At 34.1% G+C, this 72,089-nt stretch overlaps 3 protein-coding genes across 3 annotated transcripts in view; 2 read left to right on the top strand and 1 right to left on the bottom strand.

Moving 5' to 3' along the window:
* Positions 1–11,137: 11,137 nt before the first annotated feature.
* Smp_036180 (putative diacylglycerol kinase, theta) lies at positions 11,138–43,068 on the top strand (the record flags this gene model as incomplete). Its single annotated transcript, XM_018794191.1, has 17 exons — positions 11,138–11,489; positions 15,533–15,612; positions 16,086–16,188; positions 17,950–18,038; positions 22,132–22,263; positions 23,448–23,592; positions 24,523–24,627; positions 25,571–25,738; positions 27,554–27,695; positions 30,214–30,319; positions 31,403–31,774; positions 33,843–34,013; positions 35,457–35,749; positions 36,887–37,090; positions 38,424–38,748; positions 41,395–41,493; positions 42,071–43,068. 17 exons carry the CDS (start codon positions 11,138–11,140, stop codon positions 42,626–42,628), a joined length of 3,444 nt encoding a protein of 1,147 aa, XP_018648628.1. The 3' UTR covers positions 42,629–43,068.
* Positions 43,069–45,471: 2,403 nt separating this feature from the next.
* On the bottom strand, positions 45,472–55,366 carry Smp_141650 (hypothetical protein). Its single transcript, XM_018794192.1, has 8 exons — positions 55,330–55,366; positions 53,639–53,799; positions 53,566–53,597; positions 53,426–53,531; positions 51,161–51,325; positions 50,496–50,624; positions 49,743–50,069; positions 45,472–45,774 (listed from the first exon to the last, which is right to left on the bottom strand). Exons 2-8 carry the CDS (start codon positions 53,775–53,777, stop codon positions 45,728–45,730), a joined length of 945 nt encoding a protein of 314 aa, XP_018648629.1. The 5' UTR covers positions 53,778–53,799; positions 55,330–55,366; the 3' UTR covers positions 45,472–45,727.
* A 6,701-nt stretch (positions 55,367–62,067) lies between these two features.
* The window catches only part of Smp_141660 (putative high voltage-activated calcium channel beta subunit 2), a gene marked incomplete at both ends in the record, with an annotated part of 20,929 nt that continues 10,907 nt past the window's right edge, over positions 62,068–72,089 (top strand). Inside the window, 5 exons of the mRNA XM_018794193.1 lie at positions 62,068–62,088; positions 62,818–62,913; positions 65,396–65,538; positions 65,850–65,914; positions 69,333–69,451. Of these exons, the coding sequence (XP_018648630.1) occupies positions 62,068–62,088; positions 62,818–62,913; positions 65,396–65,538; positions 65,850–65,914; positions 69,333–69,451 (444 nt within the window). The remainder of the gene's footprint in view (positions 62,089–62,817; positions 62,914–65,395; positions 65,539–65,849; positions 65,915–69,332; positions 69,452–72,089) is intronic.

Genomic DNA, 72,089 nt, shown 5'->3' on the forward strand with positions numbered 1-72,089 from the left:
AACGTTGATTTTTTAGATGTTTCATTTTAGTTATTAGTTGAAGCAAGGACAATTGTTTAATTTTTTCACTTCTAAAACTGTATATAACACGACATAAGTTGTAAGTCACCTCCTGTTTAAAATTACCTGACTTTAGTGTACACAATCTTGAAAGGTCAAAGTGATGGCAGACATTTTGGATTTGAATAGGATGAAGTGGTCCTCTAGATTGCACTCTGCTTTGATTTCCTCTTATACGTGAATCTGTAACCTCTGGATAATTTTTAAAACATTCTTGTAGATGTTCGTTGTTTTTTATTCTGTAGCTAAATAAGACTTCTGCGTTGTTTTTGTTTTCTGTCTAAGGCTAGTGGAAATACTATTGAACCAACTAGTTCCCATACGGCTTCAGATTCGCAGGTTATTTTTCGACAACGATTGCTCGGTCAAAGAATCTTCAGTTGAGGGAGAATTCAGACGTAGCTTTCACGGTTTTTAACGAATAGATGAAGCAGGAATCCCACGACTTCAGGTGACATACACTCATTATATACATCAGATGTTACGATTGTATGCAGACAGGAGATCACAAAGTTTTGATCTATACAACTAAAGAACAACATTCAGTTATATCGCAATACTAAAGATTCCTATTGTGAAAATTAGAAAAACATGTAAACGAACAATTGTTTTCAGTTAGATCGTTATCTGGCTTTACTCTAATATGCATGAATATTTATACGAAAATGTTAAACCAATCAAGGCAATTTGAGTCAATAATCACAATGAAATAGATCACGTCACCGCACACAATAGGTAAAAGTACAAGTTGATAGTATGAACACAGGTGTACTGATAGTAGTAAGAATAATAAATTACGATTACAAAAGTCTTACCAATAGTTCAACATTGTAAATAGGAGGTCAAACTTGGTTAAATAGACTTAAAATAATCACCACAAAACATTGAAACCATTACGTAATAAAAAGTGTGTAAATAATTAGATAGTGAAGAATACAAACGGAAAGAGGCGGAAAATTACAAACAAATAACGGATGTGAAAATAATGCTAGTGATAACAAAATTAAAAATAAAATTTAAGAAATAATAACAACATCATTTGTTAAGTTTTATCCGGTCATAGAAGGGATAGGGGGGTTACAAACCCCTTCTGTACACATGAATTGGAGTGAAATGTACGAATTCCTATGACTTTAGCTATATGAAGGAGATGGGAACGAATTCCGTTGGGAAATGATGGAGGTATGCGATAGATCACTCGAAATGATTTCGATTTATCTACATTGTGACCACTATCAATTAAATGTGCCAAGATAGAACTGCGTAGTAGGAAATAGTAATTCATGAAAGAGATTAAAAATATAAGTGGCCACTTGACAAATGTAAAGAAAATAAAGAGTGCTTTAATAACTGGCCAGAATGGTTTCGTAAAAATTAGAATTATCTACATAGTTGGTAGAACTGCTTGAAAGTTTTGGATTTCAAATTTGTGTACAGCTGAAGATAAGCTATCGTTCGATTTAGTTTTGTTATCCGTGTACAAAAACAACCATGCCCAACCACTTGTCTTATTATGGTGTTAGTACTCTTTCCAAATTATTTCAGCCATTAGTGCCAATTATTAACTCATTCATCTTTCTGTTCATAGTTTCTTCTTCCCTGATTAGTTTTCGTTTGCTTAAACCTTTATTTGCTAAATGCTCTGCTTCATTGTTATTGCCTACAGAAAACAAAATATGCATATTCAAATAAAAACGTTTGAATATACTTTCCGATGATTAGATTCAGACAGTTTTAATCTCTGAATATTATTAGTTTATTGTGCTAAATCAATTTCAGTTCTCTAACCGTTTAATATCGGAACTATTTAACATGCTCATTAGTTATAACTCCGTTTTGACTGATATAATAATGTTAGTTGCATATTTTCATTTATATTCATAATTATGCTTGTTAAACATGGAGCATATGATGTTTTGTGAGTTTAGTCCTTGTTGAGGTCGTTCGTAAGCGGTACTAAGGAGTGTCATCATATTACCAAATAACTGCCTGGTACTTCCTAGTTTTCAATGGTATTCTAAGGTCAATTTATGATGAATACCATCTTCATATTAAGTTAGTCTCCCACAAAACACGAAATAAAATTTGCAAATAATTAAAATTTAACCATTTTCGGAAAGCACTTCAACTCAACTTATACTGGTTTTGAAAACTTAGGCGTTTATGGTTTTTTTTTCAGTGGCTTATGCATAACCAGGTGAACAAGAAATGTTAATAAGTAAACTTACATTAGAGTAAATCCGAAGTCCTTGTTATAGAAAAAAAGTACACAAATGCAAGTTCTTTTCTAGTTGCACTATTTATAAAATTGAATTTCTAGTGTACATTTCAGATTAAGTATAGTTATTTTAACAGTTCAATTCATGAGTCGATGTAGACTAGACTACCATTAAAAACGCGGGAGCACTGTACGGCCATTTAGTTCTAGTATGGGACTCCTCAAAATGTAAGCATCCACGATCATGTACGCAGAACTTGAACTCGTAGCCTTCGGTTTCGCGCACGAAAGCATAATCTCCAGACCACTGGATTGGCATCCAACAGTGTTAATGTCTAACTTCAATCGATCCATGATCTTATGCAACCCTTCATACATTATCTTATGTGGATAGCTGTCTCCATCCGACACGGATTGAACTTCACTGGTCACGGTTAAGTGTTCGCACCAGACCGAAGGTCATAAGCTTGAGTCCCGCGTACATGATCGTGGTTGCACACTATTGAGGAGTCCCATACTAGGACTAAACGGCCATCCAGTGCTCCCGCGTTTTTAATGATAGTCTAGCTTACATAGACTCATGAATCCAACTGTTAGAACTACAACAATCTCTATCAATCCCCATTCTGATAACTGTAGTTAGACAAATATTGGAAACCAGGAAGAATTGGATAAGTTTTTCATCCCAGAATGGGACTCCTCACCAATTATTATCCATCATCCTACTAGAGATTGGACTCGAGGCTTTCATGTCTCTCAGAGGGGCGCTTAACTCTTAGAACAATCGCTTGGCGTCCAGTGCTGTACATTTAATTTGCAATATTATGCAACCATAGTCCATTCCCATAGATGATCTTTTTATTAGGGTAAGGAGAGAGAAGTGCAGTTATGAATAGTATTTTAATATATTATAGTATATTATTATAGTATATTATTAGTATATTATCTATTTCTAACAAATTACTTTCTTACTTACCTGCGCCTGTTACCCCCTTGGAGTATAGGCCGCGGACCAGCATATTTCTACCAAATATTTTTTAAAAATATGATCGTAGGTTTACACGCTAAGCTATTTTATATGAAAACGGACTAAGTTCAGCTTCTTAAATACCTATGAAATGAAATGTACGGTAAATTTAAGAAACTAGTTTGATAATGAGAATGAATCAGATATGACCGCGACTAGCTCAAGAGATGAAGAAACTATTTTAGAACATCTAAATAAGATTAAGAACTTTTAATTAAGTGAGTTTCATGAAAAGATTCAGTGAGGATATTTGAAGACTGTTTTTAGGTATCATAATTTTTAGCTATTAAAGTCTAATTAAAGGACTCGTTAAGTATAGTCGAATGAGTAAAAAGGGGAGAGCAATGAGAACTATTCTTCTGTGAACTGTTATGTATATTTTTGTTGTGTATTTACTAAACATTCAGTTTATGATATTTACGGATTACTCTATTTGTAAGTTATCATTCAACTTATTAACCGTTGATATATCTGTTGAATCCCTAGTATTTGGAGTTCAGTACAAAACTATGACACTTGCGAGTTCAGCGATGCCTAGGCTTTTCTGATGCATACTGTTCCATTGCATAAATCGCTAACAGAAACCAACATACAACACTTCATCAGTTGGTACTTAACATAGGAAGAAGATGAAGTGTAGGGAAAACTTAGTATCTAAAGCAGAACAGACAGAACATAAAATGATACAACTTCGTATATTCAATGACGAAAGTATAGCCTTCAACCATACATAAAACTGGAGAACAAAAAGTAGTGGGAACCAGTTAGAAAAAGATAGTTCCCATGCCAAAAACTGCACTTGGCAATATTTTTTATCATCTATAAATTAATCTTAGTTAATATAAACAAATTATTCAAATCTTCACTGTGATATATGTTAGCTTTGTGCGTATTCTGATTTATTATTTATGATGCGTTAGTTTTGTAATTACCTAAAGTACGCATATTAAATCGGCCGATTTTTATCATTTTCTAATTGGGGATTGAGAACAGGAGAATTTTTCATAGGACAGTTAGCATTATCTATACCGTACTATCGAGTTGTATATTAGTCTTTAAGGGAGAATTTTATTGAGTGAATACATAGGAGTTGAATTCATAGCAAGACTATAGGAGATAGTTTGAATCCGTCACTGTATCTAACGCGACTGAACAGATAAAGGTCTAATGCAGTGCCTCAACGATGTCAAGCGCACGTAAATACGAAGAGAGAAGAAGAGATTTTAAAAGAGAACTTTTATGTTTCAAAAAAAGAAAATCAAATACTTAAAGATTGTAGTACATGAAGTTCAAGATATATGTTCATGATACAGTTGTTGATAAATATTTTTACTTCAGTGACAGAATTTCATTTCTTCTCATAGCTGTCTTGATTAAACATGGTACATATGATATATTATGTGCTTCATTCATGGTGTAGTCGCTGGTAAGCATTAATGACGAGTGGTAAACTAGGACAAAATAGCTGTCTAGTATTCTTTCATTTCTAATGGTTCACATGTTGAATTCAATTTGTGATAAGTTACAACTTCAATTTTTCTTGGTATCGAGTTCAAAGTTATGTCGCGATCGTTATTTTTGATATAAACTGATATGTCTTGCTGTTTGTAGTTCTTCCCCGTCGCCATTGATACGACTTACTGATTGAACGCTATATACGGATCCTAAGCTAGTCTTGTACGCCCAAGCTAGAACTACACAGCGACTTGAACACGAGAGAAAAGGCACAAAATATGCGGGAAGCACTTTACTCCAAAGGTTCCCTTATGTACAGAAAATATAGGTTTTTTATAGTATTTTAGAAGTCCTTGGGTTTTCCTGAAAATTCTAGAATACTACTAAACACAGTATCAGTGTAGTAATCAGCCAATCAGAAGCTCTGCATGTGACTTTTCATTTTCACAATATTTCTAGCAAGACTTCTAATCAAACGCTGATTGGATAAAATGCTTCTTAATGTTTCCTGAGCTTGTCATGTCTGTTGCGAGAAATTTGCAGGATCATCCCAACATAAACATTTTTCTGAATATCTCTATCAAAATTCCCACCTAAAAATAATTGTACAAACTTTATTTTGTTTTATACAACCTGATCCCTTGATGAGGACAAAAGTAGTACAAAAAAACTATTTATGCAGTCAAATTATCTGTCATAACTCAAATGAACAGACTGTTAGTTGTACGTAGATATGATCAATAAACATGGATTTGGTTGTGACAGGATTTAACTACCAGGTTTTAGACATATACTTTATCATTTGAAGATATAACACTTTGGTAATTGAAGTAAATGTGAGAAGTAACGGGAAGTTAATCCTCATATCTCAGTCATTCCATCTGTCGTTAACCAGGAAACATGTGTTTCTTATTTTGTCAACCTTATTAAAAGAAGACAAAAAATAGTGGGAATACTTCATTAAACTCAGTTGCCTTTCTTTCAAGAGAATCAAAAAGGTCAATGTAATTAGTCAATAGTCATTGCACAATAACATGAAATGATTTATAATAATCACCACAGGCAATCCAGCCTTTCCTGAGATGGACAAAAGTAATGTTAATAAGTGTGTAAGAATATATACTGTTTGATGATATAGTCGAAGAAAGATGGATAAACAAGAGTTATATTGACCAAAAATGTGGGTGGCTATATAAACAAAGTATTCTGTATATAAATAAATTTCTTTTGCAATTTTAACTGGTCTTACATTGAATTAGACTCGCCATTTATTAGTCTACTTGACTTAAAATGTGAATCTAGTCTACAAATAACTTTAAAGTCAAAAACTATTAGTCAAACAATCTTGGCTACTTAACACATGTCCTTATTCTTATCTTAACGTAGAATTCAATAAAGCAAATGAAGAAACAGATTTTAACAAGTGGATTTATTACACATTGATTAATTTCGTTGGTGAATTGATATGAATTCATAGTAATAAAGGACGTCGATTACAGAATACAAGAATTAATTACGAGTGACTGATCACACCTAAATGAGTATTCTATATGATTTGTCTATTAGACACGTGACTATATAGTACTTTATTTTGGACTAATAAGATTATCAGCTGTTGTAAAAAAATCAAGTACAAATTAAAAGGTTTTTTAAGTTATTCACCACAATTCCAAATAAATGAAATGAAACATTTCTCTATTCCACACGATTCCGAATTAATTCATTGACGAGGTGAAGCAAAATATAATTAATACAGTTTAATACATTACAGATGAATATTTCCTACGTATGCAACACAGAAAGATTTAGTCAAATAATTTCTTTTCTTTTGAAATTCGGAAAAAATCAAAGATGGAAAATATATCATATCCGTTATATTACTGGCAATAATCTCTCTGACTACTTTAGTGTATTTTTCGAATGGTCTATGGACTACAGAAATATCATACTTCTTAAGACTTTGGTTTGAAAGGCAGAATGCAAGACAAGTGATAACAAATTATATATGTTTATTCAAGTGGTTTAGTCCTAGTATGTGGTTCTTCAACTGTGCACCCATGGTCCTCTCAAAGGTCAAGTTTCACAATAACCACTTAATATTCCGGTCAGTAAACTAAAATCCGGTAATATAGATTTACAACTTCAAGAAATTGATGATATGGAATAACATTCTTTGAATAAATGACATGGTTGGCTTTTCATTAGTTCCTTAACTGATATAAACCCGCGAGGAAAAGTGATTGCAACTTTATTCAACCTCCACGAAATTAAAAAATAAACATTATTTGTATATTCAGTAATGAGAAGTTTTGACAGATAGAGTTCAGTGCTATGGTGAACGAGGCAGCTACGCTGTTATATTCCAACTCATTGACCCAAATTTCAAACGCTCACAATAATAATTCTAATGTCTTTTGTTTAGTTCCTACCACAGTCGAGAACTCCTACCCTAAAATGAAACAACTGTCCAGCATTCTTTGGTTTCAGTAGTTCTTTAGCTGAAACCCGCTCATGTAGAAACTCTCTTTGAGAGTATGCAGATATTTTTCTACAGAGTTACTTCACTATCACTAACAGCTTCCACGTGGGGTAATTTTGTTAAGTATTTTGATATTAGATGAAAGTCAGTTTTGGAGTTATAAATTTCAATTGGCACTGATATCTGCTGGGAATTTAGTACCGAAACTTAATTATCGTATGCAAGTTCACATATTATTAGGTAGATTTCCAAGTTAAATGAATGTTATTTATTACGTTAAATACTCAGTCTTAAAATAGTTACTTTGAGGCTGTAGTATTCTTGGATCTGTTGACAAGTATAATAGATCATTTCGAGTTATTAATTGTTCTCTAGAACAACACCTGGTTTATGAGATTCTAAAAGTTTGAGAACATATAAAAAGTTCTGAAATTACGTATACTGACTAACAATCATCCGAGATCCAGAAATATGACAGTCGATGTTAAATATTTACTCGATAGCGCCCAGTGTAAAGGTGATGAGATTGTGGGAGAAACTGAGTTCTGTAATGCTTTAAACAAATAAAAACAGAACTTGTCAAGTTATACGATGTGTAATGGTAACTAGGTCAGAAGACAGTTTATATCATCATACTGATTATGCTTATAATTTGGTCACTTAACTAAATATCTTGGAATTATAGTTCACAGTGTTTGATATTCGATAGTTGCGAAAATCGATCGAAATCTTTGAACCTATATTACGGTACTTGGGATTTGAGAAATAAAATTTGGCAGGGTATTAATGTCTGAAACTACTATGCTTAAGTGATGTAAGCTGAAATCTATAAAGGCTCATTAGCTTAACCAAGGTTGCAGGTATATTTCGCAAACAACAACTTACATATATGATTTCTGACGACTGTTTTCCGTAAAATAGTTATTTACTGGTAATTATCCTGAATGAAGAATTTATAGAATGCTTCAAAATATCTATCGAAAATAAGCTCGTTAGTTCAGATACTCGCTCCAATTTGACCAATGTATTAATGGATTATTCAATTATAATCTTATTAAACTACTCCTAGAGGATTTGTTAAGGGTTCTCGCTAGGATGTCTTATTTTACAGGTATTTCTTTGCAGTTATAAAAATTGTAAATAAACTTTATGGATTATGTAGATCAGAATTAAGGTCTCTCACTGTAAAGTGAGATAATTTTGAAACTACTAGAGAAATTCCTTTGGAGATCATTATCATTAATAAGTACCTAACTACAGGCCTATGGAGTTTTCCATTGATTGAACCTGACCACTCAATGGGTTCAATATGTGCTAGTCTATGGCTTTGTTGTTGTTTTTATGTGGATTCGTGAAGTGAAAATAACACTGTTTTGATGTGTGCTGTCTTGTTTCGTACATCTGAGAACTGGTATATTAGAGGTGAGGGTGTTTGAGATACTTGAACTGCTGTTTGTATAAATATATATATATATAATTGACGCCTTTGAATCAAACTCCCGGTTTTCAGCAGATGCTACTGAGTTGATTACCTCCATATCTGCCTTCCATATATTACGACGGGCCGGCACAACTGTTTGACAGGCAATCTCAGCCATGAACTTGAATAAGAAGTGTATTGTTCAATATATATCAAGTGTTGTCAAATTTGTTGTACTACTGTAAAGGAAAGGCCGGGACGGCTGTCGAAGCTTGCATTTCTTTACCCAGTCACTTGACTTATGACAGAGCTGAACAAATTTCGTATAATCTATTTGGAATGGAAAACCTTATTGCTCGCGAACTAGTTACGGAGTTGCTCAATCATAAAATTGTTTGATGTCCAACCGAAAAGTTGACTGACTTCGCGAATAATAGTATGCTTTGTAGAGAAATATCAGATTGCTCCTTAGCCTGGTGTGCCATAAAGTTTCTAAAGAGAGGTGCTTACATCTACCTGTGTAATCGAGAGTGGAGTCACTTCATAGCGGTTGGCATGTGAAGCTTCCTTGAGCGTCTTCTACTCTCCAGAACTTCGAACGCCGAGGTCTCTTCGGTCGAGGAAAAGTCTCAAACGACACAAAATGACGTTACCTTGAAAGGTGCAACTGTCTTTTCGAAAATCGGCTTCAGTAAAGCACATAACCATAGTCCCATGGCTGCTGGCGACATTTTCACAACTGTTATCATCACACCTTTAGGTCTATACGGAATTTCGTACATGCCTTTCGGCCTAAGAAGTGCTGAACAAACTTTCCAGAGATTCATCGGTTACGTTTCTCGAGGCCCAAACTTTGTACATGTGTATGTTGATGACTGCTTAATCGCAAGTCTTGACAAAAAATCTCATCATCATCTGGACCTTATATTCGAACGACTGCATTACTGTAAGCATACAGAAATGTCAAATTGGGACTGACTCCCTGGATTTTCTCGGACGACTATTGATACTCAAGGTATCCGCTTTCCGAAAACCAACTTACCAGCCATTCTGGATTACCCGGAGCTGACTACAATCAAGCGACTACGCACATTTAACGGCCTGGTAAGTTTTTATCGATAGTTTATACTAAATCGCGTATCTCTCATTAGATCATTGACCGACCAACGTCGTGAAAATGAGATCATCAAATTGGACAAGAACTCAGAAAACATTCTCCACAAATAAGGAACTTACCACCAAAGCAACGCAGCTCGCATACCAGGACATCAAAGCAAGTATTAGTATCGCAATAGACGCATTGGACTCGGAAGTCGGAGGAGTCTTACAACAATGGGCAATCAACAGCTGAAAACCTCATTCATTCTCCTCGATATGGTTGAAAGACACAAAATCGAGGTATAGCACGTTTGACAGGGAACTCTAAGTCATGCATTGTGCTGTACGGCACTTTCAACACTATGAAAGTTCGAGAATATACTCTGTTTACTGACCATAAACCTGACCGCATTCGTTTTAGTGGACTCACCAAGCTGAAGACGCTAGGTCATGCATTCGGACCAGATCACAAGTGGGTACACAGTGCTTCACATCTCCTACGACCGCTTGTCAGCTTAGATTGATCACTTCTCGATATATCGATAGTCTATCAAATATATATTCTAACCTCTTCTCGTTTGACTTCTGATTTGACTGGGTTGGCCCGCTCCGATTACGGAAGATGTTACTGGTCAGTGTGTTGTCAAACTCGGAACACTTTCGACGTCTTTGATTTGTTACCTTAATTGGCATTTGGTCCTATTTTAATTTGTGGTTGTAAGTTACGAGTGGATCAATCGACTGCGCTTCAATATCAGGCGAGATCAAACCTTTGACGTAACTGATGCGAGGTGCATGATTTGTTCCCGGCGGATAATTCAAACCTGAATGTTAGCTTTTAACACAAAGGAGGCCACTGTATAGGCACCTCCCTTCAGTCGTCGTAGCAAACAAACCAAATGATGAAATCATGAAAGCTTCACCTTTGGTTCGGAAATCAACTAACTTGCCTAAATTATTTAGATTAAACGGCGTTCTGAGTATCAGTGAAACATACCACCCTTGATTTTGTCTTGTAGATGTAGCAGGTAGTAGTATTTTTCGACTGACTATAAGATCTGCATGTTATCAAGATATAATAGATATAGTACAGTACGAATAACTTATATACCACTACTGCTAAATAGGCTTTGGGAGGTTTGCTATCACGAGTAGTTTGAGTTGATTTCCATCCTAACCATGGTTCAAGAACCAGTATCAAATGTTTAACCGCACTTCACAACAACCTTCAGCAGCATTCATCCCAATAGTGGCATATTTGATATCTGGCGATACTATTGGTAATGTGTATTTCTAATTACACTAGAACTTAACTTCACGCTGAATCATGGCTGCTACTCATAATCTTTTGGGGGTCACGAAAAATTTCACATAGCATCAATGGAGTGCGAATTTTCGGAGGTTCTCAGTCTTCATGAAGCCTTAAGGATCAATCCTGGTACTTCGATTGAAAGTGAATCAACTTTAAACTGTCAAACACAGTCTGTGAGTAAACATGAGGAACTTAAAGACAGGGAGAAAGGTATTGGTGGACCATGTGAATCAACAAGAGCTGGTTCAAGCTCATTCACTCCCGACTCCGGCATTATCTCATCACTCCAAACGTCATGTGCACCAACAAACACTACACAAGGACACTCATTTATCAGACGGACATTACACAAACCAGCATACTGTCATCATTGTGGTGAAGTTATATGGGGCATTTTAAGTAGTGGTTTTCAATGTGAAAGTAAGTAACTTGGTCCTTGAGATTAATATACTATACAAAATCACTGGACCCCTGCCACTCTGCATTTTTAGTAAGCTATACCGCGATACAAACTGTAATTAGGAAGTTGAAAGGTGGGACTATCATTTATGAATAACCTTTAAGCGACGCTAGGCTGACTTTGAAGACGTCCACTTAATAACTAGGACCAAATGAGGGTTATAAACTTGTGTGTGGGATTAGAATTATGATTTAAAGTTGATGGTTAAGGTTACGGATTAGATTCAGGGTTTTAATCACGAACTGGCATCAGCTATAATGTCAAATGAATAGGCAAATTTCGTGCCAAAATCCGAGACCTGTTATCTTATACCTGATTAGTTCGTCCATAAATTATAGTCCCGCCAGTTGGGAGCCTAATGCTTGATGCAACTAGAAAGTTTAGACTGTTTGTAATTGAATGGATAGTTTTCAACCGGTCAATTGTACACAACATAGAACCTGGTTCATGAAAAATAATTCGAGTTGCTGCACTACATCAATACACCTAAATACCAAAGTAGCATATTTAGTAACAGTATCAGTGGCACGAAAAAACATGGTTTTGTGAGGCGAATTGGTTTTGTTTGGATAACTAGGAAACATGAGATCTGACGAAATACAAGCAGTTAATGCACCTGGCCTAGTACGAACGGTTCTAAACCGTGCTGTTCAAGTCTTTAACCACTGGTTGCAATCGAAGGGGCTTCTAATAAAGAATTATGTATCTATCACAGTTCTGTAATACATCCAAACTATCTCATTTGATGAAGACTCACTATTTTATCAATCGGTTGGCTGCTCTTACGTATTGTTCTGAATCTAACTTAAGGGTTCCTCACTAGGTTATAATCTTCATTAGTACAGGGTTTTAAATGTTGGATTCTCATGTTTCATCTGTTTCGACCAGTATGGTAGAAGTTCTGGTGCTCAATGCTAGTTTGTTCTAAAAATAAACCGAATGTTTCATTTTGTTCATGCAAAAATTCAGCACAATTGTGATATGCTCTACATTTCTATGTCGGCTTAATTGTGGTAGTTATATAGGATGAAGACCAAATAGATTGGTATACCATTTAAAGTCAGTCATCGTGACGCATTCATTCTAAATCTCTCGAAATCTCGGGTGTCATTATATTACCCTGGATACTTAATTTTTGTTATTTCCTCTTCCATTTTTTTTGCTCAACTTTCTGCTTTTGTTGATATTATTTGTTTTTGTCATCGCTGCTAATATAAATTGTGATAACACGGATCGTGTTGGGGTTTTACTGCTTCCGTTCGAGTCAGACACCGATATTTTTCTTAACTGCATATTCCTTTCTCCAAAACTCATACGACCGAACATCAATAAAAACAAATTTCAAGTGAGATTAATTCGTCTCTTAGGAGGAAAACCAAATACAGATTTTATCGTGTAGCTTTTCCTCAACAATATAGATAACCAGTTGTTAATGACATCTCTGATCTAAACTTTAACTCCCAACTAAGGTTTTGGTTACTGCGTATCGTTTAATGACCATAATATACGGATATACACAGTTTACTATGATGGTTCACTTTCCACTGTTTACTTATGCTAGGTTTTACGTATACTGTGCTAACGTCTTGTGGAGCGTAGGGTTTACTTTATTACTTTATTATAACGCAACATCAAATGATTATCGTATAGTTAATACGTACATATTACTAATTCACGAGTCAAGGGGGCAAATCAGAGGAACCTAATGTTATGAGGGTCTAAAAATAGAGTTTAGTTGCCCAAAAAACGATGGACAACAATTTACACATGTTCTTTTGCTTGATTGGATAAGCAATTCTCTCACTTATTCCTAAATAAGTGGAGGTTGTATGACTGTGAAAAGTATTTATGACTACTTTTGTTAGTAGACTGAGTTGCTCTACACATGTTCTAGCAAAACTGTAATTATTAGACATAATGTAAACAAAATACATTTCATGAGTTAAAGATTTAAAGCAATTGGTCACTTTGTCAATCAACGTAGAGCCCTGTACAAATGTGCGTTGCCCAAAGTCACCGTAATAAATCGTCACGAAGCGATGAGATTAACAAAATCGATAGAAAGGGAGTTAAAATAATGTAGAAATACTGATGTGGAGAATGACTAAACATTGAGAACATGGTTCTAGAAAGTGGAATGAGAAGCTGTGAATGAAAGACTACTGGAAATTTTGATATATAGGAAGATAGAGAGTGAATGCATCTACTCCATTGTGACTGATTGTAAAGCATGTCACACAACGTATCTAACCACTGATCACGGTTACCCAAGTCAGGTAGTTTCCATCTATCAACATGACTCAGATTAACTGTCAGTGACTTTATGGAATAATGATACGTTTTGATTTGGTAGACTCCTTTTAATAGTTAACTGATAGCATATCATTTTCGCGAGCTAGGTTGAAAGTTTGTTTACAATGCAAATACAAACATATCATTGCTTCATATATTGTGAATCGTTTACTAAGTCAAAGAGTCCAAAGATATACTCCAAGATTTATTTATTTGAACACAAATATTGGTAAAAGGGGGCACCAGATATGTATGCACCAAGAGCTTCAGCCTTTATCAATCCCATACAGTTGTTAGCGGCAACATGGTTTGTTTATGTTTATTAGTGTTGATGCTCGGGGGTAGGCTAGATAGTGTCGCTCCTTATGCTTAAAGTTTGAACTTGCCAGAAATGAGCGAATGTTTGAGCGTAATTGCAGGAGACAGTCACTTTTGTCTATTCTTTGCGCTGGGATATCAAAAGATGTATCTAGGTGTTTTCAGTGGTAAAGCCAACTTCTACGATTACCACATCTGGACATCCGGATTACTGGAGGTGGTCACAAACTTTCCTGTTAAATTAGTCTTTTACTCTATCCGGGTTACAGTCAGTGGAGGCATAGGCGTAAATTACAAAGAGACAACCGTGTTTCCTTCTCTTTCTGAATTCTTACTATGAGATCTGGACAGATGTCAAATAAGCGATTGTTGATAGGAATCCAATAAAGGGATACCTGTTCTACTCTCGAACCTAGTGGTGTTCCTATAACGATAAGGCCACTATAAGTTTCTGGCAAATCTCCAGACTTACCAAGTGAGCTTAAGTTAATAATCATGTTAGGATTCTATATGAGCGTTTCGGAGACAGTGCACATAAGTAGCATGAGATTCTAAATGCTTATTTAGTGAGGATTTTTACCCTATTTGACTTAGGGTTTCAAGCATTAAAAGCTCAAACATGTTGTGAGAAGCACAGTTTCAGAAGATCTGAGATTTCATTTCGTGAACTCAAATCGTTAACACTAGAGCAACTCGGTAGAGAAATCGGAGATAGATTAAGGTTGATGATGGGAATAGAAGAAATATTAATGAAGCAATATCTTGGTTGTGAATGCCTTCTCGCGGCGGTAGTGTTGTTTATGAAATCGAGAGGACGATGAGCGATTTGTAGTAACGTTATTATCTTTCTCAACCTATGTTCGCTATATTTGTTCTGGTCATTTATCTCACAATTTCATATCACTTATAAACTGATTCAAGTTAACACTTCATATTAGTCGCCCCAACATTAACGATTTGACTTGATTTTACATGACAAACAATCCTTAATTCACATGTTACAATTTTAAATGATGTACTCTGCCTTAAACCTGACCAGTTTTATGGACTATTAATTTGGATATATAATTGTAGAACCTGATGAGAAATTATTGAAAAGAATATTCTTCATCCATATAATTCTACTTTAATATGATGGGAATTTTCCAGAGATCAAAAAGAGAAGAGAGACCATTAGAATAGAGGAGAACAACTTAATGTGGAAAAGTGTTAGTTTTAAATGTTTTTGATATTGCAAACAAAATCCTTTAAGATATATTCGATATGATCAGTGATGACCTAAAAGTGGTTTTAAATTCATATTTCAGGATGACTCCATTAGAATGTGTGGTATTTCGTAATGGCCTTTTTCATTCATATCAATATACTTTTTTATATATACATTGCATTTTAGTTTGCAACTTACTTGCACATGAACGTTGTCAAACCGTCGTGAGTTCTCCATGTACATCCGTCGCACCTCTTCAAATAAAGGTATGGCCATTTTACTTAGTTTCATGGAAATTATTATGTAGTTTCATGTTTTATGCTCGTTAAGTGTTCAGTGAGTCAAATATTTTACTTATCTATGAATCATTGGTTCGACATGTCTTCATATATATATATATATATATATATATATATATATATATATAATTTGGGGCTTTTGGTAATCTATGTTTGTAAAGTTGTTTTTGTCATGTAGATTCACAAACTTACTTTTTTCATTTCTAGTCATATTTTGTTAATGTGTCCATAGTGCAATATAATAGGGTAAATTGATTTCCATGTATAGTGAGACTTTAGGTGTCTGAGATTTAGAATAATCCTTATGGTTTATAGTCCTGTTATTGTAGCGTGATCTGTTTTTCATATTGTTTAGTCTAATGATGCAATATTTTTTTAGATAGAAAACATGTATCGCATTTTAAAAAAAAGTCTGCTTTAAATTTTTGTTGAATTTACAGTCTCCAGTATCTCATTGTTGGTCTGATGTGGGTCGGTTCAAACGGAAATTTTGCAATGTTTGTCGCAAGCGCTTGGAAGATAGCCTTTCTGTAAGATGTGAAGGTAAGACATTATGTATTTTCTAGTGTTCTTAATGGAAAAATTTCATGTTTGTGTGCTATACGTTTAACAACCTGCAGACAAGGTATTTACCTACAAGCATTGGTAATTCTTCTTGGTGTGTATGTGGTTTTTAAAACAATGTGAACACCCGATTTTTAAGGTATATAAAAATTCAAAATGCATATAACTTTGGCACTTTAAAAGCATCAATCAACCTGATATACCGTTAAACTATTGCTATCTATTTATTTATCTATTTGAACACAGACGTTGATACTCGAAGGTATCAAATATATATGCATCACACTTCGTCATTCGATTTGTGTAAGGGCTAGGATACTTCTCGGGCTCTCAAACCGTAGCACGTGGTCTTCTTAGGAGGTCACACCACGAGCCTTTAACCTAAAGGTCTAATCCACAAGGCAGTGGAGCAACATTAGGGGATGCAGTCCTATGGTAGCCAGTGACCAACAATAGGTTCATACGCCATTTGTTCTCTCAGGATCCTGTAGCCCATGTGCACCATTGGTTTAGAATCAGGGTTTTCCAACTCCCTTAGGTCGATCCTCCGTACCCACCAACCCTGTTAAGGCACTGGACATTCGCTTGTCGTCCTCTCTATTTCATAAACCACACTACCGCCACGAGAAGGCGGTGAGTAGGGCTTCCGTGGGAGTTTCTGTATACTCGTGGCCATATGGGAGTATTTCGAGAGGAAGAGCGTACTCTCTTCGCTCTCGGCCGTACCAGGGAATTCGATCCGAATATGGTAGTTTACTACTAACAGCACTGAAATTTACAAATTAATGGACCAGGTGAATTGTTGTTTTTTATGTTCATGTTTCTATCTAGTTAATTTGATTATATAACTTGGGAACAATTTCTATGACTGCTCAACTTTATGTACATGCTTATAAGTTGATGAACTACAATTATTTTGTGGCTCGTTTTCTCAAACTTAGAAGTCCTTAATTCGATCCCACATACAATCGCAGGTATGAACTACTTAAAAGTCCGATATCAATATGGAACAACAGTTAAATACCCTCTACTTTTCGATGGTTCCCTAGTTGTTATCAATCCGTGACGAAGTTCTAACTCACAGCTAATTCGCACAAATCTTTCAACCAAATAGTTTATCTTCTATGAAAATAGAATATTTTGGGAGATAATTAGGTTTATTGTTTCCGCTAATATTAAGTTCTTTTTCTAATTATCTCTAATTTATAAATTGTCTTGAAGTGGCTAGTTATTGTTTTGCAAAAATGATTGTTTTAATCTAAATGGTTTGTAAAATGATAGAGATAGTTAATTTGACATAACTTTCTGACTGGGCCATTTTTAGCACTGTTCTTTTTAAATGTATGCGGCTGGTAACTCCATGCCCAACCTCCCTTTACATGAGACTGTCAGTAACCCTGGGTGAAACTTCAGGCAGAGTTTTGTGAGAAACAGTGATGAAAAGTAGATAAAATAACTGTTTTCCTTTAATGCAAATTGTTTAACTGTAAACCAAATAAGTCAGCTTCTACTTATCAGTTTTTGCGAGTGAAATTTTCTCCGAATGTTACTGGATCGTTCTATATTTGTTTGGTTTTTCTGCCATTCCATTCTTAAAGAATCATTTCTTATCTACTTCAAGGTAGAACCAATATTTATATTTTAAAAAAGATGTGTTATGACTATAAATTACAATGAATATAAGTTTAATCAATATTTTAAAATAATATTTTTCACTTATTTTTTACTCGCATAACTTAGTTTGTGAATATTATTGTCATGTGGATTGTCAAGATTATTCTATCAATGATTGTAAACAAGGTGCAACATGTTCACCAGGAAAACCTTTGGTGCGTTATTGTAGTGTAGATGTGGGTGTGTGGGCTAGTAGATTATCTTCAGCATGCACACATATATTCCGTTTAGTGTTGTATGTATATCATGTCTTGAAAACTGAATGTTGTAATGTCTCCATGTCAGTTTTGAGTTCCTTTTACTTTATATATATAGTGCTGCATGTTCGTTGGGCTATCAATAATGACATCCACATAATTTGGTTCATATTATGTTTAAATATTACACCAGATTGTGTAAATTATTTTTAAAACGTATTTCTTGTCCTGTGTGGAGTTGCACGAGTTAGGTAAAAGATAGGAGTGATGGTCAATTGGAATTGGTAAAATTAAGACAACAGTTGTACTTTCATATTACCTAACTTTCATGAAATTTGTTCAGAAAGGGAATTTGGTTATGTTGAATAATATCATGTTAATAAATTTCCTCATATTGTAAATGGTTATTGCCTTCTGCATTGTGTGTTTTCAAAATCATTATTTTATTCGAAAGAAATTCAAATTGTTTTTTGTAGGCATTTCATTCCAGTTTTATAACTGGAATAGTAGCTGTTTGGTAAATAAAGGAACTTGATAATTACAGCAGAGTATACGATCTATCCTATGGAGCAGTGGCCTAATGGATAAATTACTGTTTTCAACTATTAGGTCGAAGGTTTAAACTCTGTTGTATCTACTTCAGTTTGCAAAGCTGTATATTATCATCAGCTCTCTCACAATTGGTATGGATCAAGACTGATTGAAGTATCTCTGTGCTTGATATATATATATATATATATATATTCTGCTGACACTTTGTGCAAACTGAGTTTTGAATATAGTTATATGATTTGAATCACGTTAAAACAGTCGCGTTCAAAATCTTTAAAATCTTGTTTCACACTTTTTCTAAAACAATCCCAGACTTTTACATCTTAATCAAGAGACAGCAAATTATGACCAATTACTAATTTATATATATATATATATATATATATATATATATATCGAATATCATGTATTCATCACAAAACTCCTATTTGTTGTCTCTTTTATCACATGTATAATTGCATCAGTCAGTCAGTCAGCTACAAACGTAGGACCAGGCACATATGTGCATCGGTCCGAGTTGCCATACCTCATTAGCGCAACAAGATGAACACCAAATTCATAGAAGTAGTTAATTCAACGGTGGTAATATATATGAAAGAAAGATTGTATATAAGGATATAGTACGGGAAGAAAGATAGATATGAAGCAATTTTAATTACACGGTTTAAGGGAAGACAAAGAGTGTATACACCTGCACCATTGTGATCGATTCTGAGCCATGTATAATTACTTATACTTATTCAGTGTTATTGGATACTACATTTTGTACTGTTTCACTAAAAACAGTTGGTATAATTATATGTACCTGATTTTTTTCTATTTGTCAGTATCTACCAACTACCAGAGCAATGTTGCATGTAACGTCATTGAATCTTATACCTTTTTAAAACATTTTTAGTTTAACTCCTAACTCCTAAAGTTATTAAATGGTTCACACAACTTCTAGTTAAATAATAATATTAATAACATACTTGTCGGTGGCTAGCTTTATGAAGAATTCTTAATGTTCTAGTAAGTTCAATTATATCGCGCAAGTGTCCGATTTGCATTACTTTATGACTGTGAAGCATAGACTTTTAAAGTAGGAGTAGTTCGGAAGCTGCGGCTTTTTAATCGAAGCATTACTTACGTTTCACAAAACCATCGAGCGTTCAATTTTTAAGTTAAATGGGCGGTACTAGGCGAAGATAGCAAACTGGTTGATAAGGTTGTAAATCTTGGCCGACTGACAGGGTTAAGACATATGTTATGTATTCCTAACCAGTACCCACGTCGACAAGTAATGATTTCTGGTGCGCTAATGGGTTGGGAGAAAGCTAGGGCCAGTTAAACTAAGACATAGTATCAATCCGCGAGGTCATTGACAGTTGGTCTGAGTCATGTTGATAGATGGAAACTACCTGACTTGGGTAACCGTGATCAGTGGTTAGATACGTTGTGTGACATGCTTTACAATCAGTCACAATGGAGTAGATGCATTCACTCTCTATCTTCCTATATATCAAAATTTCCAGTAGTCTTTCATTCACAGCTTCTCATTCCACTTTCTAGAACCATGTTCTCAATGTTTAGTCATTCTCCACATCAGTATTTCTACATTATTTTAACTCCCTTTCTATCGATTTTGTTAATCTCATCGCTTCGTGACGATTTATTACGGTGACTTTGGTTAGTGCATCTCTGTGCAGAATTGCACTATGCTGACTATGACTGACTGACAGCCATATCGATAGTGAGACAGATTTTGCTGACGATGTCTTCGGTATATCAAATTGAATGATGATGAACCTTTGAACTACTGTATGCAAACTCAGTGGTCTTAAGTTATTGTGGTCACCATGAAACCTGAAGGTCCTTGGTCCGGTATTTGGTGAAGCTTTATTTGTGCACTTCAGAGGAGTCCAGAAGTAAGACAAAACAGTCATTTGGGGATCTGTAATTTTCAGAGTTTCTTTATTTGATACCAGTTTGTGATAGGAACCTACTACGTATTGCGAAATCTCCTCATGTACACGACTATACATGCTGTACTATTTTGGACCGTTTATTCAATTCTTCATTCAACGATTTCGATGGAGTCGTTTTGTTCAGCATATATTCCTGACAGAATTTCCTAAGCCATTGTTACGTTATTTCGATAACTATTTACAGCATAATATTAAAGATCATACAAGCTTGTTAAGCAAAAATGAAAAATTGTATCTAAATTAGTGAAACTAGCATTAATTGGTTCTGATAAATTTAATCTTATTACGCTAATTAAATATCCAAATTCCATTAGTCATCTAAACATATGTCATCCGTAGCTGACCAGTTAACTTGTAATTTCTATTTCTCAACAAGTACATAATTATTTATCAGGTAAGCTGGTTGAAAGCATCCATTCCATATCACATTTTATCGAAGTGTAAACTGAGTAGTCAAATAATTTTGTTCTCTTTTCCGTTTACTTCCCATCTTTAAATAACCTATTAGAGCATATATTCATCATAGGGATTCACCATAACCCATATGCCATTAAGGTTATTAATCTTTATCAATAGACCTTTGAAGTAGATTCACATGAATCATTAGGTAGATGTATTTGCAGTCATTCTTCAAACAACGTAGCAGATTGTAGTTCTTCAGTACAGTTGCTTCAAAATAGATAGTTACGCTATATGATACTAATTTTAGAGATTATTATTTATCCTCCGAAATTTATTATTTCCATTCAATTAATAATATCGTTAAATCTCGGTCATACTTCTGTTTAACACCGCTTCAAACAGTTATTGTATTATTTTTAACGATTATCTTACATAACATATAGTCAACAGAATTGGTTATATCCACAAAATCAGATACATTTAAAACATTTTGATTGATCTTCTTATATACATGATACTTTCTAGTATTTTTTTTAATTCTAGCAGTGTAGAGTAATGAATTATTGTCACACATTGATTTACGCTAGTATTTCGTTTTATTAATTTATTTCATTACATGTGAAAAATTGTTTTAAAAGATTTATTTTCTCTTTCCAACTGTTTGCATAACCTACTAAAATGGATTAAAGATGTTATGAATATAGGTTTTAGTTTATCAAATGTTAGTATTAATACTCCAAATCTTCTTCCTACCTACATACGCATTTACACTGGGACAGATTTTTTAATCGATTATGTGGATATTAACACTTTAAAGATAATGTATGGGTGATAGATAAATAAAGAACCCCGGTTAGCATAGCTTACCAGCAATATAGTTCCAAACGTTTACTTTTGACAATGCTTTTTCTACTAACTATCTCATTGCATGCTGACGGTGTTTTAAACAGTCCTCAACCTGAGTGAGAAACAAATGATGTTTTCATTTAAATATTTGTCTTATTGTTCTTGAATTCTGTATATACTGTATGCTATATCTCTTTCCATTGTCTCTTTTTTCATATTGAAAATGTCTAATTTCTAGTGAATTATTATTTTTTCATTATTTTATTCCGTCCCAAAAAAAACAGTGTTCACCGCGTCAAACTCATCACTGGAGGGAGGGGAATTTACCAACCAATTCCAAGTGTTTCATATGTCGTAAGACATGCTGGTCATCTGAATGTCTTACAGGTTATCGTTGTCAATGGTGCGGTAGAACTGTGAGTTGTACTACCTCAATATCAATATTTATACCGCTTACCTTGTATTAGTTATCGTAGGCACATAGATAAATATCAATGATATACGATATTAGAAAAACGGTAAAGTAGTTGTACTTATCAGTCTAAATACGTATGTGGATATTTGTTACTTTTATGCTTAAACTCTTTAAGCTGTTCAGGTATTTCTTTAATCAATTAGATCGTGGATATTGATTCAGTTCGGAAATAATTTTGTCACGAGCTGGTGTTACCTTGATAGATATCACCTCCAATTGGCACAAAATATGAGTAAATACTGTATACTCCCGTCTTATTGATTGGTAAAAAGATAAAAATGACTAATTATACTCTTGACAAAGATTAAGAATGAGTTTTTATCGTCAGTAATGTTTGTATTATATCTCTATCTGGTAAGAGAAGAGGATAGTACACTATAATGAGGTTTATTATCATCAAGTAGTTTCAGTACAATGAAATCATTAAGGATCATGATATATCCATATGGGAAAATGAACTAATGGGAAAAAATCGGAGTATTATTGTTTCTCTTATTTTTTTTAAATTAACTCGAGTTACTAATATTATGTCCACAATCATGTCTACTACATATCAACTAAACACGATCGGGTTAAATTTATTCCTTTCATAAGATTGATTTCTTAAATAGCCTGTTTTATCAACCATAAACTGTGAAGGGTAATATTGTATGCAGCTTTCGGAGTCCATTATATTTAATCATTCCACCTGAAAATAGGAACATTGGAGACGGGAACCAGTCTATTGCTAGTGTAACTCAATACGACGTCCAAAAGGAGATCTTGCCTTCATTATACTCTGGTTTCTTACAAAATGCTCGGTCTTGTCACCTTATTTATATCTTAGGTTTTTTCAAATCATCATTCCAACTAGTTTGACCTTACGAGGTTGTAATAAATTGCTGAAATCGTAGGGTTGCTTGAGAAGTATTACAATTTGTGTAGCTCGTAATTTTACTGAGGGGAGATCACAATTTTTCAAACTACTGACGTTACATATTATGAGTAAATGAATTCTAATATTAATCTTTATTTATTAGTCACTTCTTTGGTAATATATAGCAATCATTAAGATCAGTTTTATTGGTACATATTCCAAAAATAGTATAAATATCGCCAATTTTGTATAAATTTTCTATAATTCAGAGTCATGCAGGATGTATAGAGAAAGTGGAAGATGAATGTGACTTCGGTCCCTTACGAGATATCATGTTACCGTCATTCTGTGTTAGTCTTCCACGAATGAATATTCCTATTGAACATGTGATCGGTGTAACTAAACGTCCACGAGGTGAGTTGTTTTGCTCTTTTCTAACTAACTATTTAAACAAGTCAGTCATCCTGAGGAACTAAAAGGGTTTTCTATTTCTTAATATTGCATTCATTCAATCTGACTCTTACTTTAGTCACAGGGTTTTAGTTTGATAGTTTAGTTATTTGATATTCAGTCATACAACTTATAACCCATATCTTTGTTGCATTTATCTGGATTCAAATCAGCGGGTAGTATCATTCAGTCTGATATATTTTTTCTGTGACCTAGGATTAACCAATAATATCACGTTTCGTATGGTATTATATATATATATATATATATATATATATATATATATATATATATATATATATAAGATCATGAATCAACTATTAAAATTACTATAATATCCACAAAACCCCTTCTGATATATATGCCCTCAAAAATAGGGTGATTAAAAATTTAGGTCTGTGGAGTTGTATGATAAATAAATCGCATTGATAGACCATTAAGGCACATCCTAATATAATGTATGGTACTGTTAAAATTTCATTATTATTTTTTTAGACAAGGAGAATCACGACAAAATATAAACAACTTTAGAAATTTAATATAATCTCTATCTTCTGTATTTGTTTATATCTGTACCTTACACCGAAATTGCATTGAAAATTGATATTCGTTTGTCATTTGTATCACAAATGTTCAACACAATTGAAGATAGTTATGAGCATCAATTTGTGATTGATTCTTTTTGGGTATTATTAAGGGACTTATGGCTTGAAATTTTAGATGGTTAATAAGTTATATTAATTGGCCATAGATGATGGTTTGTGGTGCTTTGATTCACTTTGCTGATATGAATTTATCATATGATAGATTGACTTTGGTCAATTTTTCAAGGTGTTTATGCATCATTGATTGAATTCAGTCCAACTAATAACTTCAATTTCTGTTTTCTTTCAGGTCGAGCTATTTCAGCTGATTGGTCAAGCAGTGGGGAAAGCAAAGAGGATAGTTGGCAAGATACACGATCTCCAAGAGAAACTATAGACCGTGCTAGTAGTGATGGTAAGAATAAGTTGTTGTTGTTGCTAGATCTATGTTTCATTGTATTCGACGCTTGCCAGAAAGGTGTACCTACAGTCTTGCTGGGAGGTGTCAAATAATATAGAACCTAGCTTCGGTGTCTTCTGTCGATTACCTCCAACTAATTAACATCTCAAAACAGTGCTTATAATTTCAAAGCATTTAGACTGAAGGGTACATTACAACTTGATCAATAGAATTTGATTAGCAGTAAGGCCTATAAAAACATAACATTGGCCACTACTCAGTGATTGGTCAATTGTAGATTGTAGTATAGTGTTTGTTGTTAGATTCATTCATAGTGATTACACTAAGCGTTTGTCATAACAGTTTACTATGTCACGCTTTCATGTCACTATTTGTTTTGTTTAGCATGAAAAATGTTTCAAAAGAATATACTGGAATAATCTAAAAGAGATTGACAGCAGTAAACGGGGAAAAGGTATATATATATATATATATATATACATATATATATATATATATATAGAGAGAGAGAGAGAGAGAGAGAAAGTAATGTGATCAAGTATAAATTCATTTAGCTCATTTCAACCGATACTAGATCACATCACTTAGACTAAGTCACCTGCGCATTTGTGTTGATTAACATTTCCCCAACATTATCATATATTTCGAAATTTCTCATTTGTCTTGAAAATCGAGTCAATGCATCAACACACATTAGTTGTATTTATGTTTCCTGGATGGTTAATTTGGTCTCATATAAAATCTATTTTCAGATAAAGACGCTATCAAAGTTGTACGTTCATCATTGGAGGTTATATCAGAAATTGAGACTGCTTCCAAATTGATACTTTCCATTGATTGTTGTCATAAGATAACTGTAATCCATGTTACAGACAAAAAATCCTCTTGTCGACATTTCATACTACAACTTTGCAATTTTTTTTCAATCCCTTACTAGAATATGTATATGTATTCGATGGCGTTGGAGCTTTAAAAAGACGTTCATGTCGAAGTTTCAGTTTTTCCAAATCCATGTCTACATATTCGGCAGTTAAACGGTTTTTGAAAACATTTCATTTAGCTGGTACGCCTGATTATTACAATGTGTATGAAGTTAATGAACATGGTATGTTATCGCTATTTTGTTCAGAACGAAACTTATATTTTCTATTCTTCTAGTTATATATTGTTTGCTTTGTTATATGTGTCCCGTTGGCAATTTTCAAATCTAGTTTGGAGAATATTTGTAATATCTATAGTTATCTTGCTTAAGGGAATGTAAGTGAGAAGAAACCAACGGTTGATCTTAAATAATCGTTCATTAAATTATCTCATCTGACTTCTTCTGTACAAGAAGCATGATTGAATCTTTCAACATTTCTATATTATTCAGAATTGACCCTGTAAATCAGTATTTGAATGGGGGGGGGTGATCAAGTGCTTTAACCACTGCCTTGGTGTTCCCTTAAATCAAAATAAAGTACACACGTACTTTTAACATGAAAATTTTCAGCTTTGTTAGATACTTTTTGATCATTTCATGTAGACATAATTAATGTCTGTCAATAAGTTGTGTAATAAATATTTTTAAAATGAGAAGTACTTTCAAAGGGTATATTCTATTGTTTCCACTAAAGTGATTAACCCTATGATATATAGCTGTTTAAGAATTACCAGAAATATTTGATATTTTTATATTTCTATGAACTTATTTTACTACATAATTTTCTGATCATGTAAATATTTGATTTGCAAAAAAACCCGTACAACCATCTTGTAATTATGTTCGACATACGTGCATAGTAAAATGTTAGTGTTGTTACTGATATGAGACTATAACGTTGTCTTGCTTCTACAATTTATATTTATTATTAAAAAGAAAGCAGCTTCAGTTTATTGTTTCTAGTGAATTACTTAGTTGATTAATATATTTTGTTTTTATCACAGAAGTTCAGTACTCGAATAATGTATGTTAAGTTGCTTCTTTTTTCTTATACTCTTCGGTTATATTTGTCTACGGAACAGTTGTTTGTGTGGTACACGTACTAATTTTTGAATAATCATTGATCAGCTGTATGTGATTCGTTTAAAACAATGGTGATATAGTCTCTTTACATTACCTTTTATTTCATTTTTTTAAAAGTGAAATAATAGTGATCGTGTTAACCTGTCCTGTACATATATCTAAAATAAATGGTGGATATCTAGTACAATAATAATAATAATAATAATAATAGTAATAATAATAATAATAATAGAAAGTTTTATTCTCATAGATATATATTTTTCTAATATTACATTCCATGCTTCTATTTGTATTCTATATAAATGTTGATTTTGCATAATCTCTAATGCATCTACATAAATTAATGTAATATAAAAAGAAGCATAACACATTATTTCTGACTGTCACATTTCATATCAATATAGTGAAAAGGAAACAGTGTGATGATTAGATGGAGAAAAGGGAGAGAATTGAGAGAAATGAGTGAATAGCATTTGAATTAGAAACTGTTTAGTAGAATATACGAGGGAATACAAGTATATGAAATTCAATGTAATGAGTTAACTAAGTACATATTCGTGTAGTCGAGTTTGAGTTTCGTTTTATTTACGAGCATCAGTGATAAAACCATATTATGCAAACTTAAATAGATAAAATAATATTCAAACCTGAAAATTGTAAACACTAAACCATCCCTCCATGCAATTATGTTACTAGTATCCTACATTCCTAGCAGCGTTACTCTGTACATCGTGAACAATGGATATATTTTTGTGATCATAGTTATTTGTCGTTGGTTTATATATTCTCAATCCATAATGATTGGATTATTATTGGAAGCAAGCAGTACTAAAATAATTATGCAAGTTTTATTCCGGATTTCACGTTCATACCATGTCTAAATTCATTTTAACTTTTTCTCTCTTTTTTGTATAGATGGAACTGAAAACAAACTTAATTATCATGTAAATCTTCGTAATCAATTGAGATTTGATTTAAAACAACCTTCCATATTGATTCGATCTAAAGAACCGGAGGAATCAACGATTACCATTAAAGTGTACGCTGGGGATTTACGGTGCGTTTCAAAGTGTTACAAATCCAAGTTTAGAACCCGTTTAATTCTTTATTCTTTATTCGTTTGGTGATATAAGTTTAATTATAGTGGTCCAAATCTCACTTATTAGGTAAACTCATCAATATGTGGTTGTCCTAATTTAAAGAAATAGAATGAAATTTTATGATTTGTCCACTAATTAATATTAGCTTCTTTTAACGAATTTGCATAAAAATGAAACACTTGATCGAGTTAATTATACCCTCATATATGAGAAAACAACAGTGTGGGAAATTGTTTTTGCCATAAGTCAGTATAAATATTTCGTAAAACGTTTCCATATTTACATTTGGATATAGTAGATTGAAACAATAATAATCTGTGTTTTTGTTTATATTTTTATCTTTTGTCTCTTCCCTCTAGTGTATTCTTCGATTTGAATACTCTCTATTTATGCATTGTATAGTTTTGAGTAATAAATCGTGTTTTTAAGACTCAAAAATAGAAAACTTAAACCTCTAGTTCTTAGGTAATGACAAAAGTAACACCTTAATCATTAAGTCATAGAAACTTAATATAAGCCCACTAATAGGTTAAAACTTTATTTTCAGATCAGTTTGTTACGAAAGAACACTAAATAAGATCAATGTTAGATACTAGAGAAACGTGTCTCACTTGTATATTTTTTTATTTGGCTTTAAATCAAACCTATTATTGTTCAACGGTGGTGTTTGGCAACTTTTGCTGTATCCCCATTTCTAACAGGATCTACTTTACTCATCTAGAGTGGTGTATCAACGTTTTGTTGCGTATTCATAATGACTACTTTTTCTTCCCTCTTTCTCTTACATTATAAAATTATCGGTTTTATTTTGTCATTTAATCATTACTTCTTCGTTGTTGACTTGATATGAAGTACTTTGGTGTTGTGCTCTCTACTCTCAGTGGTTTAATTTAAGAACGTTCGTTGTCGCTCTGGACAACATCATCATCGTCTGTTACACGTAGAAATGAGCTTTTTCGGTGATTCTGCAAGTCCTTGTTTTGATGGTTTTCTTTCTACTTAGTTGTCTTCTTAGGTACTGTTATTCTCAGTTGTTTTTGCATTTATTTTGACTGTCATTTTCGGCTGACCTCCTACTCTATGATTAATTGATCTCTGCCGTATAAATTGATATGTTAATATGTCTCCAGATTGATAATTGATCTGGATGACATACTTCTATAAATCTTGTGACATTCTTATATTTCCTTTTATCCAAAATTTCAACGTCGCTTTAATTAAATTCGTGTTCATGATTCTCCACGTGCATTGGTATCAGTGATAAAATATCATATCATCCCGCTCCTAATCTGTGTTCATTTTCACGACCACCTCAGCCGACGAACATTCATAATCCCTCCAAATGATTGCTCATCTATGCTTCGTACCCTGTATTTAACTTCAACATTACTTACCCAGTCGTTCCGTGATATGCGAGAAATGCTTCAAAGACATATATGAATTAAAATTTACAGTCTACACGTTTCTTTCTCTTTCATAGACCATTTTTCACAGCCGTGAAGTAATACAGAGTGGAATTCTGCACAATTTACTCGTCCTTTTATTGGAAAACGAAAATCTCCACGAATAGCGTAAAGTGGTCAAAGCCAACCGAGCTTTGTGAATCTGTGTCGAGATTTAATCAGAGACTGGCCCACTAAAGTTGATCATGCTTTCAAGATAAACGAAATAATACATCTGCTCATCTATTTCATTGTGTCATTTGTTTAGTATTTACTGACGCAGACCAGTCCTGAAGCGAAATTCCGGATTTAGAGGGATAAAAACATCCCAATTATGCTTGCATTATTAATCAGGGCGTTCAGAATACTCTTGATCGCTTAAAATACATGCATTGCAAATATTTAGTCGTTATCTCTTATATAATTTAAATTTTCTTTCGTAATAACTGAAATGAAAATTTCTTATGAGCATGTCTATAATTTAGGCTCTCGTGTGATGTTCCTAATGTTGGTTAGTATTTACGTATGACACTAATTCCTAATCAAAAAGGGATGTGCATTATGTACCCTCAAGAACTGTTATCTCGATCTTTACGTCTTCCATATTGTTGGAGCTTTCTATTTTTTTTATGGATTAGATTGCTGAGTAAAATATTGTATTAAAAACTCCATGCCGAGTTTCATTATAAAGAAGATTGAATCACTATTTATATGTATTTACTTCATTATGTCCAATTTATTGTATGCTATCATTTATCCCAAATATATACATATGACTATCACCTAGGATACAGGATTTAATTAAAATATTTCGATATATTTTACTTATTAAGTTGTATATGATTAAAAGTAGCATTAAACTTAATATAATATTGTGATATGTTTTGATTTATATTTTGCCCTTAAATGAATCAAACCTTTTCTCCAGTTGTCTTTATGGCACACTCTTAATTTATTTTTTAACTACAAATTTATTTTTGTACTCGCACAATTTATTAGTTCTTTAATACCCCCAAAAAATTTCTTGTTACAGTTTACTACTTGCTCCTTATGTACCGCCATATGAAGAAGTGACTATTAATTCAGAAACTACTGCATCCAAAGTGGTTGCAATGGCTTTGAATAATTTTGGTTGTGGAGTAAGTTGACATTCAAGATAATATGAAGTTACTTGTTGTTAAGTTGTTTTAAAAATTAGAATTTTGTTAAGTTTATAATTACTATTGAAATCAAATAAAAAGCTTTTTTTCACTTAAGTTGTCTGTCCTTATTGTTAAATAGTCCACCAAGTCAGTTGTTTTTTGTTAAAAGGTATTATTACACAAACATTCTGAGCTCACTTAAGTTGGTGTTTAGCTGTGTGCGTAATTCCAAGCGTTAAAAATTATTTGATTGATTTAAGTATTATACATTTTCTTGGAATTTTTGTCAGGATGTCGTATTTAGGGAAAAGGAAAGTTTAAAAAAACTAACTTTTTAAATTTGTAGCGAAGAATTTTCTTATCGGTTGAATTTATACTGTGAAATGAGAATGGATTTGTTATGCTGATTGAAAAATCTTTCAAATCATTTTTAAAAAAAATTTATTCTTATGTGTATGATGACCTCTTCAAGAGTGCGAACCATTATACGTTGCAATGTATAAACGTTAAATGTAATTTACAATACAATTTTACAAAAAATTACTCCAGTGGGAATCGCAGTCGGTTAAGCTCAAAGAAACTTATGAAAATTAAAATAAAGCAGGAAAGTTTATCTAATTTTCACTAAATAAATGGACAACTGTCATTAAGTTGAATTTTTTTCTTATCTAAGAATAGTAGTTCAACTTAAATATAAAATAAACTATTCTGACTAGAATATTTTTCAAATATAATTCTCATTAGATTCTAAAAAGTTTGATAAATTGAGTTAGATATATTAACACTTTGCATAAACAAGTATATTTTCTTATAATCCACATAATGCGGTGACTATATCATTGTAGCGTTTAGCTTTCAATCATTAGGTTACTGCTTCAGACCCTTTCCTACTCTTTTGTTTTGAGAAGCTAAATAGTCTGACTAGTCCTTACATAGAGAAATCGTAACTTTAACTGGAGTACATAAGTATTTACTTGGCAAATAACTTACATCATATGGTAATTTTCCAAGATAGTTTTGAGATGTAATTCGGTTTATATATATATACTCATTATAAATCTTTTGTGTGTTTTTCTTTAGCACATGAACCCAGATGACTGTTATTTAAGCAGTGTTTGTGTTGATCGTACAGTTAGTGAACAATTATTAAATAAAGATGATCGTCCAATGCTACTACTTGATCAGTTACGTGAAGAATCAGCTAGAATATCACAATTTACTCGATTCGAATTACGTTTTGTTGAAGATCCCCCTATCAGTCCTAGTGTCTCCTTGTTTGTAGGTAATCTTAAAGAAAATCTATCACAACGATTATATGAACGTGTATTATTAGACAAATTAGGTGAGAAATGTCGTTGGGATTCAATTGAAGTAATATATTATGAAAGTGGTTGTCTTGTTTTAAATTATCACTCAAGTGAAAAAGCTGAACAAGCTTATGAATTACTAAATGTAAGTTATTAATTTTTTACAAATCAATTCCACCTTTTTATTTATTTATCATTTTCATTGAAATCGTGAAAGGGTTTAAATTAGATTATTAAAAACCTGGAAGCACAGGACAGCCATTTCTTCCTGGTATGGGACTCCTCAGGACGAAGCGGTCGTCCAATGCTTCTAAGTTTTTAATAATGGTCTGACTTGGATCCGTTCATGATTTCCATGAAAGTCAACAATTTCGACAATCCGTTACTGAATATTTATAATTCTTTTTATATGGTCTGTTTCCGCTTTGGTGAAATCCTTTCGAAGCTGCTTTTAGTCGGCATGTAAATATTTCAAAATCTGTTTTATGAAAGACTAACAGATATTTATAAAGCCTTTCGAAATGATGGGCGAATAGAGAAGTAAAAATTTTAAGAGGAATAGTCAGTCAGTCATAAGCAATTTAGAACCTGACGTATTGTGCACCTGGATAGCGTTTTTTGGCAAGGTTGTTTTCTGCGGGATTTTGTTGATGGACCCCATGCCCAACTCACCTTTACCCTGGCTTGGGACTGGCAATAACCCTGGAAGAGCTACAGGCAGAGTTAAGGAGGCGATCTTCACGCGTCAGCCAGATTGTTACATGGACATCATTTGCAATCTCTTTCCCGCACCACGCGAGGGATTTCGTCCGGTGGGTTTCCCCCTGGGCCGGTGTGCCCCTCCTTGGACGATCTTGACAACCCTACCGACATGTCATCCAGCTTGGACGCCCGATCATCATGAACACCCATATGCCGGTACTTGCGGTCCCTCGAAATCCCTCACCCTGGCCTCTAAGTATCCAGACTACGGGCGGACGCCACCACGGACTACACTGCAAAGTCGTTTATGGAGAACAACTGACAGATGCATTCTAAGTGAGGGCCGGTGTCACACTAGGCTGCTTACTCTCTCTCTCCTGGTGGTTGACTGGATTTTGAAGACCTCCATATCTGTGGCAAAGCACAAAATAAAATGGACAGTTTGAATGCAACTAGACGATTTGGACTTCACAAATAACCTTGTCTTTCTATCCCATACACACGAACAAAAGACAACCGGTGTGACAGAAGCTTCTGCATCAGTAGGCATTAACATATACAAGGGAAAAATCAGGATCGTTAAATACAACACAGAGAACACCAATCAACCCAATCACACTTGATGGAGGAACTCTAGAGCAAGTGAAATCTTTCACGTACCTGGAAAACATCATCGATGAAGAAGGAGGATCCGATGCACACGTAAAGGCAAGGATTAGTAGAGCAAGGACAGCATTCCTACAGTTGAAGAACATATGTAACTCAAAACAACTGTATGCAAGTCAGTATCAAAGTCAAAATCTTCAATACAGACGTCAAGACAGTTAGTTCCATTGTATGGAGCTGAAACGTGGAGAACTACTACAAACATCATCAAAAATGCGCAAGTATTTATAAACAGTTGTCTACACAAGATTCCTAATGTCCATAGAGAACAAACGAGTTTCTATCTGAAGAGGAAATTAGGAAAAGATGCTGTAAGTGGATAGGATATACGTTACGGAAATCATCCAACTGCACTATGAGGTAAGCACTAACTTGTAATGCTAAAGGTAAGCAGAAAAGAGAAAGACCAAATGACACTGTGTTGATAATTAGAAACAGACATGAAAAAGATGAATAGCAGCTGGAAACAAGTTGAAAGTATTGCGTAAGACAGAGTTGGATGGAGAATGTTTGTGGGTGGTCTATGCTTCTCTACGAGGGATAACAGGCGTAAGTAAGTATATTGTGCACCGATTCAATTCACCACACCACATAATTATATCAATTTAAATTAGTAAGATAAATGCAAGAATGGTAAAAGTATCACTGAAAGTAGCAAACAGTAATCGTTACTAGTATTACTCGAAAAAAGTACAAGTCTTATAAAGTAAAGAATAGATACATTTACATCATTATTATCTGTTCTAAGTTGTGTTATTCAATGTTTACAAACATTCAGTACTAATTCATACAGTTTCTTTTTGTTTCATCGCAATACTTGTATCTATAAATTTATTCGTTAATAGGAATCTATATTTATGGATAAACCACTGACTGCTCTACTTCTTCCAACAATTCGTCCACAAAGTTTGCCTAAAGGAATTCAACCACTTTTAGTATTTGTTAATTTAAAATCTGGCGGTTGTCAAGGTGTCGATTTAATTGTTGCTTTTCGTCGATTACTCAATCCATTTCAAGTAAGCGTATATATGTTTCCCCGTGTTAGTATACTTCAATGTGCTTTTTTCTTATTTGTTTTGTGTTGGTCACTACTTTAATGTGTACACAATTAACTCTTATATAAGAATTGTAATATTGTTTTATATACACTTTTTATCCCGTTAAAAATGTGTACCATTTATTACAACTCATTTCTTACGTCTTTTGAATTTGGTTTTCAATCACAATTGATTCAGTAGTTTATGTGATTAATGATATTTTTTCATTGATATCTTCTCTAATGACTTCTTTCTTTCAAGTGTTTATTCATTTAATATTGTTGATGTTCGTTATTGTCATTCTTTTTCCTCGTTTATCTTTCTTTTCGACTTCCCGATGGCAGTTTCAGGCTGGGGATAAACCTCACATTTTCAAGTCATCTAAGTGTATCGTAGTCAGTAATTACGGTTACACTTTTTTATTTAGTCACTCATTTGTAAGTATTTTGGAGTAATTTCTATTATAGAATGAATTGGAGGCATGTCATTTGCTGTGTTGCAACGTTTCTTCCATCATGACTGATTGACCTACACTTGACACGTCCGTAGCATAATGAAATGATATTTTCGTCGTAGAAAACTTTACATTTTTTATGCAAGCCAGCAAAAACGACAGATAACGAAACATATCCTCTATCATGGATTACGAAAGTGTATATAATGGTTCATTTTGGTTGGTTGCCCGGAGAAAGGTCAAAATTGCGAACGAGAATGGAGTTTTTCTTCACTCCAATTTCACCAACTTTAAGGGATCTCACTTTTTTTCTGTCTGTTTGGATAACGAATTAAATTTTACATATATTCTTAGAGTAGTTTAGTTAGTCAGTCACACATACATTGTAGTTAAATATGATAAAGTAGTGTAGCCATCTCGTATTTTAATAATTTATACCTTAATTATTAGTTAATGCTGTATGATGTTTAATTTTAAACACTGTTCATGCACAAAATATTACATCATTTAATGATGCTTCTACCCTATTTCCATTGAATGTTTTTGAACAAAATGACTAGATTTTTGTATAAGAATGAAATTATTTGTTCAATTCTTCTTATAAATTAAATGAGAATAGTTACTTGGGTATTATTGTGTTGTTAATTTCGAAAGATCTATTACAATCTATTACACCAAACTCCATCTTTTGATTGAGTTGTGCTGTATAGTTCTTTCATTTAGCCTGATACAAATGAATGATGAATATTTTACATCTCATTCATAATCAAATATATTTAACAAACCTTTGTTTTGTCATTTTATTATAAACAATGAAACTTCTGTAAATATCATGAATGTCGATGGACTTTACCCACTTGCTTAAATATCAAATATAACATTTTGATAGTAATGTATACAGTTCATTTATTTGTTCGACTTCAGTCATCATTTCATCTGTTGTTCCACTGTTTTTGTCCTTTTTTTAGGTATTTAACCTTGATTATGGTGGTCCTTTACCTGGCCTATATTGCTTTCGTCATTTAGTCTCATATAAGATTCTTGTTTGTGGTGGAGATGGTACAGTAGGGTGGACATTGTCATGTTTGGATATTGTTGGACAGGATGCAGCATGTAACGCTCCTCCTATTGCTCCTCTTCCTCTTGGAACTGGTAATGATCTATCTCGTGTTCTTCGATGGGGTTCTGGTTATTCGTCAGCTGATGATCCTCTAACTATTTTAAAGGATGTAGTTGCCGCTGAAGAAGTGAAGTTAGACCGGTATATAACATTATTTCAATCTATATTTTATCGAAAATTACTCATACGACCACACTTTACATCACTGACTGATCGTAGTCAGACAACCGCTGTAAATGAGAAAGCACTGAAGAGAGTTGGTTCATTTTAGTAGGGGACTAATCATCAGTGTGTGTCAACGACCTCATCTACGATCGTACCCAGGACTTCCAAGTCTCGCAGCGGGTGTTCAAGGTTTAGTCACTGGATGGGCATCCAGTGGTCTACATTTCTAATGTCGATTTATTCTCAATGTTGCACACCCAGCTTCCGATACCATTGATGGGTAACTGTCTCACACCACAGACATGGTTGAATTCTATTGGTCACGGCTTCTCACTAGAACTCCGGGAATTACCTATCGAAAGTAGTCACTAGTATGGAAACAGTTATTATTGATAATGACATCACAAAATAATGATTGTCATAAATGTTAACTATAATACTCATCAATCTCTACAAAACTATCAGCTACGTACTTATATAATTGTGTTCATCCTATGAACTTCTCGACTTTTGATAACTGTATTTTCTACTCAGTAGCATTTTGTTTATCGTATTGAAGAAATGAACCTACTTAAGACTCAGAGATTACAGAAGGAACTAATTCATGATATATTAGTATCCTGTCAAATGCAAACTCAAAACATTTTCTTCTCTACTTGTATGAAAAATCAATTGAGTAGTTTTAGACTATGTAGTAGTTATAATAAAAGTACAATATTTGTTAGACTGTTTATGCTTTCACTCCTGATAATGATCATTCTGAAATATTAGATAGCAGGGAAGGTACTCTTATAAAACCATGAGTGACATAACTCAGAATTAATCACAGTAGCGTTTTCCTGCAAACTTAAGCTTTTTAAATTGCTGTGTATTTTTTTATTCCACGAATTCATTCCTTCTTGAACCATAATTTCTATGCCTAGTGTTTTTTTTTACCTTCATCAATAGTGTTGCTACATCTGCTGTTGTTGTTTTTGTCTTGATAACTTCATGTTGTTGTGTTGATGTGATGTGTCGGATTTTTAAGTTTTATTACAGATTAACCTACTTTATTTGTTAAAACAATATCCTCATTATTAATTCTTTTTTATTACTACTAATAATCGCTTATAGATGGACGTTGATTGTTCGACCAGAAGAAGATTTTAAAGATGAAACAAAATTAGCTTTAGAATTGCAAACCAATGCATCGAATACAAATGAAGATAATTCAATTATGATTATTATGAATAATTATTTTGGTATCGGTATAGATGCTGATTTGGCATTAGATTTTCATAACGCACGTTCAGAGAATCCATCAAAATTCAATAGCCGGTAAATTGTTGTAATTTTTCTGTTTTTGTCCCTTTTTCAATTTCTTTGCTAGCTTTTCATTATTCCTTGTTCATATTAAAGATGATTAGAGGAATCAGTCGTCAATAAATCCCAGACATAAAGTGGTAATGTGTTAGTTTCATTTTTAAAAGAACTGTTTATCTCTATGGGATTCGAACCTATGTCACTTATTGTCACAATCAGAGGCGTTTCCCAGTGAGCTAACCAAACAGCGATCGATCTTCTGAGGAAATAAGATATTTACGTTGTTTGTTCACTGATTACTAATCAATGTCATGTTTTTTTTTTTATCGTGAGTGGTGATCATATTCTATCGATCAAATCTGTGCCTAAATTGGTAAGATTTGATCTGACATGAAGCTAGTTAATACTTTAGGGTAAATTTGCTATGTCTACCGTGATATCAACATCATTTGGATAAATCATATTAAAAATCAAGTAGTGTTGGGTAGTTTGCTTTTATTTCTCGGCTTGCTAAAATTACCCGATAAATATACTAATTCATATGTTTTAAGACTGTTGGAACCCTTAATGATCATTTCAATTTGTAGAAAACAAGGTTCACTATCAAACTAGAGATATTTGCAGCTACTAACTAGGTCACTATAATGAAGACTATCTTTTTTTGTTTTAAATACCTTACCTTTTGTATGGTTCTCATAATGCGGAAGGAAAATTGTATGTTTACACATTAGTATGTGATCAATCGCCTGAATTGAAGTGAATTTTCATCGTCAAGTGACAAGTACATGCGAAAACCAACTTACTGATGATGGATGGACAAATGAATTAATAGTTGTTTTTTTTTCTACCAAGTGGACTTTTATATTCAAAATATTAAGCACAGTATTAAACATAATTAAATGTCATTCTAGGCATAAATGATCGTAGGATATATGGATATTATAGGATCAAATTATAATTTGTCCATCAGACATGTTTTTTGTTGTTGTTTGGCTTATCAGTTCTTGAGACAGCTTATCACATGTTTAGTATTTAGTAAATATGAAAAAGTTATTTTCACTTTGTTATGTGTACTCAATGCTTTCACATAACAACTAAACAACTCTTTAAATATTTAATTGGTTATCAATCAGTCTTAGTGTACTGTGCTATGCTGTGTTTTAATCTAATCTTTACATATTACACATTGAAACCCCATTATTTCTTTATTACTGTTGTTAATAAATAGATTTCATTAAAAATGATAAGAATTGTTACAGATGAATTTTCTTTTCTTTTATGTTCAAACGAATAATCACAGTTCATGGATATTTTGATTAACTTATTGTTTATTTTATTTTTCGTTTAGTATTCACAATAAAGGTGTTTATTTTAAAATTGGTTTAAGAAAAATGATTAATCGAACTATTTGCAAAGATTTACACAAACAAATTGTAGTTGTTGCTGATGGGAAAATTGTCATGTTACCACCAATTGAAGGTCTAGTTGTATTGAATATTCTTTCTTGGGGTGGTGGAGCTAATCCATGGACTGTAGAAAAGCATGATGATGAATTTGTTAAACCTACACATTATGATGGTCTACTTGAAGTTGTTGGCATTTCTGGTGTAGTTCATATGGGACAAATCTATTCTGGTCTTGGCACTGGGATTCGTCTTGCTCAAGCAGCACATGTAATTTTGACCTTTATATGTAAAACTTTTTCTATTGTAAATGATATGATAGATTTCGTAAAATTAATCTGTTTCATTTTGAAGATTTATTAAAACATCGCAGTAAATGTTAACAACATATTTCTTGAATTTGAAAATTGTTCTTTTATCAATATGTAGTCAATTTAACTCTTTTCCAAAATAGTAATTGATATATTCGTTCATTTTATATAGGTAAGCGCTGATAATGTGAATATACGTAACGATTAAATCACCAAGTTCAGCGAGAAACGTCTGCCTAAATTAAACATCCTTACCGTTTCATGACAAACTAAAGATAATGTAAATGAATTGAGATTTTTCTAAACTAAAAATTTTTCAAGCCACCATTTATCACATATTTTAAGAGCTTTTACTGGAAGTAGTTAGCACTCGGGTGATTGTTCGTCTTTATTTGAAATTTAAAGTGTCTTTTTCCTTCGAAACATGACCATCAAGCTTAAATATGTAGGCACAATGTACATATGTTCGATTATACGTTTCACTGAAGTATTGGCCACGTGTAACAGAACCATTAGGTTAGAAATGTTGGTGTTAGATATAACGTTTTAGGTAGGGAGGGACGATCAAACGAAAGGGTTATTGACTTACATTGATTACGGTAATTAGGTCGTATGCTAAATGTGCAAAGAACTACTCATCCTGACATATGTTAGGAGAGTCAAACCAAAATATTATAGCAGTCTATGAAATCTTTAATTCTTAGTCTGAGTTTTGCCGTGAGATGTAGGTCTTCTGTCTCGTGTCCACCTATTAATTAAAGTTAGGAACATAATGTTTGTCAATCGACCACAGTTAACTCGTTTTTATTATCTTTGTTTAAATAAGGATTTCATAGCTCTTGATTTATTTCTGTCTTTTCCGTCACATCGTTTTTCATCAGAATACCTTTTCTTGTTCAATTCTGTCGTTGCAAGGTCTCCTTGATACTTATACCTGAGAAAATTTGCGCGAAAAATTTCAAGATGTGATAATCTTTTTTTCATTCTATCGTTACAGCTTTTGCCGTATATAATCTGTTAAAGATTTTGTTATCTTCTAGAACACATTTGTCCTAAAATGATGTCCAATTTCAAGCTACTTCTTTTCCAGTTAATGCGTGTTTTTAAGTGATACATTTTTTCAGTTTAAAAATAAGTCTTTTCTACAGACACTGCATTTAAAAATAAATGATGTAAAAATCCGTTCTACTATCTATTGAATGTAAATTAAACTGACTGTGTCTTCTTTTTCACGAACTAGTTTCAGTACAATCCATTTTATTTTCTGCTAAGCTATTTGATTTGTTTTTTTACAAAGAACATCTTTAATATATATATATATATATATATATATATATATATATATATATATATATATATATATATATTAGTCTGTTTTCTATTGTCGGCAGGGATCCACTCAGTTATCATGTTATATGGCCCATAATTGTTCTCAAGATCAGAGACGTATTCGATTCCCATGGATCTTGAGTTTCATAATTACAGTATACTTTTCTATTCAATTAACTCATTCATTATTCTCGAATCATATTGTCTATGCTTAGTATTTACCTTATCAAAACTTCATAGTAACTCTTAGGCATAACGTGGATAGTCAGGGTATTCATTAACCTTCCTATTTCTTTATTATCTAAAATTGATATTGACTTTTTCAGAAATAATTTTCTAACTAGTTCTCTTCAAGAATCAATATCACTTCCTGATGTATTATTTAGAATTAAGAAACACTAAACATATAATAGCAAAGATGGATGGTGGCTAGCAATGGAATCCAGGACGCCCTATTTAGGACTCGTCAGCTGGATGTACCTGCATATAATGCTTGTGATTTAAGGCAATATCGAGGCAATTCACACAGAATATACATATGCCAATAAGAGACTGATCAATTGCAATTCTGAACATCAATGGGAAGATTCGAACAAACAGTACAAAAATGAATTTACTAAACATGTAGTTTGTTTGTTTTAATTTTTTAAAGCCATGGATACAGAAATGACTGGCGACTCCGCGAGTTTTGTTTTCCTATGTGTGTGCGCATTTTTTGAGAAAGCTATATATGTATAGGTAAATGCCTTATCATCTTTTTACTTGGTGTTTCTTTTTTAAATATAAAAATTATTTATACTGTTGGGTGATTTATCAATCTATTTGTTTATTTATAGTTTCCTATTGATTAGCTCTCTTTATATCATATGATATATTATTTCTTCTAGAGTGTATAATTTTCTCTACTCATTATTTCTTATTGTCGTAAACTGTTCTATCCTGTTTACCCTTTTTGTTTCCTTTTCTTTTACTCGAATCTTTAAATTTGTTTACTTTCTTTTATTTGAAAAAGAGAAACAACAAATCGACGTAGCACTTATTATGCGCATTTGCTTTTATCTATAACTGGTGAATGAATTATGTCTTAACTGAATTCCTTTTGATTATTTGTGCTTTCTAGATTAAATGTTTACGGACACCGGCAATATGTATGATTTATTTGCTTTTACACAGAAGAATGAATAGTCGTTTTCATTATTATTTAGTTGAGTGCAATATTTCAATCATTATGAATCATAAATTAATTGGTATTGAAAATTTTCTGTTTTGTCATTAGTTGAAAATTTGGCTTAAGTCTGAGCTCCCTATTCAAGTTGACGGCGAACCGTTTATTCATCCACCTGGTCAAATTACTGTACTACGTTCTGCACTGAGTGTAAGCGTGTTATTTCAATTATTTTAACATGATATTAAATTATGTCCATTTGATTTCTTTTCAAGTCTATGTTTACATTGGCAAAGCTTTTATCTTCAATCTAGGCAGTATCTTCACTGTGGTTTTGTAAAGAAATGTAGGAAGGTAAAATAATTTAAATCTTCCACTCACATTTGATGCGTTAGGCTTCATCATAAGCTAGTAAATCATTGATAACTAAGTAACATTGATGTTTCGTCCTGATTTCCGGACACTCCATCCGCAACTCAGCTTGAGATTAAGTCATGAGCATTACGGTCCTCGTAGCAAGCATAATACTTTAAGACTGTAGATTTGGAATTCAGTCATTCACACCAATTCACTGTTACCACAAGTCATTTCATCTTGTGGGATTCTTATTAATGAGCATGCCGATAGTATGACTGAAACGCCTAAATAAGTATATTATTTTACAGCTTGTCATAGACATGACACTTTAGATAATATTCGGTTTGTAAGAATATCGGCTTAATGTTTATCATACTTGATATTAGTTTATTACTTTAGTCATTTGTTTTATTCCATAATATGTATATAGGCCAATATGTTAAGAAAGGTTAAACGACCTAAACGAAGACCTGGTACAGAGGACTGTGGGTTGAATCAATTGTCATCTACAGATCAACAATATCAAAAGTCAATGCAACAACATTCAACCATCAGATTACATGATTTCAATCCATCATCTGATTATTCATCTTTAAATATTATGCAGAATATAAAAGAAGATTTACAACTTCCTATAAATAAGTTAAATATTGATTCATTCATTTCTGATACACCTACTTATAGTAAACCAGTAATTAATCTAACATCAATACCAATTTATAATAAGGATAATACACCAACCAATACTGTACAGTCATCAACAGTGTCTATAGTACATTCAAATGATGATAACGACAATAGTCAGCTTATAGCTGATGATACCACCACTGTTTATCATCAAGGAAGCCTTACAAACACTTTAAATCAATTAAGTTTAGGTAGTAAAGTTAGCAGTCAAGAAATATTATCGTCTTCTGTCAATCTTTCTTCTTCATCATTATCACGTATATGCTCATATACAACACTATCAGGTGATGACAGTGTGTGAACTTCATTCCTTTTCTCAATCAGCTATATATAATTCTCTCATTTCAATGAAGAGATATCTATTTTTATATTTTTATGAATTATACTTCATGTGTTCGTCGGGAAAAAAACACTAAGACCATTGTAATAATATATGCAAACTGTATGATGTAATTTTATTATTTCATACATTTTAGTAATGCCGTTTCGACTTTCCCTTTTTTATTTTAAAGAAAGATTCGTTCTTTTGGAGACATATATTTCCGTTTCTTTTTGTAAATTCCATTATATATTAAGTCGTCTTTGATGTCATCGTATTTTCGCATCTGGTTTCATTCTCATTAATATTTCTCTCTTCTGTAATTCCCTCCTTTTCAACGGGATGGGACTTGTTTTATTTGTTCACTTGTACATGTGCGTGTGTTCAATTTGAAAAACAGGTAGTAGGAATACTTAATCCTTGTTATTTCATTTTGATTATTTACTGATTAGCAGTATATATAACAATAAATTATTAAAGTCGAACCATTATTACTGTATAATTTGATGTTATTACCATTATTGAGTTGCGGTTTTTTATAGAAAAAATTAGACTATTTGTTTGTTAGTAGAATTGCCATTATATTTTACTCATTATTATATTGTTACGAAGACTAAAAAAAATTTAATCATAGGAGAATGTATCGTAAACTATTTCTTGACCATTATTTTCACTAATGCATTCTAATATATATTATGGGTAAATAATCAACCATGAGCTGTAGCTTTACAGGCCAGCCTTTTTTATGTCAATTCGTCTATTGTAATTTTGGCAGTTCAATTGTACGTTGTCCTTAATGAAGTAGATTTGATTTGTACTTTTTAGATATTTGTCACTTATTTGTATGTGTCTTTTAGTTCAGATGCATTAGTGTTCATGGAAAGCGAAAGTAGTTGTCTTCTTTAATCATATAATTCTGAATCAAACTGTAAAGCAATCCAAATACTACACATCTTATGTCATATTCGTTTAATGACTATTCTGAAGTGTGTTGTTGGTAAACAATACTTACAAGAATTAGTCAGTTATTAGTTACCGTAGGTTTTGTGGATGATTATCGACGGTATGCTTTAATATGGTAATAATTCTCGAGAGTGAACTATCCGCTTATAATCACTTTGTCCTTTAAAATAGCGACTTCTAGAAGGCTTAGTTTGTAAGTACTAATCTGAATTTTATTTTCCGACTATTTAGTGTTTCACCTATGTTATTCAGTTATTTGCAAAATAACTAAATCTGTCTGTTCAGCTTGCAGTAATTCAAAGATTCTTTCAAACTACTGCTTTTGTAAAAAGTGGGAATTCCCTACTGTTTGTCAATTTTTGCACTAGTAAAAGAATGTTTATGTTGTTTAGATGAAGTTACATCTAATTAACTATTTATTAGTTAATTGTTGGCTGGCTTAACCATACAATCACAATACAAACAGATCAATTTTAGTCATCCAAAATAATCTAATTTCTCAACAATAAAATTTCATTAGTTTACAAGATCATTTGTTCAAGCTGTTTGAGAAGTCATTTGGAATTCTCGAGATAAAAATTGATCGTGGTTAGGAACAGGATAATTGTTGTATCCCGGAGAGAATTGTGAATGGTAACTTTTGAGGACTATTTGCGTACCAATGTAATATGTATATTTCCTATTGTATAATTATTAATTAACTAACCTAATCATATTCTTGTTCCTCTTATCATTAACTTTATTTTGACCTTTGAACTATTATATACGATTCTTTAGTTATCATCAGTTTATTGATTACTTTCCCCCCTATTCACAGCCACATTTGGCCAAATATTGTACAAATGTTATTTTCTATTTTTTAAGGCACGATGTGGTCTGTCTGGTGGGTATATAAACCCAGTATGTTTGTGAATAATGATTCATACTACTTTGGACTTGACTGGTTGGGCTAGGCAGAAGCAGGATCGATAAGCACTCTAGACTGCTCGTACGGTTTTCGTGTGTCACTGTTCCAGTCGATAATTCGCTGCTCTCTGATTTGCGGTCTCATCAAGTCACACATTAACTAGGCATCCACTCGGCCACAAGATATAACAATAATGTTGCGGGACATGAATCAGGTGTATTTACACTTCATTTTCCTCTGAGTCTTGAACATATTGTTACCCCCACACTTTATTTTATTTATTCCATCTAATATTTCCCACTTATTTTACACCGATGTTGAATATTCACTCTCCTGATGTTATGTGAGTTATAACAATATGGACCGATAGACGTTAGTATCAGGTTCTGCGTTGTTTATGTCTCTGGCTACAATGTGAAATGCCTTGTTCATGGACTGTGTACGGCACGTTTAAGCGATAACAGCACTGTATTCTATAAATGCACCCCGATAAGCAGTAAGTAGAAACACTTGCTGACGCTAAAATATCGCTATTCTACAAACAATGGCAGGGTAGTAGTTAAAGTAAGCTACTCAAAAATATGTAGAAGCTATACATATTCAAATTACGGATGTTCAAAGCAGTCTCAAAATGCTTAATAATCCAAACCGACAGCACAAAATAAGTACAATTTGTAAGAAATGATTATAACGAATCGTATGATTTCAACCTACTCGTCAGTTACTCCAAATTAACGAATACGGTATAAGAACTTTTTTAGGAGTTACTGAAGATTCAGAAGTTGGGCACTTTGTATGTTGAATATATTTTCTAACGTACAATAATTATAGATCACACTTACCAAACGGATAAACACAATTATTTCATACAAATAAGATTATATTATAATTCAGATATTACTTATCACATGTTGTTGATCAGTCAAGAGAAAAATGCAACACTACCAGGGAATATTTTGAGGAATATAGGAAATGAAAAAAAGACAAGAGTAGAAAAAAACTAAACTGATTTAGATCACTACAATATACAAAGTGACAAAAACGAAGATAAATGCAAAAGTAACTAGAAATACAGAGGTCATTAGGAATAAAAATACCAGAACTGTATACAGAAGTGTTCGAATTGTTACTGATTGTTGTGGCGAGATTACTATGTAATTCATGGGGAGTAGTTTCAGTGTTGAAAACATGCTGACAGCTGGAGACTGAAATCAGGTAGATGTAACCAAACGACGGCGAATACATGATTCAGTTACATCTGGTAAAAATTAAAGAATATACCATATCATTGTCAGAAAACAAAGGGACACATTTACATGTATTACTTACTTACTACTGTTAAAACTCATGGAGGAGCAAAGGCCACTACCCACCAGAATTATCCATCCAATTCTGTCCTGGGCAATCCTAGGTTGCTATTCATCCTTTTCATATCTTCTTTCGATTCCCGACGCAATATGTTCCTAGGCTTTCCTCTTTTCCGCTTACCTTCAGCATTACAAGTTAGTGCTTGCCTCATGATGAAGTTGGATGATTTCCGTAGCATATGTCCTATCCACTTACAGCATCTTTTCCTAATTTCCTCCTTATCTGAAAACTCGTTTATTCTCTGCCACAGTGGATTGTTGCTGATGACATCTGGTCAACAGACATTGAGTATCTTGTGTAGACAATTATTTATAAATACTTGCACATTTTTGATGATGGTTGTAGTAGTTCTCCACCTTTCAGCTCCGTACAGCAGAACTGTCATCTGCAAAAACCAAATCGCTTAGTTGCATCCAAGCTATCCATTTCATGCGGTGCTTCTACTGAGATGTGGTCTTCATAATCCAGTAAACCACCAGAAGAAAGGGATAGAGTAAGCAACCTTGTCTGACACCGGTCTTCACTTTGAATGCGTCTGTCAGCTGTCCTCCACGCACGACTATGAAGTGTAGTCCGTTGTACGAATTCTGTATGATGTTGACGATCTCAACTACCACATACGGCCAAAGAAAGTTCCATAAAATTCTATTCAGTGTCAAACGCCTCATAATCAAGGAAGTTGATGTATAGTGACGTATTCCACTCAACGATGATCCATAGTGTCGCAACTCGGTCTGTGCACGACCGATCCTTACGGAATCCGGCCTGTTGATCTCGACACAGCGTGTCTACAGAACCTGTCATCCTGGTATTGATAACAGGGTGAAGCCTCTAGTTCTTATACCTGTCCAGATCTCCTTTTTTGGTATCTTGATGAGGTAACACTGTTTCTTCAGTTGTCCAGTGCTCCTTTAGCTTCAGTTTCATCTTGGCAACCATCGCGTGATGATCTGAAGCTATGGTTCTCACATCTTCCATCGACCCTCTGAATTTCTTAGAGATGCAAACATTATCGACCTGGTTCTTTGTAGTTTGATTCGGTGAAACCTGTGTAGCTTTGTGTATGGGTTTGTGGGGGAATATTGGGCCGTCTGTAACCATTTTGTCGAACGCACATAATCTTGCAAATCTCTCTCCATTCTCGTTACTTTCAGTCCATGTTGTCCCACGATATCTTCATGCCCGGTGTAGTCCATCCTGACTTAGGTGTTTAGGTCTCCCATCAGAATGATCAAGTCCTTCCTGGGCACTTTGCTATGGTCGATTGCAGCCTCGCGTAAAACTTGTTTTTATCGTCTTCATTGTTATCATTAATGGTTGCATAGCACTGGGTAACATTCATTGTGATTCCCTACATCGTCTTGAAGAATGCTTCGATGATCCTGGATCCATGAGACTGTCATCCTACAAGTGCTTTCCGTGCCTCTCTGGACAGCATCAAAGCAACTCCCTGTGTGCGAACCATTCTTTTCCTCATGACCCGAGTGCAGCAGCAACTCTTCTGAATCTATCTTATTCTGTCCAGCATGGGTCCAATGGGTTCCACCCATTCCGAGCACCGTCAAGTTGTATCTTCTCATTTCCGTAACTATTTGACTGGTCTCCTACATTGTCCGAACATTCCATGTACCTATATCAACTATTGCTCTGGTTGTTAGAAGGGGCATCGGTATCATGACTTCCGAAAAGTCTTGGCTTTCCCTATGAAGCGTCATAATTCTTCTGAGTAAATATCCTTCAACTCCCAGGGCAGAGTTTAAATGGTTTGATTTTTTTGTTCTGGTTAGTGTTTTTTAGCAAGGTTGTTTTCCACAAAATTGGATTGCTATCCCCATGCCTAACCCTCCTCCTTTACCTGGGCTTGGGACCGGCGGTATATATTTACATAGGACGAGAAAGGTCGATCACATAGTGAACTTCAAGAAGCTGGTGTACTTCGTTCGTACTTTAGTTATGAAAAGTTTTATGAACGTAAATTCTCGCTATTGATAGGTCATAAACCACTGTTTACATTATTTTGAAAAGTACCCAGATATACAAGCCTAGTAAAACATATAGATAAAAAATAATCCCGTTGAAATTCGATGGCTGGTGTATAAGCGTTGATAATGAGAATTGAGGAAACTTTTGAAGACGGGAACTAGTACTAAGCAAAGTAAACTCTAGTACTACTAAAGATGTGTGAGAGATCGATGCTAAAATTCTTCACGATAATGTGAGATAGTTTCTCCTTGAAAACACTAACTGGGAAGCATGGGCAACAAATGCTTGAGGCTTATCCCAGGTGTCATTTCAAGTGGCACATGAATTCAACCTTGTAGTATTTAGTACATGCATTTCGAACCTCCGTCGTTACAGAGTTCATTAGAAAATCGAGAAACTTTTACCATGAAACAGAATAAGTTATGTAAGATCGGTACTTCATATAAGAGTTTTTCAAATGATAATGAATAGGTAAGCTTAGATATAATGGAAACAATACTAGTAACTATATATTTAGGTAATCAGATAGCACCTTGTGCACATGTCCACCTCATAATACTGCAGTTTTCAGTAGGAATAAAGAAGATTAATGTTCACAAGCTTAAGAGAGCATATTACCTGCATAAGATATTACGAAATCAACATTGCAGAATCTACTTTTACAAGAAATTCCAATATTCTCTTCAACATGCATATATTGGTTGTTCTTAAACGACTAGTCTGACATAATATCAATACTGTCAGTAAATGTGATTTATATGCACACCAGTTTTAGAAATTCAGCTTATCAGAACGGAAAAATTGATTTATTTCTCGGCCTTTAGACTACTATAATTTTACAATGGAGTAAAAACCTAACTTGCTATACTTTCACCCACTATATTTCAGAATCTGTTCATAAGCCGATACTTAAATATTTTACAATGATCTATTCATAGGATTCACAAGTCACCTTGTTTCTAATTAGCTTGATGAGTGCATAAACCACTAAATATGAATGTGTATTCCCCTCCTTACCAATTGACCATTTGAAAATCATTTTATAATTGCACTGGGTTGTACAAAACAAATACTAAATTTTCTGTACGACTAAGTTGTTTTAGAAATGGAAAAACTGCCTGACAATCATGAGTGGATTCAAACATAGAAGACAAAAGTACTTCGTAATAATTTATTTATTTATTTATTTAAACACATAAATATTGGTACAAGGAAGCACCAGATATATATGCGCCTCACAAATCTCATTCCATTTGTGTGAGGGCTGTGATACTGCCCAGGTGCCCAAACTGAAGCAGGTGGTTTTCTTAGGGGGCCACACCCGGAGCCTTTGACCTGAAAGTCTAGTCCACAAGGCAGTGGAGCATCGTGAGGAGATGCAATCCCATGGTAGCCTGTGATCAATGATTGATTCGTACGCCATTTGTTCCTTCAGGATACTGGAGCCCATGTGCACCATTGGTTTGGAATCAGGGTTTTCCAACTCCCCTAGGTGGACTCGCCTTGTCCACCAACCCGGTTAAAGCGCCGGATATTCGCTTTTCGTCCTCTCAATTTCGTAAACAACACCCCCCCACGAGAAGGCAGTGAGTAGGACTTCCCTGGCAGAAGCTATATATTCGCTGGCCATGTGAGCATTTTGAGAGGGAGAGCAGACTCTCCCCACTCTCGGCCGTACCAGGGCATTTGGGGGCTGGTGAATAGAGAAAGACTAGAACTGTCAACCGTCTGATTGAGACTTTACTATCTGCGTAGTAGGGTCAGAGTTTACGTATAAATGTAAGTCAAAATAAATAGTAGTAATAGGGGAAATACATAGTAATTACTTTCAAGAGAAAAACCATAGGAAAATTGACTTGTAAATATAATGCTAACCTTTGTCATGGTCGTCAAATGTCGTCACGTCTTCATAGGGTATTTCTAAATTTTCCTTTGACTGAGAGATATTAAAATCGTGTACTGATTCATTTTCTTCAGTGATTTCTCTGTCTAACACTTCATTTTCTATATATTCATCTTCACTTAAATTTACTCCAGACTGTTCCCTGTGAGGTGTGGTAGTGAAAATTCCTTCATCTATCTCTTGTTCTTCAATTGAACCACGTAGTGCATCTTCTGCAGATTGCATTGCTTGTAGTATGCGTGTCATTTCATGTTCAGTTTGCTCGAGTCTAACACGAAGACGCGACAACTCTTCCGCATCTATAATTTTCGAAATACGAGAAACCAAGTTATTTAGGATTATTTATTAATATTTAGGATTGGTAACAATAGATGCGTTGAAACACGATTATGAAATACACGTTAAAGTGCCTGGCTAAATTCCTTTTTAAATTCGCCCTGATAAATAGTCTGTCAATGAAGTATATAGGTAAGTCAAAATTACATGTAGGTTATAATGATAAGTTGAAACACTCGTTATGTGGGAAAAAACAGTAAATTAAATATCGGCTGGCTATTTAAACAGACGAATGGCGTGGGATCTTCCACGCTTTGTATCAACAGAAAAAGGAACATCTGCAATCTTTAAAAACGGCAAAGAGTAGTAAAGAGTAAAAAAAGATGAGAAATAAGTAAAAAGACGTTATTAGACGTATATGATAGTCAAATTAAGTAAACAGAACTTACCTAAATCTTGTCGTTCCATTCTCATAAGCAATTTTCCCAAATCTTTGGGTAAACTTTTAGCCGAGCGATAAATATCTGGGTAAGAACCCTTGAAAACTGAACCCCATTCAAATGGTTTTCGACTTGAATCTACATGTTGAAAGAAAAGTAAACAACTGATGTTAATTTCAATCTACTCATCACCTAGCATAGATCTTTGATTTTTAATTAGGCACAGAGATTTTCAAGCCACAATAAGCTAAACTAATGAGTGAAATAATTCTTGTTTCTATTACCACTAAATATTTTCACGTTTTATTAAATTGTCTCTTCACAAGCAGCTACTATCAGAATAGTGCAGCAGAAATGCAATGGTGAACAATCTGAGTTAAAATGTAGCACTTTATACGTTTCTTTGAGATTTGGGAGGAACAATATTCAGCCTATTCTACCTAATGTTCTCCAAATGTATTTCTACATATAACTATTTGGGAACTAGTAAACAGTTTGAGTAGTGGATAACTTATATAACAAGCATAACAATAATTAGTAGCATACAAAACTGTAATAATTTGACAAGGATCAATGTGAAGTTATACCATGGTTGTACACAAGTGAGACGTTTTAAACTAAATGTAACAAACCATCACTCCTTGTTGGGTTAAGTGAAAAGGCAAGCAAATTACCTCCAGATGATTTTCTAGGCCTAAGGAAATCTAAATTCGAAGAATTTCCAAATGTGTCTGTTTCAGCGGTGTCATCGTCATCATCGGACGAGTCATGACCCATACGAAATTTACCCCGATCAACATCATAATGGAAATCACGATAATATTGTCGTAGAAACTCTTCTTTTTTATCAGTATTTTTTCGGTGTTTTGAAGAAAATATCTACAACAGGATGAAAGAGATTATTTGACATATCACTTCATGCATTTCTGATACTTTGTAATAGATAGTGTAATACTGACTGAAGGTAAGAATATGTTAAATCTCAAAACTTGAACAGTTGAGCTACAAGTCTGAAACCTGAATCATTTACTCAAGTCTGCACAAACAAGTCATCTTTTTAGTCCACGAATTAGAATGTGTCTAGTAAGTCGTATTGATCGAAAACTGCTTAAGAACACCACTTATTTCTGAAACAAAACAAATTACGAATCACTAATAATGAAAGTAGCACCAGATATAAATTACAACAGCGACAAAGTCAAAACAAGGTTACTGATTGTTGTGGACTATTGTACGTAGAGAGCTGGAGATTACATGTAGCTCCTTAAGTTAGTCAAGGTCTTTCTGAAGTTTTTAAGAGTTGAGTACTTGATTTTATCAATACTTTTAACCTTTTGGTGGACAGTTGGCAACCAGAGAGTTGCTGGGAATTAGACGAGCTGTCCTCTGAAGTTCTAAGCTTACAGTTACGATCTTTAGATTTCCAAGTAGATAACCTATCCATATTTCACCACGAAAGTAGCATCTGCTGCCAACCGCTTAGGCCCATTATCTGCGATAGGTTGAAGCAATCGTCTATCATTACCAACCAACGCTATCTTCCTCATCTTCGTTGTCTAATAAAACTTATTGTTTTTACGTAAGCATTATATCAGTCAGCAATAAATTCGGTTTCAATTTTCATACTGTTTGGAGCTCCCTGCATTAATATTGCGGAAAATAAAAGTAACACCTAGACTCTATATATGTAATTAAAACGACACGACACCGTGACACGGGATTCAATATTTTGATAAATGATCCCCGTCGAACATTGACAACTTCAATATGTAATTTGAACGCAAATTCTAAGTAGCCAGGAAGATATTCTGGGCCCAATATGTCGGTATCGGGTACATGTGAAGCGGATGTTGAGGCAAGCCTGTATAGGGGTGATAATAAAAGATAAAGCTGAGGAAGGAGAAAGATTGACGATAAGACGGACTCTAGTTTTTTAATGTATAGTTGACTAGCATTATTTGATTACACACACCATGAGAAGTCATTTGTCTTTTAAACAACCTAACAAAAGCTACATTAGCCAATAGATCTGATTGAAGCAGGTTATATGAACATTTCGTGAGTGCTTTTTCTCGTTTTAGCCGTGTTAAGTTCGCACTTTGTAAGCCTTACAGACCGCCTTGGAAGGAGTTGCGTTGTTGTCAGGTTTGACTTATTCTAGCCCTTTACCACGTTTGTGATGAAGTAGGGTGAGTAGTGTATGACCGTGTAAAACAACTTACTGAGGTTAAACTCCGACATAATTGGCAGTGCAGCTTAATTTTGAGATATGAAATTTACATTTTTGTAATAAACGATTACCAACTAACCTATCCGAGATGGTAAAACCTCAAAAAACAGTTGTTACAGGTTTATTTATTTATTTTACTTGAACACACAAATATTGGTACAAGGAGGCAACAGATATATATGCGCCACACAATTCTGTGAGAGCTATGATACTGCCCGGGTGTCCAGACCGAATCAGGTAGTTTTCTTAGGGGGCCACACCCAGATCCTTTGATCTAAAGGTCTAATCCACAAGGCAGTGGAGCAACTTTAGGAGATGCAGTCCTATGGTAGCCGGTGACCAACAATCATTTTTTCAGGATCCTGAAGCCCATGTGCACCATTGGTTTAGAATCAGGGTTTCCCAACTCCCCTGGGTGAACTCACCGTGTCCGGTTAAAGAGCCATACATTCGCTTTTCGTCCAGCTAGTATACCTCAACTGGGTTGTTACGATAGACAACTGCTGCGTCAGCGTAGTATCTACAGTATGGAAGATAGTCAATACAGAGTTCGAACAAAGTATTAAATAAAGTATAAGTTGGTACTCTTGTAATGTTATTTTCGAATCTGAGACTACGGTTCATGACAAAATATAAAACTGAAGATTACAAGAAGGAAATAAACAATATCTCACTTTTGAAAGTGTGTAAAACAAATATAACACTATACCAACAGCGTAGACAGGTAAAACGATTGACATAATTCCACCTCTTTTCCCTTGATCCTGTTGAACAATCCCTTCTGAAGCTCTGATAGGTTTTTGTGTGTGATGACCCTGTAAAACGCTCAGTAAAGTTACAAAAACGTACATTTAACCGGAAGTTTTCGAATTTGGTATGCTCTATACACAAAATAATATGGCTAAAGTGGTACAGTACTTACCTTCTGTGTGTCTATTTTTTGTAAAACCCAGTAGATGAAGAAGCATCGGATGAAAGATTTTGGGATAAAGTATTGAGAAGCATGCTATTATAACACCCAAAACCAGATAAGTTTGCACACGAACTGATATCTGAGACATGTTAACAGTCAGTGCATTAAATCTAAAATAGTTTATGTAGTAATATTGAGTTAAAAGTGATATATACATGCATATAGAATAACAGTAGCATCGTTTAATTTCTTAATCAGAAAGGCATTAGGAATTAAAAGACCTGTGTAATATTAAGGACATGCAGATATAGTTGTATCCAATGAAATTTAATTATGTGACAAAACTATACTGCGATCCACCTCCTCAGTGGTTTCAACACTAAATCTTAAGAATCTGACTTTGGAGGTACCTACTAAGATTTAACAAGAAAGATAATACAACCAAACTACCGTTTCCTTCGCTTTCGACCTAGCTGGTACTTTTGCTTTTCTGATTTAAATTGAGGGAACTCGGAGGAGTGTACAACTGTTAGGTTAGAATGATAACCGACTAACTGAACAAAACTAACATGAGCCGTTTAGTCTTCTGTTACCACTACGCAAAAAAAATGATACCTACGTAGTCTCCAGTCCGTAACATATAAATAGATGAAGAAACAGTTGTATTATTATTTGATGGTCACAGGAAACAGATATCCACACAGTAGTGCGAAGGCAAAATCAGTTAATGAGGTCATGAATCTTCATCGACTGAGATGGTTGGGTCACGTGTTACGTATGCCTGAACACCGATTACCACGACGCACAATGCTGACTAGTATTGGGGATGGTTGGAAGAGAGTTAGGGGCGACCAAACCAATACGTGGCATCAGTGTTTGAAGTCACTAACTTCTAGTCTGAGACATGTTGGCAGATGCGGACTACTTGGTTGGGGTCCGCGCGACTATCGTAACCAATGGTTGGAGACTCTAGGTGACATGGCTCAGAATCTATCACAATGGCATAGGTGTATACACTCTTTATCATCCCTTAAACCTTGAGATTAAAATTGCTTCGTAAATTTCTTACTTTCTATACTATATCTTTATATACAACCTATCTTTTATATACTACAACCACTAAATCAACTACTTCTATGAATCCGGTGTTTATTTTGTTGTGCGAACGAGATATGGCAACTTGGACCGATGCATATATGTGCCTGGTCCTACGTTGTAGCTGACTGACTGAAGGCAAAAAACGAGAACATAACCCATCATACAATGATTTGTTTAAGGCTTCCATGGATCGTTCTGCTTCTTTTAGTTTGCTACCACTTTCTTGGTAAAGTTTGAGGTTTTTGTAATGATCACTTGTCAATACAAATTTGGATTAATAGAGCCAAGCTCATTGTAACGGCTTTCTGAGGCATACGACCAAGTAAAAGAAATTTCTGGTTATAGAACGTTTTATGCATAAAACTTTAACAATTACAATCAAGTGCAGTGGACAATCAGTTCATCGCTAGTTTCAACAATTGGCCGGCGGTAACATACAACACGACAAACGACTGCTTTTACGCTGGAGCTCCAATATATCATGATGCTTATTACAGGTTTGATATGTAATGACCTAATCATGAGGTAAAGGAAACATTCTTTAACTTGAGCTTTCTCTTATTTCGTGCCAAAATCCATCACAATAAAATAGTTACGCTCACGAGAACTTAAACACCCCACGGATACTTGAGATCGTTTCAATGATCAATAGATTTGAGAAAAGCTCATCCGAACCTAAAACTTAGGAGCGAAGTAATAATGTATCGCTTCTGCTTACCATCAGCATTGTGGGTTCACTGATACTGAGTGGAAGGAAGATTCTCCTAGTCTAGCTATGCCATCTGGATAAGTCAACTTATAATCTGCGTCAAATATTTCCTTCCAAACCTTAAGACCGCTGACAGATAGCAGGGATTGAGGGTATTAAGTAGAAAGTCCCGAATTTTAGTGTGGAATTCATATATTCGTGTGGTTATATAATATTTTACATTATTGCTGATGTCAGTTCGTGGTGAACGAACCAGCTCTTAGTCTTACCATATCATCTAACTCTGAATCCTAATACTAATTCCCAACACTGACTCATGAGCACTTTTTTTACCTTGGTAAACAGGTTAATATTTCGAAAGTTTCTTTGACGTCGTCCATAAATTATAGCTCAACCTCTGCAACAATAAAATTCCAGTTGTCGGGTTTGCGTAAACTGAAGTTAAGGGAAATATATGCTTTGCAGTGTGTGGCGATCATTTTTCCGTTTGCTGACTATGAGTTGGAGACCTGACGAGTAGATGATCGTAAGTATTCGCAGGAATGACGCTAGGATCCACGCTAATGTCGAGAGATGGAGGACTTTCGTCATCAAATCAATGATGTACAAGGGACAGCTATGTCGACCGGCCACGGTTGCGTAACTGCGTGCAGGTGAGCAAGTTTTCTGGGAAACTTGTCGAGCTGTGTGGTTTGGACTTAAGGAAGCTGCAAGGTTTCTAGCAATTTCTAGGATATTTACCATAGTTACTGTGATACTAACATCGCCCAACGTCAACTGTTTCTCGTAGTCTAGAAACAAATCTTTTTCTTGACAGGTTTCGCAAGGGAGTCTGTGACCATGATGAGTGTTGAGAAAACGAGTGTTGGTATTACGGAGATTTGTCATGTCATAACGCGTTGTTCTGGTGATCACTATAATCCGATCGACATATGCAGCCAGTTTATCTACGGCGTTGTATTGAAACCAGACAAGAACAGCCTGCACGTGTATCTGTCCTTTCTTGATCGTGGAGACCAGTTTCTACACAGCAGAACCAGGTTTCCACATTACCGGGCCGGATCGACATGTGGTGAAAATTGGGAGACATAACAGTCCTAATCATTAAAAATTATCTCCAAGACCAATGTGATGCGTCCATTTAAACCCACATCCACTGGATTGCAATAAACTGATGTTTTTGTCCAACCCAACCTACTGCTTAGTAAACACGTCTTCCTACTTCGCAACTCATCACTCTGACCCGTTGAAGCTGTATATGTACGAACTCATGGAGCACTTAACCGTGATCTCAAGTAATATACCATTGTAAGAAAGAGAATAAAAGATAACATCAGTATCTACTGTCTAAAAGCCACTTGCTTTCTCACTAAACAATCAAAACACATGGTTCTCACGGCTAAGATGAGACCAACCAAACAACCAACGACCCCGACGAAATGTCTCTATGATCTGATAACCAGCCTGAAAATATTTGCTCTAGAAGAACTGCGAGACTTCCGAAAAATCTGAACGACTACTACGCGCACGGCATTTTATAAGTTTTTCTATTCTACAGCCATTAGTTTGAATTCTCGTTTTTTGTTTCATGAAGAATAAAACAAACAAATGATTTTGAAAATATGTATTTACGTATAATTCATGTATAAACAAACTAATTATTTCAATATGCATGTGTATGCGTGCACTTCTCTCACAAAAACACCCTACTAAAACTTTTTGTGCATGATCGTTCTTGCCGCTTCTTGGTATATATGCGTATAAGCCATTTTGTCATCACGTCTGGCATAATTACGCAAGTGCGAGTGTATTTCGCTATGCGCTTACATTTTCGCTCATTTTTTACAGGAATACTGATCAAGATGATAGAGCAAAGATAGACACGATGAAGTGAAATCTTCACTGAACGTTTTTAAAATAATTATGTACCATATGGAACGTAATAATAAGATAAAAACAACGAGGTGCTACTGGACATAACTAGCTATAAGAAGAGTGTTTACCAAAGACAAGCTCGTTGGGTATAAACTGGTTGGTCATGTCCTAGGGTCACTACTACCACACTGGATAGGGGAAGTGGTATATAGAGGTGGACAAGTCTCCTAAGTTAATAGTTTTGCAAGTCTTGGACATTAATGCTAACCGAGTTAGTTTTCTTGAACACACTTTAGCTGGAGGCTCTTGGTTACGCGCAAGCACCAGATCGCCAATGGGCATGATATGCAACGCATCGTTCTCGACATCTAACCAGCATAAACCAAGTACTTCTCAACATACTGAGTACCTTCCAAATATATCTTCGAACTCTTTCATCCTTGACTTCTGTTTTGACTGATTTAAATATTTTTTTGAATGTAAATGCGTTACAGAAGAAAGCGTTACCAGACCTTGAATATCCATGACATCTTTAATACTTACGGCATCCCACTTACCACGAGGAACTCAGTTGTCAGAAAAGAAAAGGATACTTTCATTTTCAACATCTAACTTTTTTAGTTTGATAGTCACATTATAAGTCTCTCAATTTTGCCCCTTAATATCGGTTTTTGATGCACAATGCGATGATGGAACCTGGCGAAAATGTCAAAAAGTACCTGATGGTTGTGTCCCTGTGAGGCAGTCTTCCATGAAGATAGCCACAGAGAGACTCATTGGTATGATACACGCTACCGCAGAGAGCATGGGAGCTTTCACTTTGTTGCCCTCTTGAGGTATAAAAAATTTTCCAGTCGGAATGTAGTTTGTCATTGACTAAAAGATGCGTGAACAAATTAGCAGGAGGGTGACTGTGCCTTCCTTAAATTCTTGTGAGACTAGTGGTCGTAGTCCATATGAATCAACGAATTTCTCTAACTTCAATTACCTCAGAAGTCGCTTGGTCATGAGAAATCCAAACTTCACTACACTTAAGTAGCAGTGGAATAATGGGTCAGCGGTCTGTAAATGAAAATTTATTTCAGGATGGGAGTGGTTAGATCGTAATTACTTAACTAGTTGTATAATAACCTCTTTGTCATTGTTGCGTACAGTCAAGTAATCTTTGTCCAGAAGATTCAGTGAGGTGGGTACATTTCATTTCATCTGACTAAACGAAAGCCTGTTTCATCTTTCTGTATCCCTCACTAGACAAGAGTGATATTTATTCCGTCCCAGTTCATCTTTTGGATGCGTGTCACCTTACACTGTCATAAGTTGTCCGTAAAATTAGGTATATACCTTTTGTCTCATCCTGTAATCCTAGAATTACATGATGGACGACTGACAACAGGTCTCTTCAAGAACATTCAATCGTTATTCCACGTTAGCGAAGCTCTGTTTGCTCTTTCAGGATAGCTTTACGAGGTCTACTTTACCAGAGTTGTGATCACGTTTTCTAACGGTATCACAGATGGTACATTTGCCTAGTAAATCAGTTAAGATGCAATATGACATGAAGGTCTGATTATTTTGTCCAAGAGAATCGACAAACTAACAAAACATGAATCACGAGTACCTCCAGTTTTGTAGCATTAAATGGCACTGTACCGTACCTTAGGCGGTGAAATTTCGTGAGTTTTGAGTATAGGGTCTGCTATCATTAAATAACTGGAAGTCTTTAGGACAAAGCTCGCCAGCACTGGTTTTTTTAGTGATGAAATTTTTGTGGAAAGTTGTTATTTTAAATGTCTGTCACACATCAACTTTCTGGCCATAGCCATCTCGAATTACTGTACAGGCACTGTATGGTCGATGTGGAATTTTTAAGTGTCATATGCACGAGGCAAGTAATCTTGAGAAACAAACTAGTCTTTGATGAGTTGACTGAAGTTAGAAAAATGAAGTGAGACTTATTATGTACTATTTCGCCACGGCGATTTCTAGTATAAAGTGTTTATCCCCATAAGGAATGACACAATGGTTGTTCTTAGTTGCCTCTTCCTAATGCAAGAGGATAGTTTCAAATCGTTGCTCACATCCAAGAAGTTAGTCTGACAGCTCACTCGAAATGACTTTCGTGATCTCAAAAGGTGATTGAATGTTTATATGGTAAACACCTTTGTTCTAGTGTACTTTTCTCCTAGACCATTTCTCCCCTTTTCGTCATCGGAATAATCGTGCAAATCCTAAAATTTCGAAATGAGTGAGTGAAAAATACGTAGTTGTCTGCAGACAAAGTAGGGCTTGGTGTTAGACGTCTGACGTGTGTTTAAGGTAGGGGACATAGGAGTTTTCAATTCCTTTTAAGAGACAAACAATGTAAAATTGTGTCTATGGATGTCAAGATGCCCCAGATATTCGGAGTACGAGGACGCCATTATACACTTGTAATCGAAGTATGCCAAATCAGTCAAATCAGAAGTCAGAGACGAAGTGATTCGAAGATATATTTGGAAGACTATCGATATGTCGAGAAGCATTCAGTCCAAACTGGCTAAAGTTTGTAAGAGATATGTAGCACGATGTGCCCACTTATGATCTGGTGCGGACGCGTGACCGAGCCCCTTTATTTAGATGTGTCCAGTAAAACTAACCAGGTCGGTACCAATGATGATGATTAACAGAACTATTTATTTTGTGAATTTTTTTAACTCTGCAGGTCTTATAGGCGTTTAATACAGTGTACGCAAATGTTCCTGGATAACAAAACGATTGAGATTATTAAGAGATTTTCTCTATATTTACTCCTGAAACCATGATATCTTTGGTCGACATGTTTCCTGGTAATTTTCACTCCTTCTCGATGTTCGCTAATCAGCGGATCCATGAAATTGTTTAGTAAAATAAACCTCATATCCTTTTAATCACCACACTATATTAGACACCCTTTGCATGGTGTTAGGCTTTATTCGGTTTATACCATTATGTAATGCTTTCAGAATAAGTATTTAACAGTAAATTGTTTGTTGCTTCTCAAGACTTGACAACTGCAGTTTATAGTATGTTGTTACTAGTTTTAATCTTCCAAAAACAAAATATTTAGATGTACTGCTGCTTGTAGCCGTTTTGAATAAGTAGTCCGAAACTAGATTCCCTCTTCATTTGTAAAACCTACAGAGTTTGTTAGCTTTTAGAATATCTCACTTGTGGTTGCCAGGCTTTTGATACATTATCTTTTGTTTTTTTTATATGATTTACCAGTGTGATTACTCACTACGCGTATCCAAGTCTTGATAATACACTATCAGCGTGTTTGCATTCGTTTCAACTCAGTTCATTGGTAATTGTTCAACTTGTCAGTTAGATATTTGTGTCTTCAAGAGGTTCTGATTTCGAGAAACAGTCAAGCTTGCAAACAACAGGGATTTAGCAGTTTTACTACCAGACTATTCCTTCGTGATGAAATGACTGCGATAAGTAAATGGATAGTACATCTTTTAGACCAAAAAAATAATGGAAAAAGAAATTTTTTGTTTTGGGGTTGAAATGTTACATTCTTCAGACTTTTTCTGAAACTTTTATGGCAACTTGGTCAACTTGTTTTTAGAAGATAACGTTTTTATAGGGAAACTTACGCTCATTCCATAAATGAGTTGTTTAATTGTCTTTAATTCACACGGTTGACAAGTGTTATTATCCGAATAAGTTTATCACTTTGGTGATAACAGATCTACAGAATCAGTTATCTTATTTCTAGTAGTTTAGTTTCGTTTTAGAACTTTATTAAATTGAAAACTTGCCTCCATCAGTTCAGTTTTTAAAATTATACATAGATATCTAGCGAATAGATATTGTTCGGTTTACGTTAATTTTTACGTTCAGAGTTCTGGTGTTTTATCCCATTTGAAAGTAAGAAGACATTCTATCCAACTATCTATAAGGCTTTGCGCCAAGGTGCTCTGGTTTTAAAACGGTTCTACAGTTGGACTATAAATGGAACTGTCGACTTGGCATCTGAGGATATTTATTGTGCAATTACCAGTCTCGCCTCAGCAATGTATTACGCAGCTGATACGCTGTGAAATCAGCGATGATTTAAACATAATTCTGGATAGTCTCATAATACTTAAAGAGACAAAGTGAGGAGTTGTGGTGCATTTTTCATATGAAACCTAATGAACTATATCAAGGCAAGAATCAAGAAAAGAAAAAAAGGAGAAAAGAAAAAGACAAGCATTAGTTTATCTATATTGCAGATATATTGGATGAGCTCCATCTAACGACAGTTTAAGAATGTATTATTTACTCACTAAATATGTCTATCTTTTAATATTGACCAAATATAACCTAAAGTAGGAGAAGGACAGTTTATGGTATGATTTTACGAGATTTGTATCTTGCAGACTACTACTTTAAAATGTACACTGTTAACCAAAAAATGTATTAAAATGTGTTTGTCTGGTAAGACGATTGAAAAATGATTTTTAAAGATTTACGATTAATGTTCGTAGTTTTACTATCTTGTAATCTTGATAGAACATGTGCTTAGGAATGTTTGTCCGTAAATCACATTTTTTTGCTTAGACGTCTGATTATAATGGCTGGTGATCGAGGATATTCAGGTAGCGATTTTGCCGGAAACAACTTCGAGGAGTATGATGACGAAGAGTACTGTGATAGAGCAGATGATGATGATGACGATGAAGAGGAAGATGATGATGAAGATGATTATAAAGAGGAAAATGCTCGTCAGGAAACGGAAGAACAAGCACGAATGCTACTTGAAAAAGCCAAGGTATTTTTTATTCCTTAATATATTCCCTCATTACTCCATACATTTAAAAGCAAGATAGAGTATTTAAGAGAATTCTTATCTTTGATACCAAGTTGAATAAATTGTTGCCGTTTAGCTATAATACTAAATGTTTGACACTTTTACCATTTTCGTAATCAACTTGATTTTACCGCTTGAGAATTGATTAAAAGCCCTGGTTCTCAGTTATTTGCAGAAACGCAAACCATTTCACCTTACAATATGAATAATTGACAAAATTATATACAATTGTTTCATGAAGGTGTTTCTCAGGAGGAAAGTTGTTACGAGCTGATTATATGAGGTTTTTGACCTACCATTTACATATATATATATATATGGGAAGTATTGTTCAAAACTAATTTTAGTTCTAATGGTTGAAACATAGTTTGTCCGTAGAATTAGGAAAGGCACCAGTGTTTGGTGTTTATGTATATGGTTTGTGGTTGATAAGTATGTGGAATCTTTTTTGATGACAATTTCGAATTACTTTTCATTTTGCCGATAGCTATTTACTTCTGTAGATTAGAAATAATATTGATTTTTCTGACTATCTTTACGAAACCATTCCCATGTCCGAAATAGACTTTTATCACTAGTCTCTGATAGTTTGTTTTGGTGTTAAAAGATACCTACATAGTTTGATTATTTATAATGGTTACAAACTCGTTTATACGTTGAAAATTTTACTGATTGTTTTCCACAAACTAGACATCCAAGGTTGTTTTCGTCGTGCGAACAAATGTTGCGTTTCATGGGTCAGTGGTTGATGATTGCCCTGTTCCTGGAATGGCTGTCAGTTTCCAAGTAAGTTTGTCTATTAAAAATAAGACAAGGAAATAAACAACATTTGTTAGATGTTTTTTATGATTATGAACGCTAAAATGATCCTCAGATTAGCTAATATTGATGATTTCTAAGTATGATGAAACGCGTATCCTGGAAAACATTGGTAGCCACTATCCGGAAATATGATAAAACCTGTAACTACCGCTAACATTCATTCAAAGTGGAAATACACCAATAGAGACTGATCAAAATTCAGCATAAAGTATCAACAACGGGCAAACGCAAATATTTTAAAGCTAGCATTGTTTGGATTATCTTTTATGAATTATTGTAGTACATAGTTAAGGTATTGTAATTTCTAAAATAAACGTTCTTAAGATTTTCTTGTGTTATGTATACAACATAGTATTATGATAGGGAATTATTGGTGAATGTACTAATTCATTTAAAGAATTAGATTCAACTTATCTAACTGCAATTTTATCTTAATGGAGTTTTTTTCCTCAGGGCATAAATTTTGCGTCGTACAGAAAACTGTGAATTATTTGCGTTATATCTGTTAATTAAATAGTGAGCGATGTAAGTGGGTTTACAGATCTTCAGTACCTTAGTATTGTGCCACATCTTAAGGTTTCCAATTTCAATTTCTAGAAATCAACCTCTAATCTAATCACCTATGGGGATATAATACTGGCAGAGGGCTTAGATAGTATCGTGTTTTTTGTGAAACCTTGTTGATGTAAGGAAAAGCTGGTGGAAGTCTCCAAAGTAATTTTTTCAGAAGTTATCTGGTTTATCTGTTCTTTTTATAAATCACGTCAACATTATTCGACTGTATAGCAAAATAAGTATACATAACTAAGAAGGACCTTGCTAATAGAATATGATTGTCTCACGGCTTTCTTGGCAGTGAATCTTTACGTATTTTACAAAACTTTCACCTAATCTCTCAGGTTCTAAACTGCTCGAAATTTACATTCACATATCATCTTTTAACTTATTTTAAGAATATTTAAGACCTATTACATGGTTATGTTCCAGTGTGAGGATTCACACTGAACTGCAAATAGCTGAGATGAAAACTGAAGTCGTTTAGATCTTTTGGTCTGGTTTGGGAAAAATGTACTCAATAACCTATGATTGATTTATAAAACTTAGGTGGGGAAGTCCGATAAAATCTAGTCCTTAAAAGCACTGTTCAGACGTTACAATTTATTATATCTATAAAGAAACGACCAATGCCATTTTTTTCCATTAAGGAACTGTGTTGGGAATGATAATAATAACAATGATAATAATAATGGTGTTAGTAGTAATAGCAGGAAAAAAGAAAAAAATGTAAACGAAAGTAATTTAATTGTCGTCTCTACTAATTAATATCGGTGAACTAATAAATAAAAGTTAGCTTACAGGACAAATATATAATGCTGTATCTGGATTAAACAAGAGTGTTCACTAGTAACCTTTCCAAAAAGTAAACACATGATTCTCGAGTTTCATGATAAACACACTAGCCTTTACATTATGGGATCGTAAGCCGTTTTTGTTGCAGTTGATACTTTCAATTCCAATTGTTATTGTACTGAAATTGATTAGAAAGTTGTACCTCATTTAATAGTTGAATATGAACCATTTTATATGAGCATTAATTAAGACTTAATTACGTTCAAAAAGCTGACGACGTATAATCTATCATTTGAAAATGATGTCTAAAATTGCTAGACAGTGTTTAGAGAATATTTTTCGAAAATGTTTGTTTATACCTGTGTCTAATTGTATCGTTTTCGGTCTTTTAGAAATACTAATATAAAACTTAATGCATTGAAAATAGTAAAGCCACCGAGGCTATGGTGAACGTGCAAGTTGCTTCAAGGCCATGGTGCATATATCAAAACAGAATGTCGTCTGCCGATTATGGGAGACAATTTTACTGAAAAATTGTTACTTACTGATAACATTATTATCAATAAGTTTACTGAAAGAAACATTTCAACCTATTTGATTAGCAGCAGATAAGATAAAGATTTAAAGTTTAAGATACAGAATTTAGATATTCAACATAACATTTAGAATCAGGGGTTTGGTTTGGGATTACGATGTCAATCATAGGATTTGGGAGCTAAAGTAGGATGATGCGTAGAACTGAACACAGACTAGGTGCAAAACAACATTCAAATCGTGAACTATATTCTTAGTTCTAGCTGTAACTCTGTATTCCCGAGTTCTTCACTTTAGCACTAAATACTGAACTCCACATTCTAATTCTAAAGCCCAAGTTACTGTCCTAACAATTCACTTCTGCTTAGATAGTTTAAGATGTTTTAAAACATCACATCCTGAATCCCATATTCTACATCCTAATCAGAAATCATAGACCATCCTAACCCTTAGTATTAGTCCTAGTATGGTAAATCATTCATTAATCCTTGTTGTTTTCTGACTAGTTAAAACAGGTTTAGATCGATCTATTCCGAAACCTTACTCATCTATATGCCTTTAGGTTAAAGATTTTCTGCATATTAAAGAAAAATTTAATAATGAATGGTGGATTGGCCGGTTAGTGAAAGAAGGCTGTGATGTTGGCTTTATTCCGTCACCAGCGAAATTGGAGGCTATGCAAAATTTCAGTGCTAGAGGTATGAGGTAAGTATATTAACCTCTTTTTCATCATTTTAATATAACGAACATCATGTGTATCAAGTTTGTTCCTACTTATGAATATGAATAGTTAAGCGCTTACTCGCGAAACCAAAGATATCGATTTCGATCCCTGGTGGCGAGGTCGTGGATATAAACTTCTGACGAGTCCCGCATCAGGACAACTCAACTATCCGGTACCTCCTGTTTTCGATGGTGATCTAGTTAATATCAGTCCGTTATTTGATTTTGCTGTTCAACTCGATTTTATCTGTGATTGTATTGTGTACGTGTTTGTTTTGAATTTTTCTTTTTAGCAAAAGTTCTACGGGTAATTTTGATAATTCACGAACTGGGAATTCAAGGCCATCAACACCACCAGGTATTTTGGGTTTGTTCTTATTTCGAACCATATATGTGTAAAACCACCCATTACTTTTTCCAGTGGAGATCATGTTATAACAATTCAAGTTTTAAATTGTATTGTGAGTCTACCTTTAGTTATCAAAATTCCTTCTCAATATGGACCTCTAATTAAAAAGTTTTAGTCCTTGCTATTCACAGAAGAGTACTTCATCTCATTTGTAAATCTCTATGACATTATGTCTATAATATTTTAATTCAGAATTAATAAATATAAACCACTGAGATTTTTGATCAGTATGGTCAAATTTTGTCTCATTCTTTGTAAATAGAGTACTCATATTTGTTTTGTCCATAAATTTGTCTTGAATATTTGTCTTAGGTAAAAGCATATATGAAATTATATAAGTTCATCGGTTATAAACAATAAAGAACGAAATATAAATATGCATAATATCAATTTATCACACTTTATAGCAGCGCTGAAATTAACTTGACCAGTGACTGAAAACGAAAAAGAGGAATAAATGCAGGTCAGATGAACTACTCACTAGTATTCTTCCCCTATATTCTTCAAGAGTATCATAGATAACTGTCTAATCTCTCATATATGGTATGTATGTAATCTATCAATTTTGATATTACGCTATAGCTTAATATCCTGGAAAAAGTCACAAATATATAAACACTATTAATCCTAATGATTTAAACACGTAGTCGTTTTTAGATTTTCTAGACTTCCCTATGGAAAGAAAATCAATAACTACAAATATACACCCGCTTATTATTCATATGACTATTTTGGTTTGTGTATATACCTAACGCATTATAATTTATGTTAGCTGAAATTAGGTGAATACATTTGTGATTTTCTAAAATTGATCACCATATAAATGAAAGTTATTTGTTAAATATCATTTGGTGAGACACCTTTTTTTAACGAATCCATCCCTTGATAGGTGATTTTTCTTCACTCATTAAGAAACTTTATGTAATGGGTTAGACCTGCAGTACAAAGAGCTGACAAGCAGAAATATGTGGAAGACCTATCAACAACAGCGGAAAAGGCTGTAACAGAAGGAAATATCGAACAACCGTGTGACACGACGAAGAAACTAGCAGGGAAATATCATAAACCAGAGAGACCAGTCAAGGACAAGGAGGACAAAACAATTATTGAGATTCAAGGACAGAGGGACAGTTGGACAGAACACTTTGAGGAACTCCTGAGTAGGCCAGCTCCATTGAATCCATCGGACATCGAAGCAACACACACAGGCCTTCCTATAGCTGCCACTCAGTCAGCGATGGGAGAAGTGTGGATGGCCATCAGATAAATGAAGAGTGGGAAGGCAACAGTTGAACCACACGACATGCCAGCTAAAGCGCTGAAGTCAGACACAGACGTAACTGCAAACATGCTTCACGTTCTATTGAGGAAGATTTGGGAGGGCGAACAATTGCTGACTGATTGGAAAGAAGGATACCTCATCAGGTTACCAAAGAAAGGAGGTCTAAGCAGGTAAGAGAACCACAGAGAAATCACACTATTATCGGTACCAGGGAAAGTTTTCAACAGAGTGTTACTAAACCGGATGAAAGACTCAGTAGACGACCGATTTCGAGATCAACAGGCTGGATTCTGTAAGGATCAGTCTTGCATGGACCAAATCGCGACTCTACGGATCATCGTTGAACAATCAGTTGAGTGGAATTCGTCACTATACATTACCTCACTTGATTATGGAAAATCGTTTGACAGCGTGGATAGGGAAACGTCATGGAATCTTTTAGACACTATAGAGTACCTTGGAAACTCACCAAAAACATGTGGAATTCATGAGACACTGCAAAGTGGTGAATGTAAACCAGCTAACATATGCATTCCGAGTGAGGACCGGTGTCACACAAGGCTGCTTACACTCACCCATTCTCTTTCTTCTAGTAGTTGACTGGATTGAGAAGACCTCTACATCTCAAAGAAAGCATGGAATACAATCGACAGATTGGTCGCTACTAGACGTTTCGGACCTCGCAGATGACCTAACTCTTCAATCATATACACACCAACAAATGAAGATGAAGACAACTAGTGTAGCAGCAGCCTCCACATCAGTAGACATCAACGTATACAAGAGAAATAGCAACATCCTCAAATACAACACAGACAACACCAATCAACCCAATCGCACTTGATGGAATCTTTCACGTACCTGGGAAACATCATCGATGAACAAGGAGAATCCGATGCACACGTAGAGGCAAAGATTGGCAGAGCAAGGACAGCATTCCTACAGTTGAAGAACATATGGAACTCAAAACAACTCTATGCAAGTCAACACCAAAGTCGCAATCTCCAACACGGACATCAAGACAGTTGGTTCTAATGTACGGAGCTGAAACGTGGAGAACTACTACAACCATCATCAAAAATGTGCAAATATATATAAACAGTTGTCTACACAAGATACTCAATGTCTGTTGACCAGATACCATCAGCAACAACCCACTGTGTCAGAGAATAAACCAGCTTCCAGGTGAGGAGGAAATTAGGAAAAGATGCTGTAAGTGGATAGGATATACGTTACGGAAATAATCAAACTGCATCATTATGCAAGTATTAACTTGTAATGCTGAAGGTAAGCGGAAAAGAGGAAGGCCTAGGAACATATTGCGTTGGGAATTGGAAGTGGCCATGAAAAGGATGAATGAAAACTAGAAAGAACTGGGAAGGGCTACCAAGTATAAAGTTGGATTGATAAGGCTGGTGGGTGGTCTTCGCCCCTCTAGGATGGTTAACGGGCGTAATTAAGTAACTACCAGTCAAAAAATTGGAAAGTAAAGAAAACCGTCTTAAAATAATTATTGTTTGCTGATCATTCGTTTTTATGAGGAAGAATATAACTCTTTGTTCGATAATCACACCAAAATCTGATAAGGTAACTGATTCCCCAATGTTCCCACATATTCATTGCTTAACTTAGAATTAAAATCAGGAAAGTTTTAGGTTTTACCTGTAGGTTATCTACTGTCTATTATTTTCCTTCATTTTCCGGACCATGAGCATACGTATCACTTCATTGTTTTAGTTTTATTTCTTAATTTGTAAACGAGACTCTACTTCAGGAATTATCTCCAATGTTGAAGCTAATTGTCTTAAGAGAATGAGGTAATAGGTCGCAAACCATGTTTACGAGTTATCGTATGTATGTATGATTTATGCTTTCTATTTGGTCTAAGGTAATACACACTTCTTTTTTCATATAATCTATACATATTTATTTTGTAATGAAGCTATGATGAAATTATTTTTTCTTGATAACCGTGCTCAGTATCATGATTAGAGTATATTTTTAAAGTATGCACATATTTTATAGTTCTTAAGAATTTTCTTTGATTATAATAATCATCACACGATTTATGGCTTTCAACTACAGCTGATGGTGCCGACACAATTAACAGAAGTTATGATGAAGACAGTAATGCTAGACGAGAAACACCATCCGGTAAAGCGTCCGTTAGTGCAAGAGGTGGTCGTAAGCCATTTTTTAAGAAAGTGAGTAGAATGAGACCATTTGTTTTTCAACTTTTATTAATTTTTTATGATGATAGTACATATGTAATACTTGACTGTACTATTGAAGCATTTTGTTAGCATTTTGTGTTATCCTGACACCTTCAACTAATTGTTTGAAAATATTTGTTATTTTGGTTTAGAAAGATACAAATTTGTAACTCCCAGCTTTCTTAGTCTTTGTTTCTGCTAACATCTGTGATCATTTGATTTATTCTCTCTAAGATTGTATATCTATCGATATATCATAAAGTTTTATCTTAATTTCGCCGAAATTTTTTTAAAAAGCTTGTTCATAAACTATTACATCTACTTACTGTCATTAATTCAGTCCACAATGAGGTCCTTATCATATGTTCAAGTTTAAATAATTGTGCTTCGACTATCAAACTGTTGGCTCGTAATGCGTCCTGTCAACTTTCTGTTTATTAGATGGTTTATATCTCTATGTTTTACAAAGACGGTGTGACCGCAAACCGAATATATGAGACTTTACTTGAAAACAGACTTTCATTAAATTACACAAAAGTACTTTTTGTGTGTAAACTGCATTTAATAGCCGTTTAGATTATTTTATAAACTAAAATTACAAAATCTTTAGTCTTGAAGTCACTCTTGGTGTCTGATTGAAAGTATGGATGAGAAATAAAGGTATGTAGGATAAAAACATTTAGATTGTTATTCACGTTTTACAAATATGATTGAAATACGTTGATTATATTTCTCTTCACATTCCTAGCATTTAGTAAGTGCTCTATTTAGATACAGTTTGGTAAATTGAATATTTGAATTATTCAAAGCCTTTCGGTTATCTTTCTTTTCATTGTAACACTAGGTTTGAATACTTTACCACAAACTGTTCAAGAGACATTTAAAACTAATAATATGTAGATTACAATTTTGATATTGAAATAAAGCTTAAGATAAATCATGCAACTGTTAAATTATTAGTAGATCTGGTTAGATCGGTGACAAATTCAAAGTATAAGATGAAACAAATGTTCATTGTTCCATGATTTTCAGTGGTTATGTATTTAAAGTTCCTCTGTAATGTAAGTTACAAAACTGAAGATCACAGAACGTTTTAAGTTATTTTTTCTATATAAGACGAAACAATTAAAACACTGATACACACTTCATATGATATATCAAAATTACTTCTCATGCGAATATAACGGGTATTACTGGGGGTAGAATTGAAGAATAATATAAACATTTCAGTATAAATCTAGGTGTACATGAATATAAAGGTAAAATATGTAAATTTTATCTTTCTTTTAAAGTTATTTACGATTTAACTTTCTTCAGTAAACCAAATTTCTACGTTGAACAATGCTTATTTATTAGTTAATTTATTAATATTTTAAGAGACGAGAAGTAAATTAATTATTCTGTCCTCAAGATCATGTGTTATCAAAACACAATGTTGTATTAAACTGTTTCCCCTCCTATTACCTACTGTATCTTGGTAAATTTAAAGGGAAACGATTGAAAAATTAATAAAGTTAATATATTTGTAATATCTCAATAAGTAGAAGAATTAAATTTTTAAATTTTCTGATGTTTCATATCTCAGTGTATGCCGCTTCTGCAGAGAGTAAATAAACAAATTAAATTAACCCATGTTTAAATAGTACGAATGAACAAGTATGACCAAGTCAATGACGTATCATTCCGGTCAAGGTGATTTTTGTGTATTTGTGTGTATGTATGTTAAAGGACGAAAAACATGTGACATTTATGGTGCGAAAGGATAGAGTTGAATTTATCACTATAGGGTTGTGGAGATTGTTGAGTTTAGGTTGATATCATTAATGGATGAATGTTAGACCACCATTGAAAACCTGGTGTGAGATGTGAATAGAATGAAACTTGGTAGGTTGGATAGATGGTCGAAATCGGATGGATAGTGAGGCTTTCTTTTTTACTTAGGGCAGTAGGACGAAGCAATATATTGATAGCTTCAGCTACTCGACTTTTTTTGTATTTGGATATTGAAGAACATCTTTATACAATCGAAATGCCTCCTTTTGCCGATATGACTTATATCCGTACTATTCAGTTTACTGCGCTTCTAGACTCATCATCAGTCAAAAGTATGGCTATAGAGCTATCTCCACTCGGGAATCAATGCGCATGGTGGCTTACATGGACAAAAGTATTCGTGAAAAAATTAGGCCACTTTTTATCGTGAAGTGTATTTTCAAATAATAGTTTTCGTGTATCTAAATACAGTCTAGAATATCGAAAATGGGATAATTCAAATCATTACAAATTATAATAAAATTCATACACGTTTCACATGATGATGTCTATATGAGTTCAGTGGCTCACTTGATAACGTGTTGAGTGTCTGGAGCGAAAGATACTAGGTTCAAATCCCAGTGGCAATACCAATAATAGGATGTAGGCATCTCCAGCTGACAAGTTCCAAGTAGGACGAGACGAGCATCTTATATTCTGTTATTAGGTACATCATATCTATTCAGTAAAAAGTAGTTTTCGTAGTTATGTTTGTTTTCTGTGGATATAGTTCCATGAAGTATTGTAATCATGAAATCAAGGTAAACTTCTATGGTGATTCATTCACAATAACTCATTATCAGTTATTTTTATCTAA

The sequence above is a fragment of the Schistosoma mansoni genome, chromosome 1 (assembly GCF_000237925.1).
Source record: "Schistosoma mansoni strain Puerto Rico chromosome 1, complete genome".
Lineage (NCBI taxonomy): Eukaryota > Metazoa > Platyhelminthes > Trematoda > Strigeidida > Schistosomatidae > Schistosoma > Schistosoma mansoni.

Excerpts from the sequence above, each read along its gene's own strand:
- Smp_141650 (XM_018794192.1), bottom strand. The coding sequence starts at position 53,777 with ATGTCTCAGATATCAGTTCGTGTGCAAACTTATCTGGTTTTGGGTGTT. Across the intron at positions 53,598-53,638 it reads AAAAAATAGACACACAGAAG|AGCATACCAAATTCGAAAAC; the intron begins GTAAGTACTGTA and ends TTTTGTGTATAG. Across the intron at positions 50,070-50,495 it reads AATGGAACGACAAGATTTAG|ATGCGGAAGAGTTGTCGCGT; the intron begins GTAAGTTCTGTT and ends CGAAAATTATAG.